The sequence below is a fragment of the Panicum hallii genome, chromosome 2 (assembly GCF_002211085.1).
Source record: "Panicum hallii strain FIL2 chromosome 2, PHallii_v3.1, whole genome shotgun sequence".
NCBI classification, from domain to species: Eukaryota; Viridiplantae; Streptophyta; class Magnoliopsida; order Poales; family Poaceae; genus Panicum; species Panicum hallii.
The window spans coordinates 22,826,495-22,898,583 of record NC_038043.1 but is presented as its reverse complement, the minus strand read 5'-3'; the positions used below and the strand labels follow the sequence as shown (position 1 = coordinate 22,898,583).

The 72,089-nt window shown below is 43.8% G+C and overlaps 1 protein-coding gene across 1 annotated transcript; it reads right to left on the bottom strand.

The window, feature by feature from the left end:
* Positions 1-59,700: 59,700 nt before the first annotated feature.
* Positions 59,701-60,306, bottom strand: LOC112880923 (S-norcoclaurine synthase-like). The gene is made up of 2 exons (XM_025945650.1): positions 60,117-60,306; positions 59,701-60,017 (listed from the first exon to the last, which is right to left on the bottom strand). The coding sequence occupies exons 1-2, from the start codon at positions 60,304-60,306 to the stop codon at positions 59,701-59,703; spliced, it is 507 nt and encodes a 168-aa protein (XP_025801435.1).
* Between the last annotated feature and the right edge of the window lie 11,783 nt (positions 60,307-72,089).

Genomic DNA, 72,089 nt, shown 5'->3' with positions numbered 1-72,089 from the left:
TTGACCGAGGGACCGGGGCCCACCAGCCGTCCCGGAAGCCTCCCGGCTCCTCGTGTTGCCTGTCGTTGCTCGCCGGTGGGTTTCGACCGACAACAGACATATACTATATGTTTAGTTTGTTTTCGTACCTTAAACCTTGCATGATTAGATGAGTAAATCTAGTGCCACGGCAATGGATCTGGTATTTGTATGTTTGCTCTATTATGATGTCTGTCTATTCGGAGGGTAGAGCCTTCGCGCGGGATACTAGAGTATCGCTCTTTAATGCAGACATGATGTCTGGATTAATTAGTGTTGTCGGATGCGGCTCTATCCCATGGTTAGCTGAGGTAGGCGGCAGGTGGTGACAGTGCTATCCGTCCAGCGTTAACCCTTTCCATTCGGGTAGTTGAGGTAGGAGGTCCATAAAGTAGTCGAATTGGCTGTTGGCTCCTCTGCCAGTCATGTGCGGTTCTCCCTATAGTGCCTGGGGGCTTAGAGCTGAGGATAATTATGTGTTCATGTGTTTGTGTATAGTATGAGCTGTATATTTAGATAGAAGTACATAAGTTCCGAGTAGCTATCTTCTACCTTTCTCCCTGCCTAAGTCTTTTTTTGAGATTGTGCTTGAGTAACTTTTGTGTCACACTACCTCATTATCTATATTATGTCTTACCCCTATTTATACCATTAATATTTAACTAGATTTGATTATGAACCTACATATTCTATAACCACCGCCTTCCCTGCCAAAATATAAATGCGACACCCTGGAATACTCTTGAGTTAAATGCTATAACAGTATTCTGTGCGCTTGCAGATTTATGTGTGATGTAAGAAATACCAATAAGAATTTCTGGCGCCATTGCTAGGGACTACCCGCTCTGGTGATGATGTTAAGAAATGTCAACACCTCCTAGACTTCTTTCCCTAGGCCCTACCATACCAGTGAGCATTTCTAGCGCCATTGCTGGGGACTACCTACTCTGGTGATGACGTTAAGAAATGTCAACACGTCCGAGACTCCTTTCCCTAGGCTGTACCATTCTGCTCGAACCATGAAACTACCTTTCCGACACAACCCAAACTGAACATGTGTGATCAAGAGTAACCAAGTGAATGTAGTGACTCAAGTCCATTCTTTTTTTTTTACCTTTGAAGTTATAGAAATACTCTAAGCATGGCTAAGCATCTAGTCAAGTTTAGTAATTAATTGACTAACATGTGACAAGGACAAGGATAAAACAATTCAAGGAAGGAAATGCAATACATAGTTATGATACATAAACATAAATATCCAAGTGAGATAACTAAACTAAATCAAATTAAGCGGGTAAAGAAATATCATGATAGCTTCTTGCCTTGGTTTTCTTCTGGCTCGACGACAAATTTGACAACGGGCTCAAGCTCAACGGTGTCGGTGGGTTCAATAGGTTCGCTCTCCGGCGTTTCGGTCACTATAATGCATGAATGGATACATATGTTAGCATGATGCCATGTTTATGCATGAAATAATATGCAATGATGAGTGAATGGCACAACATGTAATGATACAAACTTAATACAAGCACTAACAAAAAATGACCAAGCATACCTATGCAGTTAAGCAAGAAACCTAAAGCAAGAATTAGCCATAAGAAAATTATATAGCATGCATAAATCATGAATTAATTCGAGCATACAGAGAACATTAACACACACTCATGAGAGTTGGATTTGCAACAAAATTCATTTTACACAATTAATTAAGAGCATAATAATTTTCAGCTACTCTAAATAGGATAAATCAGAAAGGACATTCAAAACAATTCAAACTGTTCTCAGAAGAGTTTTTTTCCATTTTATCAGTTTTCAGGAAAAAGATATGCAATAAACAATATTGCAGGCAGTACACAAGAAACAAAGCTAAAACCCTAATAAACAATTGGGTTCCATCCAAACAAATTACACCACTGGATAGATCATGCAACAAGGGATCTAATAAAACTAACTTTGGCATTTTTAGATCATCAGATAATTAACCAAGCATTTAAATCACTTTTACATAAACAAAGCATAAATAAATTACTGAAATAGAAACATGCAATCCATAAACTCTATAAGTTAGATCTTGGTTAGACGAGTCTAACGAAACAAAATTCACACTTTTCATAGGTCTACAAAAATTCTTATGAATTTTACAAGATCACATCACATCAAAAACTCCTAAAAATGCTAGATCCACCCGGATCCACCACTCCACGTGCCGACAAGTGGGCCCCAGGGGCCAGGCGGATCCAGGCCGGGTCAAGGCCGACCGCTAGCCTTGACTCGCGACAAGCATGCGACCAGTGTGCGCTCGCGACACGTGTGGTCCGCCGCGGCGCGGCATGGCACCAGCGGCTGATGGCGATTGTGGCTGAGGCACGCGCAGAACGGGAGCACGGGCTGTGCAGGGGTGCGGCGAAGGTCACCAAGAGGTTGTGGGGTGGGGAGACTCGGTGACGAGGGCGTTCCTCGTGAGGACAGCGGCGGATGATGAAGCTCTTTGCTGGGAAGCCTGCGGGAGAGGAGGAAAATAGAGGTAAGGGCCGGAACGGGTTGTTGGGAGGGCGAGGATGCTAAGGTTGATAGGAATTGCGGCAGCGCTCACTGGAGGTGACGAACTGCAGCCACCGGTGAGGAAGAAGCTCGTGGCTGCGGGAACAATGGAAGAGATGGGGAAAAAGAGCTAGGGATAGGGGGACGGGACCGGTGGGGTTTCGAAGGCAACGGGAAGGTGATTGGCCGGCGCGACGCCTCGCCTGCCCGCAGCCATGCTGGTCGAGCTAGCAGTTGATGACGTGGTGTCGCTGCTCCTGCTGCCCAATCCAGGGGCGAGCAGCCGCATGAGAAGGGGAGGTGGGTGCTGACAGGTGGGGCCTAGGCGAGGGAAAAATAGGTTAAAATGATGGTTCAACTTCAAGCATAAAAAACAAGGCCTTCCCGAGTTCTAAAAATTACCAACTTTTTAGGGAAAAAAGATAAAAACATCAAGATCATTATGAAACAACAAACACCCAAAAATTTGTTCTAGATTGATCACAGAGAAAAGAACAAAACATCAATTATTGAAACTTCCAAGAATTTTAGGCTTCCATTTGATTGTCACAAAATTGAGAAACAATATTGTAAATTCATCATTTTATGTCTAGTATTTGAATAGATTATTTGGGGGCACAGCTACATAGTAAAAATTAAACTTACTTCACAAACATTCACACAAGCAAGACAAGAAATAAAAGAAACTCCTACACAAGACATGCACATGATGCTATGTTATGCTTTAATGATTCTCATGATGGTGTTGGTTAAATGTTAATTGTGTTTAACATGTTTGGGTCATTGTTGGCATTTCTTAATGTCATCATCAGAGCGGGTAGTCCCCGGCAATGGCTCCAGAAATGCTCACTGGTATTTCTTACATCACAAATAAATCCGCAAGTGCATGGAATACCGTTGTAGTATTTTACCCAAGAGTATTCAAGGGTGTCATATTTATATTTCCTCAGGGAAGGCAGCGGTTATAGAATAGGTAGGTTGTTAATCAAATCTTGGTTGAATATTCAATTGCGTAAATAGGGGTAAGATAATATATGGATAATGAGGTAGTGTGACACACAAGTTACTCAAGCTCAAACTCAAGAAAAGACTTAGGCAGGGAGAAAGGTAGAAGAAAGCTACTCGGGACTTATGTACTTCTATCTAAATATACAGCTCGTACTATACACTTATACACATACACATGATTATCCTCAGCTCTAGGCTCCGAGGCACTACTAGGAGAACCACACATGATTGGCAGAGGAGCCACCAGCCAACTCTACTACTTTATGGACCTCCTACTGCAACCACCCGAAAGGGGAGGGTCATGCTGGACGGACAGGGCTGTCACCACCTGCCGCTTACCTTATCTAGCCATGGTATAGAGCCGCATCCGGCAACACTAATTAATCCAGACACCATGTCTGCATTAATGAGCGATACTCTAGGATCCCGCATAGAGCCCCCACCCTTCGGATGGACAGACATCAAACTAGAGACAACAGAAAAATACCGGAACCGTTGCCGTAGCACTAGATTTACTTGTCTAATCATACAAGGTATAAGGTATGAATACAAACTGATCATAGATTATATGTCTGACACCACAGAAGATAAAATATGCAAATATATAAATCTAGAAGATAACTCTATTAAGCATATCTGATAATTACATAAGAGAGGAAGAGCTAGACCCATACCGAACACTCCTATGCAACCTCGGGAACCCGAAGATGAGCTACTTTACCTAAACTCCACTAGCCTATGGAACTAAGCAAGAGAGAAACTTGAGAGAGAGCAACTTCAGGTGTGTCTTCTTTAGAAGCCCCTCCCCTCATATTTATAGATGTGTCCAGGGGTGTCTCGGTCAGCAAATGAGGTGCAATCACCTGTAATCAACCTTGAGGTACAATGGGGAGGCGCCACATGGAAGCTCTAAGTCGGTGGAGCTAGCCCTGGTTCGGCTGACCTCCCTAGTTCGGCCAAACCAGGCTAGGCTCCAGTCGACCTCAGCCTTTGCTGAGTGGCCGGTAGGTGGGCCATGAGGACTCTAGTGCACGGCTTGGCTCTTTTCTAAGGTGGCTGCATATCCTGATGGGCTCTTTGATCCATGTGAGACTGAACGGTGCGTTCTGATTTGTTGATGCTTTTTGCCTTAGATTCAAGGGTATGTTTTCTCTGCTCAATTTCCTGCATAGCGCTAATTTCCAATTGACATGTGGAAATGATATTATTCTAGATAAATATGCATGCAAGAAATGTTAGCTAGTGTGACACTCAGGTAATTAGCTAGGTCACACCTTAGAGTTTTGGTATGCTTTTATGTCCAAAGTATGGCAATGTGTGTTTTATGTATGCAATGTTATGGAAAAAGTGATGTTTGTGTAATTAAATTTTTACTAGAGGTCCTTCTATGCAAAATGGGTGGAGATAGCGGAAAAATTTTAAAAGCATAAGGGTTATTTTGCAAAAAGTGATATCTGTGGTTAAATGGCAAAAATAAGTGAAATTACCCTTGGGCATATATGTAAAAGTAATTTTACCATGGGATTTACATAAAAAGTGAAAGTATTACTAAGTCTATTTTATTTCTAAAACTGTTGCTCAAATGCAGATGAACCTTAAAGAGAAGTTGTAGAGTTTGAAAAACCATGCACTTTTGCTTTTTGGACCATCTTCATTTGAGTACTGGTTTAAAAGTTGTAAGTCCTTTACAGTAAGGTCCCTGCCTTTCTCTGAATTTACAGATCAGTCCACAAATCAGTTCATCCCCTTTCTTCTTCCTGGCGTCTCTGCTCTCCTGCTCTGTTTCTGAGCTTCTGCCGCCGGCGCAGTACCTTGATTCCGGCCGCCGCTAGCTACCGCTCGTGCCTCCCTTGCCACGCGTTGCCGTCCCATCTCCTCACCGCTCTAGCTCTCTGCCGCTGGCGCCCCACCCGAGCGCCACGTTCTCCCCCAGCTGCCAGCATTGCACGCCGGAGCTCCTGCCGCCGCCGCAATTCCTCCGCAAGCTTGCCTTATCTCCCCCTTTCTTCGGTTCAATAGCATCAGTAAACTCCCCTTGTTTCATTTGCCCAGAAAGTTTGCCTGCCCAGCTTGTGCCGAGCTCCTCCCACCTTTGCCGCCCAACCCATTCCTCCGGTGAGCATCGGGTCACCGTGGGCCGCCACATCCAAGCCACCACCGCCTGCACCGAGCCCTCCGGGAGTTTCCCCAGTACCCACCGGTGCTTCTCAGCCCCTGGCCGCCCCTCAATTCCGGCCGAGGAGCTGCCTCGGCCAGCGCCCGCCCGCCGCCGCCATCTGCCCACTGTGGGCCGGCCATCTCAGCCACCCTCACGCCCTTAGGACCCTACAGCCGGCTCCCCCATGCTCCAGTGAAGCTCCCCGACCTAATCCCTATCGCCTCCGACCACTGGACCTTTGCTCCCGCCTTCCACCTTCACCGCCGGCCGCCTGCCTCCGCCGAACTACCACTGCTGGTCGCCCTTACTCCAATCCCAAGTGTTCCCAGGTGCGTGAAGGGTTGTTGATGCTTCCCCTCCCCTTTGATTCCACCGCCGGTGATCGCCGTCGACTGTGCGTGCCGGTCAACCCCCGCCACCCCCTGTGTTGGACCGACAGGGAGCTCGGGTTAGAAGAAGCAAAAGCCCAGGGGGCTATTTGCAAACTGTAAGACTCAGAGGAATAGTTCTATTAAGGACCTGTGTGCAAGAGTCTTTGTTATTTCATGTGAGTGCATGTTCTGTCTTGCTAAAATCGTAACAATTCATAGAAAAATCCAAAAATGACAAAACTTGTTTTGTTAGAAACTAGATTTCAAACTCTATGACTTTTGTTAATAGAGTTTAGCTTGAAACAAAATACTTTTACCTGTACTTTAAGTCTAAGGTTAAGGGGTAATGTACACTTAATCTTGTCATTTCATGTTTGATTACTTATGAAATTTGGCGTAAATGCTCTATGAACTCTAAATAACTTGTGCAGGTTACCAACTTAACTTTGATTTAAACTTAACTTCTTTTATTTTGAAACTTTCAAATTTGAAATAAACCCAATGTATAGCCTTCTTTAATTGGAATCTTTTATCATTTACTAATGTAATATTTTATAGTGTTTAATATATAAACAAATTTCTATAATCTTTTAGTTAAAAGTTTTGAATTCAAATTTTAGTTCATTTCAAATTTAATTTAAATGCTTTAGTTCTTTTTGTAATAAACTCCACCATATCTTTATAAATAGTGTTTTAAATCTAAACCCTCTTTATTTTATGCATGTTTGTGTGTTATTTAGATGAGTTACAATATTTGAAATGTGAAGTTTTAAATTTAAATTTCACCTTATTTAATTTATTGCATCTCATATAGAATCAACGACACTCGACGACGGGGACTACGAACTGGTCTTAGGACAAGACCAAGGCTTTCCAGAAGATCCAACGCAAGTCGTCGAGGGACTAACTGAAGCTCCGAACCCGAGTTCGGAAATCTCTGACACTCCTGCCCTCAACCCTACTCTAGAAGGCAAGCCCCGGACATATCCCATTACTTTATTTACACTGCAATCTATCCTTATTTATATTATATCTTGCATTAAGTCTAGGAGTTGAAGTGAAACCCTAGATGCATGAATTCTAGGAACCCAATGTAATGCTCCCGAGTCCTTATCGGATAGATGCTCCGCTAATAGGACCGGTAGAAGTCGAGTGATTTCCTGTCACTCGCGCGATATAGGAGTTGCATGTTTACATTCCTGCAACCACTATAAGGATGACGGACAGGGTCATGTGTTGTATCATGGCCTGGAAGTTTACCCTGTCTGTGTTGATAAAAGCTTTAAGGTCGATATGTGTGGTAGTGGTGGCTAAGCGTTTGAACAGTAATAGCCACATGCCGCGAAATATGGTAAAGCGGTAAGCCTAGTAACCAATCGGCCCGGTAAGTGGACATACCTCCCACCACTCGATCTTTATGTTATGTTCACACGCACCGACCTGTGGAAGTACGTTCTGCAAGGCAGACAGGAATACGGGTTTTGTAGTCGCGCTACAGACGTATGTCCTGTACACATTGGGTGTGCATACGGTCCTGCAAGTCCCTTGTGGTGGCCTGTCCACGAGTCGGAAAGAAAGGTAAACGGTTGCTTCGGAACGCCCTGTTGGTATTCCAAGCGTGTGAGTTAGGTTTACCTTGCAAGGTTAAAATTCGACTCGAATCGTCCGCCTCTCACGAAGATTGAGATTGCTTATCCCTTTTACCACATTGAGTAAAAAGTGGAACTAATGATGGATAATCTTGATGGATGATAATCACTACCTTGCTTGCTTAGTGTAGGTGCTAATCTAGAATAAATGCTCAACTAGAAAATGAAAGCTAAAACTTGAAAATAGTTCATACTCTTTGTTACTTTTCAGCTGAAAATAAACCCAGAGCCTTTACAATGCCTTCATGAGTCTAGTTATGGGCTAAAGTATACCCAGCCCGGGTAAGCCTTGCTGAGTATTAGAATACTCAGCCTTGCCAATATCTGTTTTCAGGTACGACCTACGATAATCCCACGGACAACCTTGTGTGGCCAACGTCCGTTCCTTTTGGCTGGTCCGTGGAGTGGGACCCGTCCCCGGCCGGCTCTGACCCTCCGGAGTGACACCAGGCCCTGGGCTAAGCTTGGTGTCCGTCTTCGCGACGTGTGTAGTCGCGTAAAACTTTTTCTTCCGCTGTGAGTTTGGACAAGCTGTTATGCTTGTCGATTTGAACATGGTTTGTATAAAATTTACTTATCTTTGAACTCGGTTTGTAATAATGTAAGTATGGCTGTAAATTAAAAGTTGATGAGCTATTCTGTGATGTGAACTCGCCTTCGTGCGAGGTAAACCTGCTTCGATCCTGCTGAACAGTGGTTGAATCGGGCGGAGACCCGACAGACCAAAGGATTGTTCCGTTTGAAGTGCGTTAAGCTGATTGCAGTTGTACGGCGATCAATAGCGCACTTGAGCCGGAATAATTCGAGCGGTTCTGCCACAGCTAGCCCAATTTTCTGATCAAATTGACGGTCGAAGTCAGTCCATAATGAGCGTCAATAGTCATGACATCCAATTTGGTGTAACTCTAGTTGTGCAGTGCGTTCGGCGGGGGAGAGTTGTGTGTTACGTCTCCTTCCTGAAGCATATGATGATTAGAGATAGGTTGGTTAGTTCATTTTTGAGCTAATTAGCTTGTTCTAAATATCATTTAAGGAAAAAAAGAACATAGTAACTTACCTTCATTAGGGGAATGAGAGAGCCTGAGAGGGAATGCTCACTCCTCACTCACCGGTTACCATCCGGTCCCGGTGGCCACATCCTCCCCACTTCGGTTCCTCATGCTCGTCTTCATGTTTCTATTCGCTGCATTGCCTGTTCCAAGTTGATCCTCTCTTCATCAAGGCTTCATCTTCGCCTGCTTCCTCCCCTAGTCTTCCTTTTGCCTCCAAGGTACAAGAAAAATTTGGTGTCCCTGTGTTTCTTCCGTGCCGAATGATGCTGCCAGCTTTTGGCTTTTGGCATCCTTCACTCGTGCTGTTTTTTGGTTAACGTCAAAATCAGTGGCTTTAGCTTTGCAGCATGTTCTGGGAGGTGCTGCCTCCTTGTTCGCGGTTGTTGAAGTAGAGGAGCGTATTTACAAGTTTACTATCTCCTCCAAAGTCATGGGGTTGGAAGTTTATTTGCTCAATTCTTTTGCCAACTCTTCCTTCAAAGTCTTCTTTCATCTTTGCAACAAAAAAGGTTTTGATCTGGCCAAAGCCTCCTCACTTTGAGACAGCAGCCCCTCCTATGAGTGAGTTGAAGTTAGAAGGAAAAAATCCAATCGTTCTTATGCGGATGCGGCGAAATCCTCGTCCGCTGTCTCAAAGAGGCCGCATCCTTCCCCTATTCTGATTCGCAATGTCTTCTCTCGACTTTCCAATGATCTTGGTAGAAAATCCATTTCTCTAGATTGATTTTCACCATCAAGCTCATGCCCAAGCAAGGAACACGGATCAACCTGTTCGTGCCTTTACTCGGAGCAATCAATCGGATGCCATTACTGGCATTAATCTGGACCATAACTTAGGTATATCAAATTCAAATAAGGAGATTTTAACGGGTGCCAATCAGGTTCTGGTGGGCACTAGGCCTCAGCCCACTAAACATGCTAGCCCACCGCCACCAATGGACCGCAAAAACTGCTCCCGCTATCTCTCCTTTACTCACCTTCAGCCCGCTGGCAACAATCGGGTTCGTTGCACTGCGTGTTTTCGGCTAGGACATATTGCTCTGTATTGTAGGTTCTCGCCTCGGTTTCCAGGTCTGGCAATGGAGAGTCTGTCCACCTCCCCCTTATGTGCTAAGGCTTGCCGTGGAAAAGTGCCCTCACTCTGGTTTCACCTTAGTTCTTCTATGACTAGTGCCCTCTGCAGCTGGGCCCGTCTCTCTCGTGTCTTTTGGGCTCCTGTCATAGGTGATGTTCAACCTTGCGCCGCCTCCCTTAATTACAGTTACTCGGAAGGAAATCGCCCCGGCCACCTGCAATCTCAGCCTCTCCCCTTCCTTGACGACTCTGGTGAACTTGCAAGGCCAAATCCCTTCCTCTGCTGCATTGCCATCACACACCCCTATTTTCGCCCCAACCCAAGAACCCACTCCTCAAGCACAGAACTTCTTTCGCTCCACCCCTGCTCCACGTGATCATCTCGCCTAGAAAATCTTAATTCTAGCTGCAGTAACTCCTACCAGTGCTGGTGAGTTGGAAATGGCCTTCTGGTTGGTTGACCCTAGTCCCTTCATGCCTCGAGGCTTCTAGCGCGTGCTGATTGAAGGCAGGAAGTTGATGTTGCGTGTGGTGATGGGTCCGCCAAATGCGAGGAACAGTGACCTTGCTATCACCACGATCGAGCCCATACCGGATCATCAGGTATCCTTTGTTGGCATTAGAAATGTCCTAGAGAAGTTCTTAAGAGATGAGAAGGGCATCGGCTTTCAGTCGATCCAGCCCTGCCCCTTTGGGCAAGCTTATGTCAGTTCAACTATTTTCATGATATAGACCTTCTTATTCATGCTAGTCCCCACACCTTTGGCAATGTGCGTGTCTCCTTTGTGGCCTATGATAATGGTTGGAATCATAGATCAATTACGTTCAATCATGAAGTTTGGCTCATGTTGCTAGGGTTTGACATTGATTACTGGTCATTTTGGTATTTTTTTAACGTTCACAGAATAATCCGCAAGTGCACGGAGATACTGTTGTAGCACTTGAACCATGAGTATTCAAGGGTATCATATTTCCACGGGGAACGGAGATACTAGTCTTCTAACTAGTTCGTCCAAGGACAAACAAGAGATAGATAGATGAGGATAGAGAGGATTCCTATGGTTTAAGAGTTCCTAGTAAAGATAAGCTCAACCTCTACTTACTTACTTCGGGCACCGATCTGATCCTGGTCTGCCAAGACCCTTAGGCTATTAGCTCTACTCTGAACCTGAACATGGGGGAGTTTACAAACCACGAAAGATCATGGCGGACAAACAGGGCTATCACCACCTGCCGCCTAACCCTCGACACCGAGGGGCTCGCAGCATACAAACGTAATATAGAGCCTAGATACCATGTCTATGCTGTCGAATACTGCTCTAGTGTCGATTAGGGTTAACTTGTCTTTATCAGGAGCCCTCTACTAGAGCATCTGCCACAAGAATGGATAATGATCCCATAAGCAAATAAAGAATAGAACTTACTTAACCGAAAGACTCACCACCATAGGAGACCACGAATACTTACTTAAGAAAGAAAGCATCCGTCGAAGTACAAGGCCGAGGAAGAGTGCTGACAGGCCGGCACCTCCCCCGAACTACCCCTCACTCTCTCCCTATTTTCTAAGCACTAGGAGGTAGGGCTTCGCCTTGGAGTGGAGCTCTTCTCTTCTCTTGTGGTGTGTTGAATAGGGAGCTCTCCTCCTCCTTATATAGTCCTCCAAGGATGGTTTCTGGTGGGGTTATATATGGAAACCTTGTGAACCGCCTTAGGGAGAGCGTGGGGGATCTTCCCGCCAAAACTAAGCGACCCGGGAGGCCGTCCAGGTTCGGGCGACCCTGGAGGTTGGCCGACCCCTAGGCGCCTCAAGTGGCTACAGGGTGGTTTGCGGTAAGTTTACGCGGTTTCCTCCTATTTGTTGGCCCTTGATTCCGTGTGCCAGCTTCTAATGGTTGGAGGTGTGTTTCTTAGCCTTGTGGGTTGAATTGCTTCAGGATGTGGATCTTCCAATTCTTGTGCTCGCATGGAATGCTCTGAAGTAACCTTTTCCCTTTGTTTGAGCACAGTTTTCCTCCGTATGCAGACATGATCTCCTGTAAATAGTGATTCACCAAACTCATGGAATGATTAGATATAAACTCCTATCTCTAAGTTGGTGCTTGTTATTCCACTATTTCTGCAGGAATTGACGATGAGACATGACTTTTAAGGATCGTCAACAGTCACAAAAGCACATAGAGAAAGCACTGTCAGACTTTGGTCAGCTGGTGCTTGGGAAGAAGATCCAAACTATCGGGCTCGGGTTTTAGTTAAAGCCAGGGTAGATTCTCTTGATGAAATTCCTTGGTTTATGGTGTGTTCTGATGGGGATGGTTTCGAGGGAGAATCACGGTTAGTGCAATGCGAGGTTATTCAGGCTATTAGGGGAACAGCCCCAAGATGAAGACTTCGCTCCTTAGAATCCAGATGATTTCAACCCAGATTTCTTTGATTTTTTGGTTATGGTCAACCTGGACAAGGCCCACCTCCCCCGCCTGCTGAGCCTGGTAATGATCTCAATGCTGCTAATTGGGGGCTTTCGCCTGATAATGAACAAACTGGGAGTGGGCCCAATGCTAATGCAGCCAAGGCTGGTCCAGCAATCCCAGCATTGGATATTGCTAACCTGGGCCAAGTTCCTATCTAAGGGGACCCATTTCTTGAACTGAATGATCTCATACAACATGCACAAGAACATGTTGGAGATAACTAGGGTCTTAATCAACCTCTGGACAATGATTTAAGAGGTTTAGAAGATCTCATTCAGGGAGCTGTGGTTATGGAATTTGAGCACAACTCTGCTAACTTATCTGGTCAACAGGGGCAAGTCACTGAGGCAGATGAGCACTCTGATGGATTAGTGGGGAACTCGGGAGTTCCACAGTTACCTGAACAACAATGATATGGTTGAGCTTTTCCTTCCAATGGAGGGGGATGTCCCCTTGCATATAATGCCTGATGAGATTCATGAGGAAGATCTTCTTGGCTCACTTGCGCCCTCATCTAAAAATGGTATTGAGGAAATACAACCCATTCAGCCAGAGTAACAAGATCACATGCATTTGGGCTTTGTTGAGCTTTTCTAGCCAATTGTGGATCCAGGTTTTGCATCCTCCCAAGCAAATCAGCTGGCTTGCTTGTCAGAATTGATAAGGCAATGGTTCCAACATTTTGCTCCTGGCCCTGGTTCACCCATTGTGCATGTCCCTCTACAGTTGAGCCCTTTTTTCACTGCCATGTTACTGAACCCGGGGAACTTTGTTTGGGCCAAAAGCTTTATGGAATCTGGTGCTTGGGACATCTTTTCGAAGCCGATGACATCCTCAAGCCCTTTTACCCTGCCTTCTCATTGTCCCGACAAAGTCAAAAACACTTGTATGGTTGATCCAATCAATCTTGATCAGTTTCAAGAGCAGATTTTGGAAGTGAAGGATTCCCAGACTGCCTCTCCAGAGATTCAGCCTCTTCAGCTAAAAACTCCTACTCCTGAACTTGGTAAAGTCCCGTCTGACTCTGGTAGCATGGGTCCTTGGTCTAAGGATATTTTTAGCACATGTTGGTAAGCTGAAAATTTCTGAGGACGATCCTGAGTTCAGGAGAAGTCTTCGCAGAAAGAACCTTAACAGAGGCTTCAAAGATCCATCCTGCTCTGATAAAAGCTGCATTGCTTGCACTGCTAGCCCGCCAGCCATCTCTTCTTCAGTCATCAATAACTTGGGTGCCACTTTCTGCAAGATTGACCCCTAGTAGCTGATTGATGCTGCTCTCAACAAGAAGAAAAAGGCTACTGCCCCTAGGGGAAGAAAGCCTAAGAAGCCACAAGACAAAGGTGAAAATGTTGAGAAACCTGGAAAGAAGAAGGCCAGGAAGTGAAGGGCAAGTGCTTGCTCTGGTGGACAGTTGCCTTTTCCTGCCAGCCCCATGTTGCCAGTCCGAGGGATGTTTGGCAGAAGATTTTGATCATCTTTTGTTCTTATTTGCTGTAATGCTCAGACTTGTTTATTTCCCTAGACCTTCTTGCTTTTTTCTGTTAGTACTCATGTTGATCATGTGTTACTGCTACCTCCTTTTACTGTTCCTTTAATGGCTCAAATCAGAACTGTCAAGAACCGGAAAGTTTTATGCTCGAATGTTAGAGGTATTAATTCAGTTGACAAATGGGACTCAATCAGAGATAAGATAGTGGACAGCCAGTGTGATATAGTGTGCTTACAGGAAACTAAGAGAGAAATGTTTGACGCTCAATACATTCATAACTTCTGCCCACCTGCTTTTGACGCTTTTGAATTCTTGCCGTCGGTTAGCGCTTCAGGTGGGATTATTACGATCTGGAAATTGTCAGCCTTTGAGGGCAGCCTTGCTTACCGAAACAACTTTGCTATTTCTGTGGATTTTAGATCACTCCATAACAATGCTGAATGGCTCTTAGAGGGGCTGGTGAACCCGAGTGGTTCCTTGAGCCAGCCCCCAAGCCAGCGATCCAGCCCCGGCGCTGGCACCAGGAGGCCCCTCCGCGGCCTTCCCTCTAAAAAAAAGAAAAAAGAAAAGAAAAAAAATGCTGAATGGCTCTTGACAAATGTGTATGGTCCATGCAAACCTGAGGGTAAAAGGCAGTTTACTGATTGGTTAAAGCATATCTCCATGCCTGGTGAGGTGGATTGGCTTCTGGTGTGTGATTTCAATTTAATGAGAAGCCCTGCAAACCGGAAAAAGCCTGGAGGTGACCTAACACAAATGTACCTTTTCAATGAAACTATTAGTTCCCTGGGTCTTGTGGAATACCACTGCGTGGTCGACAGTTTACTTGGATAAATAAGCAATTTGAGCCTCTTCTGGAGAGATTGGATTAGTTTTTTACTTGAAATCGCTAGACACTGTCTTACCTTCATACCTCAGTCTCATCGTTGATCATGGAAGTTTCTGATCATTCTCCGTGTAGTATTAGCATTGCCACAGATATCCCAAAGGGCAAGATTTTCACGTTTGAAAATTACTGGATGGAACACGAGGTGTTCATGGATTTTGTTCGATATGGCTGGAGCTTACCAACCTTTCAGACTGATAAAGCCAAAACTTTGATTACAAAATTTAAGAACCTAAGAAGAGTATCGAGGGCCTGGCAAGCACTACTATCTAGTCTGAAAAGGAATATTAAGAATGTCAAGTTAACACTATGGCTTTTTAGCCTGCTGGAAGTTCATAGAGACATAGAGATCTTTCTCTTGTGGAGTAGAATTTCAAACATATTATGGAGGAACAATTGCTCAGCTTACTAAGGCAACAGAGAATCTATTGGAAGCAAAGGGGAACTATTAAATGGGTTAAATTTGGAGATGAAGGTACCAATTTTTTTCGTGCCAATGCCACTATCAAGAGTAAAGGCAATCTTATCACAACCCTACAAGATAATGCAGGAAATCTAAAATATTTACACAATGACAAAGCCAATATTTTCCGGGAAGCTTTGAAGGAAAGACTCAGTATATCAGCATTTCAGGGGATGCACCTAACCTTGGAAGAACTTTTATCCTCCTCTGACAGATTAGATTTTTTGGAAGAACCCTTCACTCATGAGGAAATTGATCTGGCTGTGAAAAATCTCCCATCAGACAAATCTCCAGACCCTGATGGTTTCAACACTGACTTCATCAAAAAAGCCTAGCCCATAATCAGGTTTGATTTTTATAAGCTATGTCAGGCCTTTCAAGATGGTGAGCTATTTATTCAGAGCATAAATGGTTATTATATCACTCTTATCCCAAGGTGAATGGTGCTTCTAGGCCCTCAGATTTCAGGCCTATCTCTTTACTCAATTGCTCCATGAAGTTGATCACCAAGCTTTTAGCAATTAGATTGCAACTGGTTATTCAAAGCCTTATCCATAAAAATCTGTATGGCTTCATTCAATCAAGAACTATTCAAGACTGTCTAGCTTGGGCCTTTGAATATTTCCATCTCTGTCACCATTCTAAGAAGGAAATAATTATCTTGAAACCAGACTTTGAAAAGGCCTTTGATAAAGTTGAGCATCAGGCAATGCTAACAATAATGGAGCATAAAGGTTTTGGCAGAACTTGGTTGCAGTGGATGGAATCAATATTCTCTTCAGGCACTTCCTGTATCTTGTTAAACAGTGTACCTGGTAAAACTCTTCACTGCGCTGTGGGGGGGGGGGGGGGGGTGTTCAAACAAGGTGATCCTTTACTACCACTTCTTTTTGTCCTTGTAGGATCAGGGGCTGTTCACCCTTCCGGTTCCATTAAATCACTCTCAAGATTTCAATCTTGCAATATGCCGATGACACCTTGATTATCATGGAAGGCAAAGCCACCCAACTTGCTATCCTTAAAGATATCCTAACTCAGTTCTCTTTCTATTGGGCTGAAAGTGGATTTCTCCAAATCAATGCTGGTACCTATTAATATGGAGCCAGGCATTTCTCAGACTCTAGCTCAAACATTTGGCTGCTCCCTGGGCTCCTTGCCTTTCACTTATCTGGGCCTTCCACTCAGCCTCACCAAACCCAAAGTGAAAGATTTTTGGCCTTTAGTGTCAAGATGAGAAAGAAGGTTGGCAAGCACTTCAACAATCCTCTCTCAAGCTGGCAGATTATAGCTCTCTGGAGAGGAGCTGATATAAATGCTAAAATACCCCCAAAGGCTGCCTGGCACATGGTTTGTCTTCCAAAATCTGAAGGAGGTTTAGGTGTCCCCAATTTAACCACTTAGAATGAGGATGTACTGCTAAAAAATCATCACAAGTTTTTCAACCGGCTGGACATTCCCTAGGTGCACCTAATTTGGGAAAACATTACCAAAATGAGAAACTCCCTAGCCAAAGCAAAAGAGGATCATTCTGGTGGAGAGATAATCTCAAGCTGTTAGATCACTTCAAAGGAATTGCCTCAGTAACCTCATGGATGGTAGAACCTATCTGCCATGGTGGGACATATGGGAGGGACAAGTTTGTGCTCAAGCTTACCCCGAGCTCCTCTCTTTTACTAAGTCAAAGAACCTGTATATTTAGAAAACCTTGTCCTTTACTTCTATTGAACAACTTTTCCATTTGCCACTTTCATCTGAAGCTTTCTCACAACTTATGCTTTTGTGTAATAAACTGGATGGGTTGAACCTTAGCAGTGATCATGACACCTGGTCCTACATTTGGGGACATCGCTGTTCTCCTGCTCAAAGGCCTACATACAACTGGGCATGCAAACGTGCCTCCCTCATACAAATGGCTTTGGAAAAATTCTTGTCAGCATAAACATAAAGTTTTTTTCTGGCTGCTTTTGAAGGACAGACTCAGTACTAGAGAATTGCTGAGAAGAAAAGAGATGGTGCTTCATTCATACAATTGTGTTCTTTACACTCAGGATACAGAATAAACTCTCCAACATCTCTTTTTGAATTGCACCCTGTCCTTGCACTACTGGCAATCACATGGCCTCCATGTACCAGTATTGTTGAGCCCCACTGATGTGATTACGTCCTTCAGAAGACAATTCAACATATCCTTCAGCAGCCTGCCATGCCCTGAGAGTAAGGTTAATAATACAGCCGGCTGCTAACTGTAAGAATCTTTGCAGCCTATCTCTCAGCCTACTCGTACAGTAGTTAGATCATCATTATTAGTACGTGACCCACTTATATCTCTCATAAAGTTTCTTGGTTTTTATGTCAAAGTCGGCTGCAAACTTACAACCCGCTTCTCCTCTCTTTCATCTTCTATCCCCTCCACCTCAACATTCAGCCCGCTTACAACCTGTTATTATACTTGCTCTGAAAGCCTGAAGTGCAGAAAGCGCGGGAGTCATATCACCGGTGTCCTCCGCCTCGCTTCCCTGGCACCACGGATGGATGAGCTCCCGAAGCCGGCGTCCATGGTCGGGCCGCCGTCCTCACGAGCGACACCCTCTTCCCCTTCGTCCTCCCTCCAGTGCCTCTCCCCCACCAACTGTGACACTCAGGTACATGGTGTTGTCACATTCTAAATTTTAGTATGATGTTATGTGCAAAATGTGGTAAAAGTGTGTAGAAAAATTTAAAAGCTAAGGGAAAAAGGTTGTTTATATAATTATATTTTAATAAAGGTCCTTTAGTGCTAAATGGGTAAGCATGGAGGGTAGAATTCAAATGTATGAGAGTTGTTTTGCAAAAGTTAAAAACTTGTGCTTAAATCGCAAATGTAGGTGAAACTACACCTAGGATATTTGTAGTGTAGTTTTAAAATAGGATTTATGTAAAGTTTGAAAATCTTATTAAGTTTCAAATTAATTACACATCCTTAGCTCTTTTGCAAGTAAGTCTTAAAGCAAAGTTATAGATTTTGGAAAACCATACACTTTTGCTTTTGGGCCCATTTTCATTTGAACCCTGGTTTGAAAGTTATTTAAGTATTACAGTGGAGTCCCTGTCTTTCCTGGAAATTACAACCGGGTCCCTCTATGTCTACCTCTCTCCCCCTCTCCTCTGTTTCTCTACCGCGCGCTGCCGCTGCTCTGGCCGGCCATGTGCGCCGCCCCTGCTGCCCCAGCGCCGCTCTGCGCTCGTCCACGTGCCACCCCAGCCTCTGCCTCACCGCTCCCCGGCCTTGCGCTGGCTTCTCCCCGCCGCGACACGCCGCACGACTGCCTGCCCGAGCCGTGCTTCACCGCCGCTCGCCGTCGCAGCGACTCCAGCGCCACCTCCTACTCTCGGTGGTTCCACGCGTCACTATCCTGCCTTGTCGCCGCCCTCCCGACCCCGTGCTGGCCCGCCCTTGCGTCCTCCACGTCGCATTGCCTCTGCCCGAGCTTCGCCGCGGTCGCCACGCGCACCGCCGAGGCGCCAGCTCCTGCTTGCGCAAGGGCACATCCTCTTCTGGATCCCGAGCATCCCTGAAGCTCCTAGCACTCTTGCTCTCGCGTTTGCACACGCACAATTCACTTGATCCCTCCTGCTCCGATCATCTCCCGTCACCCGATCCCCGCCGCCGTCCCTGGTCACCGTCGGAAGCCCCACCGCCGCTCCCCAATCCCCGATCCAGTGCACCAACAGCATTGTCGTGACCAACCGCAGCCCACCGAGCAAACTAATCTTAGTTTTCTCCACCAGAACTGCCGGACCACAACGCTGACGTGCCCTTTTCCTCCGCCGCCGCTCGACCTCCCGCCGACCTGTCGGAACAAAGCCTCCCCACCCCGGCCAAAGGCATCATCAGCACCACATCATCCTCCAGAAGCGATTCCGCCCCTCCTTCACCGCCCTCCGTCGCCCTAGTCCGCAGAACGCCGGCCACCATTGCCGCCGGTAACAGCCCGAGGTCCACCCCGCCGTCGATCACCACTTTCTGCTCGGTCTCCGACCAAATTAAGTTGGGGGAAAGCATCCCCGCACTCCCCCGGTGCTCACGCGCGCCTTGTTCCTCCATGTTCACCGGCCCATCGCCGGAACCGCGAGCACCCCGACACGGCCGCCGCCACACCTCGCTGCCGGCCATGTTCTACCCCTGCCCGTCGAGCACATCACCTCCCAACCAGCACTACATGCTCTGTAGATCATGTTGAGCCAGTCCATCCTCGCCGGAGACCTCGCCGTCCGCGAGAACACGCCGGAACAGACCCACCGGCGACGTCGGGGAGAGTCAAGGGCATAAGCGTGAATAGTTTTCCTGTTCTAAGGGCCTAAGTGCTAGAACCCGAGGACCCCAGTGCAAAACCTTTTGTTAGTTCATGTGAGCAAGGCTGCTGACTTGTAAAATTCGTAGGAAATTGTAGGAAATTCCAAAAATTGTCAAAACAGTTTTGTTAGAAACTAGAAATCAAAATCTACAACTTTTATTAATGAAGTTTGGTTTGAAACTAAATACTCTTGAATCTATTTTAAATCTAAGTAAAAGGGGTATTTTATATATAACTCTTACATACAAGCTTAGCCTCTTAAGATTTTTGGTAAGTAGCATCTTTAGATCATGTGTAAGCTAGTATAAAAGTTTCAAGCTTAGTATTATTTTGTAGTTTAAGTTCTTTTGAATTTGGGCAATTCAATTTGAAATGAATGGAATTTAGTTAAACATATTTCTAAAGCCTGTTTATTTAGATCTTTTCACCATAGTCTAATATATTGATACATAGTTCATAATTAGAATTTCAAGGCTTTATAATTCTATTTACCTAAGATTTGAATTTAAAATTGAAGTCTAAATTCAAATTCAAATATTTTAAGTTTCTGTTTTCAGCAAATCCAGTACTATAACCATAACTTAAGTGTAAATGGTAACTTAAAAGTAAAACCCCCTTATTTCATGAATTCATGTGTGTTAATTGTTGGATTGCAACTTTATCGTGAAAGAAAATCTTAAACTCAAGCACCATCTCAATTAAATTATTGCATATCATGTAGAATCAACGACGCTCGACGACGGAGACTACGAGCTAGTCTTGGGACAAGACCAAGAGTTTTCTGAAGACCCGATAAACTTCGCCGAGGATCTAACTGAAGCCCCGAACCAAAGTTCGGAAGTCTCTGACACTCCTGCCCCCAACTCCACTCAAGAAGGCAAGCCCCGATGCATACCTCAGTATTTCAATTTATTACAATTTCATTACTATATTATATCATGCATTACGTCTAGGAGTTGAAATGAAACCCTAGTTGCATAAAATCTTAGGAATCCAATGTATTGTACCCGAGTCCTTATCGCATAGACGCTCTGCTAATTAGGACCGTAAAAGTCGAGTGATTTCCTGTCACTCGCGCGATATAGGAGTTGATTGTTTACTATTCTGCAATCACTATCAGGATGATGGACGGGGTCATGTGCAGTATCATGACTCAGAAAGGTTACCCCGTCTGTGTTGATAAAAGTTGATAAGGTCGAAGTGTGTGGTAGTGGTGGCTAAGCGTTTGAAAGTACTAGCCACATGCCGTGAAATATGGTAAAGTGGTAAGCCTAGTACCTGAATGGCCCGGCAAATGGACATGTCTCCACCACTCAATTATTTAATTTCTATTGTACACACGCACCGACGTGTGGGAGTGCGTTCTGCATAGCAGACAGGAATACGATCATGTAGTCACGCTACAGACGTATGTCCTGCACAATTGGTGTGCGTACAGTCCTGCAGTCGCTTGTGGTGGCCCTGATCCATAACCCGGAATATGAGGGAAACGGTTGCTTCGGAACGATATTTGGATATTCTGAGCGTGTGAGTTAGGTTTACCCTTGCAAGGTTGAAACTCGATTCAGAATCGTCCGTCTCTCGCGGAAATTGAGACTGCATATTCCTTCTGCCACATAGAGTAAGAAGTGTAACTATTGATGGAATTGTCATGATGAAAGTTAATCTCAACCTTGCTTGCTTAGTGTAGGTGCCTACCTAGAATGGATAATCAACTAGAATCTGTAAAGCTAAAATTGGAAAGTAGATCATACTCTTTGTTGCTTTTCAACTGAAAATAAACCCAAAGCCTTTACAATGCCTTCATGAGTCTAGTTACCTAGCTAAGTATACCACGAAGCGGGTAAGTCTTGCTGAGTATTAGTATACTCAGTCTTGCTAGTAAACTTTTCAGGTATGACTTTCGAGAACCCCACGGACAACCCTGCATGGCCAATTTCTATTCCTTTTGGCTGGTCCGTGGAGTGGGATCCGTCCCCGGCTGGCAGTGACCCTCCTGAGTGACACCAAGCTTTGGGATGAGTACAGTGTCAACCTTCGCGACGTGCGTAGTCGCGTGTTTATTTTCCTTCCACTGTGAACTTGGACAAGCTATGTAGCTTGTCGTGTTAAACACTGTTTGTATAAATTTACATTAAACTTGAACAGGGTTTGTAATAATATTTGCATTTCCGTAAATTAAAAGTTGATGAGCTGTACTATGATTGTAAACTCGCCTTCGTGCGAGGTAAACTTGCTTCGATCCTGTTGAACCGTGGTTGTATCAGGCGGAGACCCGACAGACCAATGGATTGTTCCGTTTGAAGTGCGTTGAGTTAGTATCGGCTGGACAGCGATGACTAGCGCACTTGAGCCGGAATAATTCAGGCGGTTCTGCCATAGCTGGTATCAGAGCTGTAGGTTTACCCTTACGACTACAGTAGCTCTTAAAAAGTGTTTTCAGGATAAAATTGGCCAACAAATTAATTTACAACGTGCGTTGGATTCGTTAATGTTGGTGTTAGAGCGCAAAGCCCTAGGGAATTATATGGGTAATATTAGGTGGTTGCTAGAATATGTATATATGTATTGATAGCTCTAACTTGCAGCACTACTTTCCATCAAAACTTAAATTCATGCACAACTCAACCTTACTTTCTGTAACGACACCTTCGATTGAGAGGTAAGGAGGTAAGGATCCTCAGCTAACTGGGGAGTTAGCCTTCCCGTCGGTGATGCGAACCGAACGCTGTTTCTCAAGCAGTGGCCTACTTGAGATGCTACCAATATATCAACTTAGGTTGATCATATTGGGAGTATATGGTTCGGCGCAGGGTATGGCGATCGCTGTTCATATCCCTGCATTTTGCGGTACCCCCTGTGAGTACGTTGTTTAACGACGTATGTTAACGTTATCTGTACGGCGATAATTGTACAAATGCTGTTTCTATAGTGAACAGTACTATTTGGGGACGCTTTCATGTCGTGCTGCCATGAAAGGTTCGTGTTATATATATGTGGTCTATTGCAGGTACACTAACCACGATTAAGAGGTTAGGACGAATAGGATTTATCGACTAGTTATTAGAGAGTGACGTATGTGTTTTGCCACCGAAATTAACTACGTAAGTTCGAAGATATTCGGCAGTTGTTTTTGGTTGTGAGGATGAATAGTACGTGCATGCATAAATCATCATCAAATACACGAATGTAATGTATGTTTTGTTCTATTAAGGATGAATAGTGTGTTGCCTATCTCTAGAATGGATTAGTAGGATTTTTGTGGTAGTTCTAAGTGGAGTATCTTAAGTATCCATCTGATTTCCAGTCTTTGCTATTATCAGAATTGATTATCTTATTCCATTTACCTTGTGAGTTCTCAGCAGGGTAAATAAGTCTCACCATTTGCATTCTTGTTGCAGATGGCAGCCCCTTCCAACATTTTTTGGGATCCTGCAGGGCATCTCCACACTAATGCCTTGCACTGGGCGGGTTTTCCTCGTCTTCTCTGGGAGTCACTACGCTCATTCCTTTATACCGAGCCTCCACAATATGATGCAGTAGAGTATCAGGAAGAAGGTGTTCGCCGATACCGAGTCAGAATGACTATTCCTCAACATCCCTTCCGTTCCCAATGGCAGCTCTGGAAGCTATCTATCTTTTCTGCAACCAGGATCTAAGGGAAATTGCAGGACAGCCTATCGGTTTATTCTCTACCACAGATCCCAACGATTCTGAGTGGAATCTCAGGATAGTCCCTGAAAGTCACAGATTGGAAGGCTCAACGGAAGAAGCACTTCAGGGTACTATGCGGTTCATGAATGTGCAACATCATTATCAACTTCTGCTACGTCGCGGTATGGGTCAGTTGATCAATATCGCGCAAGGTCATTTTAGGAATGCTGACTGACAAGTCACCCAGATTGCGCAGCTTCAAGCCTTGGTGGCAGAAAAGGATGAAATCATCGCTGCCCAGGAGGAGACTATTCATCACCGGGAAGATCAAATCAACGAGAGTGAAGCAATGATCACCCAACGTAACACGATCATTGAGTTTCTCCAAGAATAGATTCATGACCTCATTCTCGAGGTTGATGATGCCCAAGCCCAAATCAATGAACTCCAACAGCAGCTAGTACCTCCTGCTGTACCAGCCCCTGAAGAGGAAGAAGAAGATCCTGAAGAAATCGAAGGAGTCTCCGGAATTGATTCTGAGCACGTAGATCCTGTTATCAGTCCCCATCACTCCTCATCAGGCAGTCAGTCATCTATGGGCAACTTTGATGACTTTTAGTTTGGTTTAAGTTGGTGACATTCTAGCTGTAATTAGTGTAGAAAAATGTGACATAGGTAGTGTGAAGTTTACCTAGATCCAGAGCCACTTGTTGTGTTATACGTGGCATGTGTATTTATGAACTGACTTGTAGTAGTTTAAGCGCCCTGATGTAAGATGTAAGGACCACCAGTGTTTATATAGTAATCCAAACCCCGTGTTCTACCATCTTACTTAATCTCTTTGCATCTGAAATGAGTTGATTGAATGGAATTTATGAACTACAATTTGGCAACTGTATATCATCTGAAATTGGAATAAGGATATGATTGATAATGGACATCTCCTTTGTTTCAGATGGTTGGAGCTACTCGAGGAACCTCGGAAGGTTTCTGGGCAGATCAGGCCAGCGGATCCCAGCAACCGCCACCGCCACCTCCAAATCTAGCCGAGGTTATGGCCCGACAAACAGAACTCCTCAATCAGCTTGTGCAGGCTCAAATGGGCCAATTCCACCATCAGTCCCGAGGTCGAGATGAACCTCCATCGGCCAGTTATCAAGATTTCCTCAGCACCCAACCTCCACTGTTCCATAAGGCGGACGAGCCTCTTGATGCTGACGCTTGGCTCCGCACCATCGAGTCCAAGTTCGCCTTATTGCCTGCTCCATGTTCTGATGAGAACAAGGCGCTCTTTGCGACCCAAAAACTCTATGGTACTGCCCGCATCTAGTGGGATAATTATCATGCCATGTAGCCAGCCGATCATGTCGTCATTTGGGACGAGTTTCGGACTGCGTTTCGAGCGCACCACATCCCCGAAGGACTCATTGAGCGCAAGCTCAATGAATTTCTGAATTTGACTCAGGGAACCCGCACCGTTCTGCAATATGCACAAGTCTTCAACCACTTGTGCCAGTACGCGGGATACCATGCGGACAATGATTCCCGCAAAAGAGATCGTTTTCACCGAGGCCTGAATACCAAACTTAAAGAACGACTGAACTTGGTAACGGCCGAGAATTTCAATGAACTGGTCAATATGGCCATCACTCAGGAAGACTGCATCTCTGCCCACAGAGCAGAAAAGAAAAGAAAGACACCTACCGGACCTTCAACTACACAACCGTCAAGATATCGGTTGGTTCAAAATGCTGCTACCCGAGCACCACCTTGAAGTAACATGCCTGGCAGATGGGTAGCTAGACCACCCCAGCACGCACGATTCAATCGACCACCGACACCTCAACCTCAGCAGTAGCAACAACAAGGTCTGCGGCCGAGTTTTCCGCCAGCCAACCAAGGAAACAGCAACTATTGTTGTTTCAACTGTAGAAGCCCGTCCCACTTTATCAAGGATTGCCCTCAACCTAGAAAATCCTTCCAAGGGCAAACATCCAATCCAACCAGCAAGGGCAAGGGCAGGAAGCAAGTAGTCCAAGTCCACCAGGGAAGGGTGAACCTCACCACTCTCTCCGAACTCCCCGAGGGGACACCAATAATGACGAGTACTTTTTCTATCAACCATCAACCCGTAATTGTTCTTTTTGACTCTGGTGCCACCCATAGTTTTATCAGTTCAAAGTGTAAAACAAAATTAGGCTTGGACCTTTATCCTATTAGTGGGGTATATATGATAGCAAATCCTGGCGGTAAAATCTCCTCAAACCAAGTTTGTAGAAGTGTGCCAATTCAAATGGATAAAAATCTGATGAGGACAGATTTACTATTACTGGACCTAGAAGGAATGGATGTCCTCTTAGGTATGAATTGGATGACCCAGCACCATGTGTCATTAGATATATCTTCCCGAACCGTGGAGATAGATTCACCTGAGCACGAACTTACCATTTTCTATCTTCCACAACGAAAGTGCATAAATTCTTGTACCTATGCTGCAACCGGGATCAAGTTAAAGGATATCCCTATCGTTTGTGAATACCCAGATGTCTTTCCAGACGATTTGCCTGGAATGCCCCCAGATAGAGATATCGAGTTTATCATAGAACTCTAACCTGGCACAACCCCTATTTCTAAGAGATCTTAACGTATGCCTCCTAATGAGTTGGCCGAGTTAAAAATCCAACTCCAAGACCTCCTTGATAAGGGTTTCATCCGTCCGAGTGCATCACCATGGGGTTGTCCAGCTTTATTTGTAAAGAAGAAAGATAATAGCCTAAGGCTATGTGTAGATTATCATCCTCTCAATGCGGTGACTATCAAAAATAAATATCCCCTACCCCACATTGACATTCTCTTCGATCAGCTAGCCGGAGCCAAAGTACTCTCTAAGATTGATCTTTGTTCCGGCTATCATCAAATTAAGATCCGGCCAAGTGACATTCCAAAAACGGCCTTTTCTACTCGATATGGTTTGTATGAATACCTGGTCATGTCGTTTGGTCTTACTAATGCCCCAGCATATTTCATGTATCTCATGAATTCTGTCTTCATGCAAGAACTCGACAAATTTGTTATGGTCTTCATTGATGATATTCTGATCTACTCTAGAACTCCAAAAGATCATGCAAAACATCTTCATGTCATTCTTCAGTGATTAAGAGACCACCATTTATACACCAAATTCTCCAAGTGCGAGTTCTGGTTAGATACTGTGAAATTTCTAGGCCATGCTATCTCTGATGATGGTATATCCATTGACTCTAGTAAAGTACAAGAAGTGATGGATTGGAAACCCCCTACATCAGTCCATCAGATCCGTAGTTTTCTTGGTCTAGCTGGCTATTGTCATCGCTTCATTCCTGACTTCTCCAGAATAGCCAAACCTATAACCGAACTACTAAAGAAAGGTGTTAAATTCTCTTGGGATCCAAAATGCGAAGATGCATTCTACACTCTCCGAGATCATCTTACGACTGCTCCAGTCTTAGCTCAACCAGATGTGTCAAAATCCTTCGACATCTATTGTGATGCATCAGGAACTGGACTTGGTTGTGTGCTTATGCAAGACAACAGAGTAATTGCATATGCATCACGAGCACTCAAGGTTCATGAACAGAACTACCCTACCTATGATCTTGAACTCGCAGCTGTCATTCATGCCCTAAAGATCTGGAGACATCATCTGATGGGTACGAAGTGTCATATATATACCGTTCACAAAAGCCTCAAGTCCATCTTTACACAGGCAGATCTAAATATGAGGCAAAGACGATGGCTAGAACTTATCAAAGATTACGATTTGGAAGTACACTATCATCCAGGTAAGGCCAATGTCATCGTAGATGCACTCAGTCGCAAAGCACATTGTTCTTGTCTATCTGTAGAAGCTTTTAACGAGACTCTTTGTTGGGAAATGAGAAAGCTTAATCTAGAAATCATTCCCCAAGGTGACTTAAATCATCTCTCAATTGAAGCCACGCTTAGGGATAGTATCGTTCTAGCTCAACAGCGCAATAAAGGAGTCAGAATTATTAAGCAGAAGCTAACACAAGGAGAAGGAAAATATAAGTGCTTCCGAGTAGACCCAGAAGGAGTTTTATAGTTCAACGAACGTATCATTGTACCTAAGGACCATAAGCTCCGTAAACAGATAATGGACGAGGCCCACCTATCCAAATTCTCTATGCACCCTGGCAGTACGAAGATGTACCAGGATCTGAAACAAAACTTTTGGTGGACTCGTATGAAATGAGAAATTGCCAAGTATGTCTCAGAATGTGATATCTGCCAAAGAGTCAAAGCCAGTCATCTGAAAACTGCTGGTATTCTTCAACCTCTACCTATTCCCTCTTGGAAGTGGGAGGATATCAGTATGGACTTTATTGTTGGCTTACCCAAAACTTCTCCGAGACATGACTTAATTTGGGTAATCGTTGATCAATTAACCAAGACTGCACATTTCCTTCCTGTGCATACTACATATAATGCCAAGAAGTATGCCGAGATTTACCTGGATCAAATTGTTCGTCTTCATGGAATACCTAAGACGATAATTTCTGATCGTGGAGCACAATTCGTCGCTCGGTTCTGGGAGTAACTTCAAGATGCTCTTGGAACTAAGTTAATTCGAAGCTCCGCATATCATCCTCAAACAGATGGACAGACTGAAAGAGTAAATCAGATTTTGGAAGACATGCTTAGAGCCTGCGTCCTTTAGTATGACAAGACTTGGGACAAATGTTTGCCAATGGCAGAATTCTCTTACAACAACAGCTATCAAACTAGTCTCAAGATGGCCCCGTTTGAAGCATTGTACGGTCGCCGATGCCGAACTCCTTTGAGCTGGTCACAAACCGGCGAGCGTAAGATCTTTGGACCGGATCTCGTCACTGAAGTAGAGGAAAAAGTAAAGACTATTCAAAACAATCTAAAGGTAGCCCAAGCTCGGTAGAAAAGCTACGCCGATATACGAAGAAGGCCATTACAGTTTCAAGTCGGAGACTTCGTGTATCTTCGAGTATCTCCTACTCGAGGTATTCAAAGGTTCGGTGTAAAAGGAAAACTTGCTCCTCGATACATCAGACCCTTTGAAATCCTTGAAATCTGTGGACCCGTAGCTTACCGTCTCTAACTTCCTTCTCAATTAACGGCCATCCGTAACATCTTCCATGTGTCCCAACTTAGGAAATGCCTCAAGGTTCCTACTGAGATCATCGATTCCCAAGCCATCGAAATCCAATCTGATCTGACCTATACAGAACATCCACTTAGAGTGCTAGACACTAAAGAGAGAAGCACTAGAATAGAAACCATTAGAATGTTCAAGATTCAGTGGAACCATTATACAGAAGAAGAAGCAACATGGGAAACTGAATCTTATCTTCAGCAGAACTTCCGAGACTTCCTTCAAGCCAACCTCCGAACTTGATCATCTAAATCCATTCTATTCCGGAATCTCGGGACGAGATTCTTTTTAGGGGGGGAAGGCTTTGACACTCAGGTACATGGTGTTGTCACATTCTAAATTTTAGTATGATGTTATGTGCAAAATGTGGTAAAAGTGTGTAGAAAAATTTAAAAGCTAAGGGAAAAAGGTTGTTTATATAATTATATTTTAATAAAGGTCCTTTAGTGCTAAATGGGTAAGCATGGAGGGTAGAATTCAAGTGTATGAGGGTTGTTTTGCAAAAGTTAAAAAATTGTGTTTAAATCGCAAATGTAGGTGAAACTACACCTAGGATGTATTTGTAGTGTAGTTTTAAAATAGGATTTATGTAAAGTTTGGAAATCTTGTTAAGTTTCAAATTAATTACACATCCTTAGCTCTTTTGCAAGTAAGCCTTAAAGCAAAGTTGTAGATTTTGGAAAACCATACACTTTTACTTTTGGGACCATTTTCATTTGAACCCTGGTTTGAAAGTTATTTAAGCATTACAGTGGAGTCCCTGTCTGTTCTAGAAATTACAACCGGGTCCCTCTTCGTCTACCTCTCTCCCCCTCTCCTCTGTTTCTCTGCCGCGTGCCGCCGCTGCTCTCGCCGGCCACGTGCGCCGCCCCTGCCACCCCAGCGCCGCTCTGCGCTCGTCCACGTGCCGCCCCAGCCTCTGCCTCGCCGCTCCCTGGCCTTGCGCTGGCTTCTCCCCGCCGCGACAAGCCGCACGATTGCCTGCCCGAGCCGTGCTTCACCGCCGCTCGCCGTCGCAGCAACTCTAGTGCCAGCTCCTACTCCCGGTGGTTCCATGCATCACTACCCTGCGCTGTCGCCGCCCTCCCGACCCCATGCTGGCCCGCCCTTGCGTCCTCCACGTTGCGTTGCCTCTGCCCGAGCTACGCCGCGGTCGCCACGTGCGCCGCCGAGGCGCCAGCTCCTGCTTGCGCATGGGCACATCCTCTTCTGGATCCCGAGAACCCCCTAAAGCTCCTAGCACTCTTGCTCTCGCGTTTGCACACTCACAATTCACTTGATCCCTCTTGCTCCGATCATCTCCCGTCACCCGATCCCTGCCGCCATCCCTGGTCACCGTCGGCAGCCCCACCGCCGCTCCCCAATCCCCGATCCAGTGCACCAACAACATTGCCGTGACCCACCACAGCTCACCGAGCAAACTAATCTTAGTTTTGTCCACCAGAACTACCGGACCACAACGCCGACGAGCCCCTTTCCTCCGCCGCCGCTCGACCTCCCGCCGACCTGTCGGAACAAAGCCTCCCCACCCCGGCCAAAGGCATCATCAGCACCACATCATCCTCTAGAAGTGATTCCGCCCCTCCTTCACCACCCTCCGTCGCCCTAGCCTGCAGAACGCCGGCCGCCATTGCCGCCGGTAACAGCCCGAGGTCCACCCCGCCGTCGATCACCACTTTCTGCTCGGTCTCCGACCAAATTAAGTTGGGGGAAAGCATCCCCGCACTCCCCCGGTGCTCACGCGCGCCTTGTTCCTCCACGTTCGCCAGCCCATCACCGGAACCGCGAGCACCCCGACACAGCCGCCGCCACACCTCGCCGCCGGCCATGTTCTACCCCTGCCCGTCGAGCACATCATCTCCCAACCAGCACTATGTGCTCTGTAGATCATGTTGAGCCAGTCTATCCTCGCCGGAGACCTCGCCGTCGGCGAGAACGCGCCGGAACAGACCCACCGGCGACGTCAGGGAGAGTCAAGGGCATAATCATGAATAGTTTTCCTGTTCTAAGGGCCTAAGTGCTAGAACCCGTGGACCACAGTGCAAAACCTTTTGTTAGTTCATGTGAGCAAGGCTGCTGACTTGAAAAATTCGTAGGAAATTGTAGGAAATTCCAAAAATTGTCAAACCAGTTTTTTACAAACTAGAAATCAAAATCTACAACTTTTATTAATGAAGTTTGGTTTGAAACTAAATACTCTTGAATCTATTTTAAATCTAAGTAAAAGGGGTATTTTATATATAACTCTTACATACAAGCTTAGCCTCTTAAGATTTTTGGTAAGTAGCATCTTTAGATCATGTGTAAGCTAGTATAAAATTTTCAAGCTTAGTATTATTTTGTAGTTTAAGTTCTTTTGAATTTGGGCAATTCAATTTGAAATGATTGGAATTTAGTTAAACATATTTCTAAAGCCTGTTTATTTAGATCTTTTCACCATAGTCTAATATATTGATACATAGTTTATAATTAGAATTTCAAGGCTTTATAATTCCATTTACCTAAGATTTAAATTTAAACTTGAAGTCTAAATTCAAATTCAAATATTTTAAGTTTCTATTTTCAGCAAATCCAGTACTATAACCATAACTTAAGTGTAAATGGTAACTTAAAAGTAAAACCCCCTTATTTCATGAATTCATGTGTGTTAATTGTTGGATTGCAACTTTATCGTGAAATAAAATCTTAAACTCAAGCACCATCTCACTTAAATTATTGCATATCATGTAGAATCATTGACGCTCGATGATGGAGACTACGAGCTAGTCTTGGGACAAGACCAAGGGTTTTCTAAAGACCCGATAAACGTCACCGAGGACTAACTGAAGCCCCGAACCAAAGTTCGGAAGTCTCTGACACTCCTGCCCCCAACCCCACTCAAGAAGGCAAGCCCCGATGCATACCCCAGTATTTTAATTTATTACAATTTCATTACTATATTATATCATGCATTACGTCTAGGAGTTGAAATGAAACCCTAGTTGCATAAAATCTTAGGAATCCAATGTATTGTACCCGAGTCCTTATCGCATAGACGCTCTGCTAATTAGGACCGGTAAAAGTCGAGTGATTTTATGTCACTCGCGTGATATAGGAGTTGATTGTTTACTATTCTGCAATCACTATAAGGATGATGGACAGGGTCATGTGCAGTATCATGACTCAGAAAGGTTACCCTGTCTGTGTTGATAAAAGTTGATAAGGTCGAAGTGTGTTGTAGTGGTGGCTAAGCGTTTGAAAGTACTAGCCACATGCCGTGAAATATGGTAAAGCGGTAAGCCTAGTACCTGAATGGCCCGGCAAATGGACATGTCTCCACCACTCGACTATTTAATTTCTGTTGTACACACGCACCGACGTGTGGGAGTGCGTTCTGCATAGCAGACAGGAATACGATCATGTAGTCGCGCTACAGACGTATGTCCTGCACAATTGGTGTGCGTACGGTCCTGCAGTCGCTTGTGGTGGCCCTGATCCATAATCCGGAATATGAGGGAAACGTTTGCTTCGGAATGATCTTTGGATGTTCCGAGCGTGTGAGTTAGGTTTACCCTTGCAAGGTCGAAACTCGATTCAGAATCGTCCGTCTCTTGCGAAAATTGAGACTGCTTATTCCTTCTGCCACATAGAGTTAGAAGTGTAACTATTTATGGAATTGTCTTGATGAAAGTTAATCTCAACCTTGCTTGCTTAGTGTAGGTGCCTACCTAGAATGGATAATCAACTAGAATCTGGAAAGCTAAAATTGGAAAGTAGATCATACTCTTTGTTGCTTTTCAACTGAAAATAAACCTAAAGCCTTTACAGTGCCTTCATGAGTCTAGTTACCTGGCTAAGTATACCACAAAGCGAGTAAGTCTTGCTGAGTATTAGTATACTCAGTCTTGCTAGTAAACTTTTTAGGTATGACTTTCGAGAACCCCACGGACAACCCTACATGGCCAATTTCTGTTCCTTTTGGCTGGTCCGTGGAGTGGGATCCGTCCCCGGCTGGCAGTGACCCTCCTGAGTGACACCAAGCTTTGGGCTGAGTACAGTGTCAACCTTCGTGACATGCGTAGTCGCGTGTTTATTTTCCTTCCGCTGTGAACTTGGACAAGCTATGTAGCTTGTCGTGTTAAACACTGTTTGTATAAATTTACATTAAACTTGAACAGGATTTGTAATAATATTTGTGTTTCTATAAATTAAAAGTTGATGAGTTATATTGTGATTGTAAACTCACCTTCGTGCGAGGTAAACCTGCTTCGATCCTGTTGAACCGTGGTTGTATCGGGCGGAGACCCGACAGACCAATGGATTGTTCCGTTTGAAGTGCGTTGAGTTAGTATCGGCTGGACAGCGATGGCTAGCGCACTTGAGTCGGAATAATTCAGGCGGTTCTGCCAACCTCCTCCGCGCCACGCGGCTGGTGACGGCCGTGTCCCTCACCGCGCCCGTCGCGTCGCCGCTCCTCGCCTCCTTCTTCCACCCGGCCCGTCGACACGCCGCCTCTGTCGCCCATGCTGTCAGAGGGCATGACCCACTACCCCACCATCTTCGGCCCCCTCGACGCCGCCGCCTCCCCGCGCCTCTCCCTCGACGCTGCCCATGACTTCTCCATTGTCAATGTCCGCCTCGGCCTCATCCTCCTCATCCCACGTTCGATCCCCTCTCCTCCCGTGCATCCTCATCCATGATCCGGCCTCCCGCCAACACGCCTTGCTACTGGTAATGCCCTGCTGCCTGATGACCAGTGGCACACCTCCTGGAGCGTCGGCGGCGTCGCGGTGCTCTCGTGCATGCACCCGAGCAGGCTCTGCTTCAATGTCGTCTGCTTCGATGTCGTCTGCTTCACCGTTGACGGTGGCCGCCCGCTGGTGTGGGTCGCTTCCGTCCGCGACGGCGACTACAGCTAGCGTGCAATGTCGCGTTCCGAGGTCAGGATCAACTTCGACTCCATGTGGTTCGAGCGTCGCTGCGTGCATGCTGCCAGGAACTGTAAGGAAACGGGAACGCTATGCTAGCGCGAATTCATAATTCTACCGCATTCATCAAGAATCTCATGTAAGCAGATGATCATGGATCGTTGTCACTAGATGCGCAGCACAGCGGAAGATGTGTTGGAAGAGACTTGATCCAACGTAGTCGCACATCGGTGTAGAGGAAGTAGTCGATCTCATCCCATGAACCAATCTCCTCGTCCTCGTCCCAACAGCAACCTTGCTCCACCGTAGCCGATTAGCACAGCAGCAGCAATAGCAGTGCCTCCACAGAGTCCACACATACAGGGATGGAACACCGTTTGGCTGTGTGCTAGCACCGCGTGCGCGGCTAGGGTTTCGGGTGACGGCCGAGGGGGAAGGGCGGCTAGGGTTTGGGTGTGGGTATTATGGCGCCCCTAGACCCTCCCACATATATATAGGGCGTGCTAATGGGCTTCCACCTTGTAGGCCCATTAGTAACCCTAATCCCTTTTGGATCAATATCCTTTGGGCCTTTAATCCGAATTGTTATGATTGCCTCTTGGGCATATCACTAACAATCTACCACTTGCACTAAAGACAATCACGTAGGCAAGCTTTTCAACATTCCAACCCCTTAAGTGTGTGACTGTAACACCCTTTTATATAAAAAAATAAATAATAATAATAATAAAAAGAATAAAGCCCAGCCCATCTCCATCTCTCTCTTTCTCCCATCCCCTCTTTCCAACCCGGCCCATCCCTCTCTCTCTTCTCCCTCCTGCGCTCGGCCCAATCCCGCCGCTCGGCCCAGTTAGCCCAGTCAGCCCGTTCCACCTTCCCCCCCTTCTGTTCTCTCCTTCCTGCCACCGATAGGTGGACCGCACCTATAGGGGTTGTCTTCCTGATGAGGACATCTCTCCTTTGCATACAATGCAAGGACCGATTACTAGAGCACCTGCGCGACAGTTGGATCTCCAGGTACGTTCTAATCTTGTCAATTGTTTTTCAGAACTTACAATTGGTTCCATGCATGTTTTATTGATTAGAAATAATGGAGAGGACCAGCAAGGACTTGGAGAAGGCCAAGGAGTCAAAAAGGAGGAGCTAGGACGTCCACACCAAGGAGGAGTCCATGTCCAACTCAACTTCGACTCCACCTTGGATTCCAGAAACTGACTTCACCAAAAATGATGCTCTAGCCACATATGGAGTCAGATTTGGACGTTCTATATATGGTTGGAACTAGAATTTCATAGAGCTTCCAATGGCACCGGTTCCACCTCAAAATTCCTTCTGAGTCGACGGGAATCGTCGAAACAAGTGGGTGTCCAGAATCTGTCAGGGTGCTGTGTCACCGTCTGTTGGGCCATTGGCCCGTGTACCGTGTTGGAACCCATTAGGGTTGCATCTAGGGGACTTGCATGCCCCTAACTCCTTTTTATTTAGTAGCCATCACCATATTAGGGTTTGGGTTTTTCTTAGAATCAATCTGTCATCAAATAGTATCACCGTTCATCGGTTTGTGAGACCCCATCTCGTAATCAAGTTTGTTCGATTGCATCTCCTGTTCTTGCTTGTGTTCTTGATTGCGCTTGCAGGGATAAGCCTTCATGGCAAGGTCATCCGTGTGACTCGACCAATGGAGCAGTGGTGTAGTGATTGCGAGGTTCTGTTTCATTCGGATCCTTGTTTCATCAACGTCGAGTTCTCCACCAATCAAGTTTACCGTACCTCTCGGAAAATCGGGACTCATCCTCCTATCACTTCCACCTCCAGCCACTTGGGCTCCCCACCATGATGCGCATCCCTCCTGGCCATTGCGCTGCACCCCTCCTTTACTGCACCCGCTCCCTTCAATGCTCGTGATGAGCCCTGCTTTCACTTCCCCCTCGCGCCTCCTCTTCCACCGATAACGCCCACTGCCTTTATGGCCATGATGGCCGCTCGAGCTCACCGCCCCTTCCCCTGCTCCCGGCCGCTCCGCTCCCTCCCTCGGTCTATAAAACCTGCAGAGCCCTGCCATGCCATTCCACTCTCCACTCTCGCTCCCTCACCCCCTCTCTCTCTCCACGCGCTCGCTTGCCCCGCCACCGTCTTCACCGATCTCGGCCTCAGCATCGATCTGCTTCTCCGCCGCATCTTCGTGGACTACGACCACCGTTGGAGCTTCGCCTCGGGTCGAGCATTGCCACCGGCCCTGTTTCCCCCTCCCCCCTCTCTCCCATGGGCGTAATTGCTCGCCGGAGCGCCCCGACCGCTGCTCGCGGCCGAGCGCACCTCTCCGGCCGCTGCAGCGCCTCCGCAACCCCTCCATCAACCTCATCGCTGCCTCCTCTCACTCCCAAGCCAATCCCCGGCCTGAACCATCACCGGAGCACCATTTTCAGCCTACTCCGGCGAGTTGCTGCTGTGCCCGCTCGCCGTCGGCAGCGCCCCCCCCCCCCCAACCCTCTGCCGCCATCGTATTGGGATCCAACGATCCAGATCCAGTCCAACTCGGGTCAACCGAGTCAATACCAGTTAGCCCTGGTGTTTTTGCAAAAGAACCCCTGTAGTTTTCAAAAATCAAGCCGCAGTCCACCCTAGTTCAAAAGTATTTACAAAACAGTCCTTTCTTTTCTATTTCAGTCCCTGTCTTTTCTAATTTTTGTATCTGCAATCCTAATCTCTCTGTTTTTCTAGTCTAGCCCCTATGTTTTAAGTTTTGTTGGGTTTTAGCTCCTGGTTTCTTCAGACCTAGCCCCTGGAAGTTCTAATCTCTCGCAAATAAGTCCCTAGAACCTTGTTTTAGCCATATCTTCTTCGTTTCAACTCCGTTTTTAGTAATTCTTGCGCTCACCGATCCTTGCAGCATGCTCTATATCTTTATCACCTTATCTTTCAATATTTATACTTTTTGTTATTCGTTCTCTTATTTTATGATGTTTTTGCTTGTGTGACCGTGTAGACAACATGACGTTCGAGAAAGGGCAAGAGCAGCAACACGAGGAAGAGAACCAGCAGTTTGACGGGGAAGGCAAGTGGACTTCTCCCCCCTACATGTTCTATTTTATCCCAATAATAGCATGATGATACACTTTACTTTATGTCTAATTTGCATAAACTTGATAGGATACCTATTAAGGATTTACCTAGTCTTTTCACCCAAGCCTTGAACACCAGGTTTAATCCTTTTGTTGGGTAGAAATGTTTAGATGCTTTATCTTGGGATGGTTATGTTATAATCTTTAAAATTTTAAACATGACTTTATTTGTTGTTATACTTGGATAATTGGCAAGATCACTTTGTTTAAATGGAACATGGAGAAACACCTAAGAAAACCGTACAACCACATTGTCACATGACTCTGACCTTAGTTGATTAATTAGGCGTGTAGTTAACTGGTAGTTTTACCGAAAGGGCAAGGAGGGGCGGTGATTGGGGTATATCCCGGTCCTCTTGGGGTAGCAGTCTTTGCTAAGGTGTTGACCATTAGGAAGGGTTATAGTTCACGCCGCTACCGAAACTCTAGCAGGCTATCTAGTTTTCTATATGTCTTTGTAAAGGCTTCATAGTGAATCCCTCGCCACTCACCTTGGAAGTGTTTAAGGGCTTTGCAAACCCAGGCGACTCAGAGGAACATGATTTGTGGTGAAAGTGCACAACCTCTGCAGAGTGTCTAAAACTGATATATCAGCCCTGCTCACGGTTAAGAGCGGCTTGGACCCTTACATGATAATTGAACTTAAAAGAATGAATTAAATTGGTGATTCTTTGGCTTTGGAATAATGTTGTTTCCTTTATGCTTAAGTGGGTTGGTATAAACTTACATCTAGTTAATAGGTGCTTGCTAATAAAATTTATCAACTGAAAACGCTAACCGCTATAAGCCTTTAGCCTCTCTTGTTGGCCTTGCATTCTTCCCCCACTTGTTGAGTACCAACCATAAGAGTACTCACCCTTGCCTAACTGCTGTTTAGAAGAAACCATGGAAGTGGAACACTACAACGACTTTGAGGAGTTCTAGGCGTGCGTTCACCAGTCAATCGCCTGTGGAAGAAGCTTCATTGCAGATCTCGTTTAGGATATCAGTGAAACTCTTAAGACCTTTGTGTCTATATTATTCAGAGTGTAATAATGTTATTTACTCTATCTTGTTTACTTTTCGAACATTGTCTTTGATATATTTCACTTATGACGTCTATTATGTGTGTGTAAACTTGATCCTGGCGCACATATGAGATGCATCTGGTTTCTTTCTGAAATCTGGTGTGACTATGACCTGTTAGGTTCATGTGTAGATGGCCGTGAGTGGAAACCATTTCCGAATCATAAGTCAATAGCGGGCACCTAGCAGGGCATAATGACTCCCAAATACACATAAAGATCATATCGGCCAAACCTTAGATATACACATTCATTGATGTAAGTATCTAATACCCATAGATCTCATGTGCGCCTCATGCCTCGGTTGTTGGAGAGGCTTCATCAATGGATCAGCAACATTTGAATCCATGTGCACCTTGCAAATCTTCACATCACCCCTCTCAATGATCTCATAGATGAGGTGATAGCGCTGCAGTATATGTTTGGACTTCTGATGTGATCTAGGCTCCTTTGCTTGCGCAGTAGCACCACTATTATCACAATAGAGGTCCCCTAGACTAGACGCACTAGGAACCACACCCAACTCAAAAACAAATTGTTGACACAAATCTGGTCAAAACACTGAATGCGCTAGAACGCATGGATCGCAAACGATCGTCACCGGCGGTGGTCCTGAGCAGGCCGGTCAGACCGGTTCTTCCAGGGGTAGTGCGAAGACCTAGAACCACAAGCCTAGGAGGGACCCCGTCAAGGCTAATGGAGATAGGGTTGCTCTAAGGTTGGCAGGCCACTCAGAACGCCCTCAAAAGCCGTAGAGACGCAAGAAGAACAGAATTAGGGTTTGGCAAAGAGATGGATTTGGAGAATAAAAAGTAAGTGCAATAATGGTTGAATCAATTGGGATTCCCTCAATCGGCCTTAGCCTTCATATATATAGGCCGGGGAAATCGTACCCCTTCACGAGTTGGTTTACAAAGATCACGATTTACAAAATCTAAACCTACTCGGACTACAGCAGACCCAACCGATCTGACCGGTCAGCCTCGGTCCTTGCCAATTTTGGCTGTCAACATATGCCCCCTACCTTTTTGGTGAGCTTTGCACGCCAAAAAGCAATAACCAACACTAGGACTACTCTAAGGGCGATGTTTAACATAGAATATACCAGCCAAAAATAATTCTAAGGGCGATAATCATATATCGGTCATCTTCCTCTTAAAGCGTCTTGCCATACGCTAGGATAATGTTTCTTCAAGTATCTTCGATTGAGAGCTCTAGGTAAACGTTCTCCTTGAAGCATCTCCACCATATATGAATTCCTGAAGATAACCTTGACGATCTTGTATGGACCTTCCCAACTTGGCGACCACTTGCCAAACTTGTTGCTCTTCATCCCAAGATGCAGAATTGTCTTCCAAACTAGCTCACCAACCTGAAAACATTTATTTTTTAGCTTTCTATTGTAAGCTCTAGTCACCCGAAGTTTGTCCTTCTCAAACTCCTTCAAAGCCTTCAAACGCTCGTCGGTCACCTCATCAATATTGTCCATCATTAAATCATGGTAATCAACAGTGGAGAGATCATTTTGCTTGGCCAATCAATAAGCGTCCAAATTCATCTCAACAGGTAAACTGGCCTCTTAACCATACACAAGCTCAAAAGGAGTAACTTTAGTAGCACCATGTCTAGATGTATGATGAGCCCATAAAGCTTCATATAAAACCTCATGCCACCTCCTAGGATTCTCTTCTATCTTTTTCTTGATAAGTTTGATCAAAATCTTATTACTGGACTCGGCCCGACCATTGGCCTGAGCATAATATGGAGACGAATTGAGCAATGTAATCTTAAAAGATTCGGTGAATTCACGCACCTCTTTGATATAAATGAAGTCCCCTGATCAGTTGTCAAAGCCTGAGGAATACCGAACCTATGGATAATATGCTCTATAATGAACTCAATCACCTCTCTATGTGCCATATTCTTTAAGGGAACTGCTTCGGTCCACTTTGTAAAATAATCTATAGCCTCCAACACAAAGCGATGCCCTTTTGATGAAGGAGGATTAATTTGTCCAATGCAATCCAATCCCCAACCTCAGAATTTCCATGGTTGGATAATAGGATGCATCAACGCATAAGGCACCAGTTGCAAATTACCAAATCACTGACATTCCTCACATCCCTTATAATATTTGAAATAATCGGCTATCATGTTAGGCCAATAGAAACCGGCCCTTCTGAGTAACCATTTCATCCTAGGAGCCGATTGATGTTTTCCACATATGCCTTCATGAACCTCTCCTATTGCAACTATGGCCTGATCCGAGTCCAAACACTTGAGAAGCAAATCTTCGGCGATTCATCGATAAAGCTCATCATGAAGTAATACATACTTAAACGCCAAACGCCAAATATTTCTTTCTGCACCACGACCAGGATCTTTCAAATAAGTCACAATAGATGTTTGCCAGTCTCCACCTTCGGCCTTGATAACTTTATCATCTTTCTTGGTCGAATCGCTGCTTTTAGCAAACACATCGGTCGGACCGGTCCCATGACCGGTCAGACCAGTCCGGGCGGTCAGACCGGAAATATCAACCGGTTGGACCGGTTCGTCCAGAACCTGTAACTCGGCATTTACACGCATCGGTTTTCGAATATCAAAATATTTCTTCATGACTGCATAACCAAATGCTTGCTGAGCCAGAGCATTAACCCTTCCATTATCTTCTCTCGGTATATGTCATATCACAAATTCATCAAAGCAAGAGATAATATCAAGGCATTTGTCAAGATATGCATTCAAAGAGCCATTATAACACTGGCATACCTTGGATACTTGCTGCACCACCAGAAGTGAATCACCAAAGGCCTCAACATGTTTCACGCCCAAATATTGCAAAACCTCCAAGCCAAATAGAAGTGCTTCATACTCAACTTGATTATTAGTGCGATCCTCATCCAATCGATTAAACATATAAAAAACAACACCATTCGGAGAAATAAGAACAGTACCAATCCCTTGACCATCATCACAAACTGATCCATCAAAATACAACTTCCATTGTGTGCAAGTGACATAGCCGACTTCCAAATTAAGCCCATCATCAATCCGATGTTCAACAATAAAATCTGCTAGAATTTGGCCTTTCATGGATTTCAAAGGTTCACAAGCCAAATCATATTCAACAAGTGCATATGCCCACTTGCCAATTCTATTGCTCAAAATCGGCTTATGCAACATATGTTTAATCACATCAATTTGATATGCCACTATGCAGGTACTTGATAATAAATAATGCCTCAACTTAGTACAAATATAGTACAAAGACAAGCATAACTTCTCAATAAATGTATACCTTGTCTCTACATCAATAAGTCGTCGGCTTACATAGGTGATAATATGCTCCTTTCCCTTGGTTTCTTGATTATAAACAGCACCAATAACCTTATCCTCAGCCGCCACATAAAGCCTAAAAGGAATCCCTCTCCTAGGCGCCTTGAGCACCGGTGGTGAAGACTAATAAAACTTGATCTTCTCAAATGCCTCTTGCTGTTTTGGCCCCCAAGTAAATTTGGCTTCATCTTTTAACCGAAGAATAGGAGTAAAAGCATCAATCTTTCCAGACAAATTAGATATAAATCTTCTCGGGAAATTCACCTTGCCCATAAACTTCTGTAAATCTTTCTTACATGTAGGAGCTTGCACATTTCTCATAGCTTCAATCCTTCTTGGATCAATATTTATGCCTTTCTCATGAACAATGAAATCCAAGAACTTCCCAGCCGATACACCAGAAGCACATTTAAGTGGATTCATCTTCAAACCATACCGACGCATCCTCTCAAGTCTCGTATCAGCCAAGTGATGATCCAATCCGGCTGATTTAATCACAATATCGTCAATATAGACTTCCAAGATAACACCAAGCAAGTCATGAAAAATCAAGTTCATAGCTCATTGATAAGTTGCACTAGCATTTTTCAATCCAAAAATCATGACAATCCACTCAAACAAACCAACAAATCCTAGACATCTAAAGGCCGTTTTAGACATATCTTCTTCAGCCGTGAAAATCATATTATAACCAGCGTTACCATTAAGAAAACTAATGACTTTGTGTCCAGAAGCTTCATTAATCAACATATCGGCTATAGGAATAGGATATTCATCTTTGGGCGTAGCTTTATTGAGATCTCTAAAATCAATGCACACTCTTATTTTTCCTGAATTTTTCTTCTCAACAGGCACGATATTGGAAATCCAATCACCATAACGACAAGACCAAATAAACCCAGCTTCTAGTAAATGATTAATTTCCTCTTTAATTTGGTCATACATAATAGGATTAAATCGCCTAGCAAGTTGCTTGTAAGGTCTAAAACCGGCTTTAATAGGTAGCCGATGCTCAACCAAGTCACGACTCAAACCAGGCATTTCATGATAATTCCATGCAAAGCAAACAATATATTCTTTTAATAATTTAATCAAATTGGCTTTATATTCAGCCGATAAATTCTTGTTTACAAAAGTCAGCCTAGGAATAGAACCATCTCCAAGATCTATCTTTTCTAAAGGATCAGCCAACGTAAACCCTTGCCCCAACTTTTCTATATCATCAAAATCTTCAATAGCTTCACACATATTGTTTGCATGCGCCCGATAGTGTTCAATCCTCTGTTGCAACCATTCTGAATCCGACCGGTCTGATTGGTCGAGCAATCCGGTCTGACCGGTTGCACCTGGTTGGCTGATTTGACTCATTTTGATCACGTCAAATGGTTCAGTCTATTTTCAATCATCTTTAATACAGCAGGAACAAAGCCATCTTTAGTGCAACTGATAAGCTCATAATCAGACAGAATACTCGTAGAAATTGAATTGGCTGTAGCAATAAAGGATGAAGTGTCTCCATGGACTACCTCTATCTCATCGTTGAGCTACTGAATTAAAATCTGATGCAAGGTAGAAGGAACACACTGATTCGCATATATCCAATCACATCCCAGAATCAAACTGAAGTTACCTTGTACCTCGGAGATGAGGAAGGCTGTAGCAAGTGTTTTACTCCCACGGTCTGCTCCATGGAAGCAACTCCCTTAGCGCCAATAGGAGCACCTCCTCCCACGCTGCTGACTGTCATATTTGTCTCGATCAGTTCCTCGTCCACCCCTCCAAACTTCTTGAACAATGAATATGGCATCAAGTTCACAATAGCCCCACCGTCAATAAGCATTCGAGAAATCGGTCTTCCATTGATATGTTCTCTCATGTAGAGAGCTTTCAGATGGTTATCCAATTCCTTCGGCTTCTAGAACGCAGCATTGCGTGGCTCGAATTCTAAATGAGCCAAATCTTCCTCCGGAACTACAGAGTAATCCAAAGATAAGTGCACAACATTAATCTCCATATTGTTGCGCTTTGGCGATGCCTCATAATCCACCAACACCTCATCTTCCTGTACCAGAGGAGCCAATGTTACCTCTTCATTGCCAAGAGCTGAAACGGGCGCCGCCGATTCAGCTTTCTGTGATGCTTCAGGGGCAACCGGTCTGACCAATTCTGCTAGGCGGTCGGACCGGTCGGCTGGGGCAGTTCGACCTGTCCTGGTGGCTGGTCAACTACTTTGACCTTCCACACCTTGTTCTAAGGGACCATAGGCTGTATTGGTTGAACTGCTCATCCCTCAGCTTCTCTGCTTCTTGCTCCTTCTTCTCTTGAAAGCCCAGGCACTGCAGCTTTCTCTTTTGAGTATGAGTCAACCTTGGAGGACACCACCTTGGTTGAAAGTACTTCACTGTTGAACTGCTACTACTAGCTTCATGATCATTTGCCATGACAGTTTTCTAGACAGATGACTTGACCGAATTACCGAAAACCATCAGCCCTTTGCCTACGTCCTTGACAACCACATTCACATCACCAATCTGCATGATTTTATCAGCTATGGTTTTTTAATCCATCTACACGGGCTGCACCTCCTCTTTCGTCTCCTTGACACAATAATAATACCTCAGAGAGAGAGAACTACCTGGGCCCTAGTGGGACTGGTCTGACCGGTCTGACCAGTGCAAGCTGTTGCCTTGGACCTGATTGGCGAGATCCTAATCGGTCGTGCACCCGGTCATGACAACCTTTCAAACACAAGCCTTCTGTGATCTTCCTGGCGAGATGGTGGATGTGGCATTAGATAACATTGCATCCAAATCCCTTCATGCTCCCATGTCGGGCAAGAAGAATCCGAAGCCAGAGGTGCCCATGGCATCATAGCGTATACCTTCTGTGGAGGGAACAAAGTAGTGACATCACCCCTATGCTTTCTGGATTCTCCCCTAGGAGATGATGGTTTATCTTTGCGTGGAGGCAGCCTTGGTCTCTTTTTTAATGGCTGATCTTTTGGAATGGCCTTCTGATTTGTGTACTTGTTTAGAAGCTGATCAAAAGTATAGGCCTCTGCTTTGCAAATCTCCCCTACACCTTGGACTCATTTACCTTCCAAGTATCAACTTCTGGGCGCTTAGGTTTGATCATTTTGGGTCGGCCCTGGGTTGGACCGGTCTAATTGGTAGGGGAACCGGTCTGACCGGTCGCACTTGGGCAGCAGGCCGTCTTGAGTCTCGTGAGGAATTGGCTTGCCCCCCGAGTCCAGAAGCTCTTATGGTAATTTTTGGAGACTCCTTCCCATCAGGAGTCTTCTCAAGCACCACTTCCATGGCCAGAATCTTCTCTTATGAAGTTTTCGGCCTCTCCTCACCAATGATAACATTCTTACCTTTGGCTCCTTCGGCTTGCTTTTGCCGAATCAGTACTTTGGCATTATTCAGATCAATGGTGTGAACTGGAAATGGTGTCATATCAATCTACATCTCAGGCAAGACCAATCGTCCTTCATTAATGGCCGGTTGTACCTGTCGACGAAAAACATTACAATCATTAGTTGCATGAGATGAAGAATTATGCCACTTGCAGTACGCATGCCGCTTCAACTCCTCAAGCGGCGGTATGGCATGAGACAACTTGATGTTTCCATTTTTAAGCAACTCATCAGATCTACGATCGCATTTAGAAACATCAAAGGTAAATCGCACTTCCTCTTGCCAATTCTTTTGAGTCGGCTTACGTGATGAGAATGAATATGATTTGGCCTTAGATGGCCAAACAAACTCAGCAGCATAAACTTCTTTCTCCTCATCATCCAAAGAGTCGGATTCGCAATCAACAACATCTGTGTTGGACCGATGGGTTTTATAAGTATCAATTGAATTTTTAAATTTATATTCTAACTTCCACTTGATTAATCGAAAGAAAATCAAAGCCCTCGAGTTTCTCGTTATAATGCGAATGTAAACTACCAAAAGCCAAATCCACAAATCCTTTTCAGATATTGATAAACTAAAACAACGGTATTTTATATCTTTGAATCTCTTAAAATAGTCAGTCACAGATTCATCTCTACCTTGCTTAACCGAAGTTAAGTTAGTCAATTTCGTTTCATTATCCCCACTATAAAAATGATCATGAAACTTACGTTCCAATTGATTCCAAGACTGAATAGAATTCGGGGCCAATGAAGAAAACCAAGAAAAAGCGGTTCCAGTCAATGATAAAGAAAATAATTGAACACGTAAAGCATCACTGAAATTCACTTCCCCAAGTTGAGCAATGTATTGGTAATGTGGAACACTCCAACTAGTGGGGTAAGAAACCAAATCAAATTCAGCAGCATATGGTTTTTGATACAAACGAGAGTCAGCCATATCTACCCCAAGTTTGGTTTTAATCATATTAGCCATATCTTCTTTAAATCTAGAAAAATCGGCTTCATAACTACCACTTGACGATGTTTGTGCTACAGAAGTGAGATGATGTGTAGTAGAGCTACCAGGTGCCATCATCTGTATTGAGCTTACAGGCGCACGCTTCAAAAGTTCATCATAAACATTATCAGGACTCGGTCCACGAGGGACACCGGATCCCTGTGGGGGAATAGGCGGTACGTTGTACGCTATTGTGCTATAAGGCGGCATGAAATTAGCCAATTCATTCGTTCGGCTAGGGCCTGTCGAACAAGGAATTAACGCAAGCGGTGCAGGCGTTGGTGGAGTGACTACCATCACACCGACTGACCGGTGTGTTGGACCAGTCCGACCTGTCCAGCCGAACTCGGCTGTACCGTTTGTGGTGGCGGTGTTTGCCGTGCAAAGTAGCCTGGCGACATGCCATAGACTGGTTCCTGAAGAGGTGCTGGCGTAGCCGATGAGTTAGATTTCATGGTTTCCATGAAATAACTACTATCTATCAACTTGCCCTTCTTTAAAACATCTATCTCATCAATTAGGTTAATGATTGTCACACCCAGTTTTGAGGATAAAACCGAATGCAGAACTATATATATGCCAGTATCAAGTTCCATAGATACAGTAACTTTATCAGTGAATAATCAGTAACAGTATAACAAAAAGAGTACTAAAAGACTATGAAGATTATAAGAGTTATATATCTTATGCTAGAAATGAAGACTCCAAACTTTACAGGCAATCGACCGGGGGTTACGTAGACCTAGAACTCAGCATCATCTTCAACAAACTTCATATCAACTTTCTCTTCTGAGCAGCAATTATAACAAGCATGAGTACACTTATTGTTGGTACCTTGCAAGTGTTGGGAATTATATGACATGAAGGTCAAAAGTAAGGAAAGGCAGACTGGTTGACTATGATAAGCAATTTTAGCTGGTCAAGTTTTATAAGCCCCTCATTACAAAGGTATAACAGGTATACCCCGATGATGCAACCCCTCTTGCCCTTTCAGTAAGATTGTCATAAGTTAGTATTTCTAATTAATCAGCTAAGACCAGAGCCATATAGTACTGTGGTTTCATTGTTTTCCTAGGAGGTTCTCCATATTCCGATTAAACAGATGATCTTGAACTAACCACGCATAAGCATGAACATGGATAAAATAGGCGTAGCATCATCATTGGTCTCATTCCCAAACCAGAACCAGTTATAGCAACTAAGCAGAAGCTACCTAACATAAAGGTAAACCCCAGGTTGACAAGGAATTATCATAAAGACTAGGCATATCCTTAGTTAGGATCCATCAAAATTAAGACACATGCATGCATAAAGAAAAGTTATATTTATTATAATTATTAGGATAAAAGCATGATCATGGAACACTTGCCTTTCTTCTAGAGAATAGCTTCTCAGAGTCTTCAACTCTTATTCTGGAATCTTTTAATCTTCAAAGCTCTTGGATCGCGCTCCTTCTAACGTCACATAAGCATCGGGCACAAGCACCATAAACAAACAAACAAACAAGAATAACTAAGAACAGATACATCAACCAAAAGCAAAGCTTAAAAAGAGCGTACTAAAGGATAGGACGGTCATGAGAGCACAAGAAACATAGAAAATGAAGCTACGATAAAAAAGAAACAGCTATCGAAAGATTTGTGTTATAAAAGAGAATAATAGAACTATAAGATTCATTTATTTTAGTTAGAAAACAATTGTAAAGGATATTTGAAAGAAATATCGAAAATTACAATTTACTCATACTATATTTTGCATTTGTAAAAATAGAGTAGAACTTAGCCCAATTTTATTTATAATTGTCTATGTATAAATTACACTAATTAAACAATTAATTAGCATAGAAGTTGTGAGAACATCTAAACATCATACTTTATGGTTCATGTTGAACTAAACAAATTAAATTACAAACACTATAGATCTGATAGGATTTTCATTGGAAAAAATTAGATGAGAGGATATTAATCAAATTATTTTTTATAATTTTAAAACAGGACTATAGTACAACAACACTACTAAATGAAAGCTTACTCTAAAAAAAAACTAACGCAACAACAACGAACAAAAACGGATCTAAAACGCGGAATCTATGGCAAAAACAAGGCTGTAGGGACATAGCCGCGATTAACCGCGGATCTGAAGGGTTAGCTGCTGATTTTCGCAAGATACAGTAAATAGTGCTCGCGAATAAATCAAAAGCTAGGGTTAGATCTGAAAAAGATTAGGGTGGAGCTAGGTTGAAAAGATGTATTAAATCTAGAGGGTTTTCTGCAGATTTCCATAGGCACAAGAAAACAACAAAATTACACTATTTTGCAGGGGCTAGATTGTAAGAACTCGACAGAGCAGGGAGTGGGGGAATACAGACAGGATAATGAGGGGGTTCCGTTTTACCTCTTACTTGCGGCCAATGTTGACGGGAACGGCCGGAGTCTCATCGGAAAAGCAGGAGGCGGTGCTCTATTCTCGTGAGATCACACATGGTCGTGCTACCTGGGTGACGCACGGGCACAGGGGCGGGGCGGCAGCAGGAGGGGGAAAGGGCGAGCAGCATGGGGCAGAGGCGAGGGGCAGCTGCAGCAACCGAGGGTAAAGGGGGAGGGCGACGGCAACGAGTGTGCAGGAACGCGAGGAGGAAGGCGCACAATGCAAGCGGGGTGTGGCGGTAGGGTAGGGCGCACGAGGCTGGGTGTGTGCGGTTTTATAGGGGTGCAACATAGAAGCGTCTGTGGCACACATGCTATGGAGTTCTGGCGGTGGCGGCACAGACGTGCTACAGGTCGTGCCGAGGCTGACCCGGGCTGGGAGCTACGGGCAAGGTTGGGTCAGACTGAGATTGGTTCGGGTGTGGGCTGAACAGTTTTTGCCATGTGCCACGAGCTAAACCTGGTTGGCCGAGAAGGTTCGGTTGGTGCTGGGCTGGACCACCAAGCTAGGCCATAGAAAGAAGAAAAGATGAGGAGGTCAAAACTGGGTAGATTGATGGGCCAGCCAAAAAGAAACCTAGCCACGGAGAGAAGAAAGGGAGGCAAGGTGAGCAGGTTGCACCTTGTTTTACAGGTCATGAACAGCTAGGCTAGCATGAAGTACACACCTAGGACAGCCATGAGAGCCAATCGGTCTCGAAAGAAGTCCAAAATGAGCACGTGGTAAACAGCTAGCTTGGCCTGCAGGTGGCATACAAGAATACGATGAGGTCGGGCATGTGTGGCCAGATCAGACTCGATCAACGAGTCCTAGCATGCACACACAGGAAAGCTGAGTTTGGCATGACATAGCTGCCATGTCGAGGAAGGAAAAGAGAGGATGGGGATGGTGGTGGCCGAACTGGGTCGGATTAGGTTTAGGTCTTGGCGAGTTAGGCCAGGGTCATGCAGCGGCGATGTAGGTTGCCATAACTAACACTTACGACATCGGACCATCATCGGAAAACACCGAAGTCTAGCTATGAGCACTGTTTTTTAGCATGGTTTGGTTGGGGACAAAGACTAGAGATTGGGGAACTCAAATGGACATTAAAGGGTGTCAGATACGATAGAGTAAAAAGGAGGACGGTGATATAACGGATCAGTTCGACTATGATGAGAAATTGAACTTTGGGAAGGAAGTCTACTTTTTGATGGCGGAACTAGAAAGACGATGAGATCAAAGCGGTGGTCAAGCTCAACAGCATGGTTCTACGGCTTAGGATTTAGGTCGGATTGGGCCATAAATGGTTAAGTCTAGCTCGAGATGGAAAGAGAAAAAATTCCTTTTTTCAGACATATTTTTTAGGCTTAGAATAAATCTAGACAAATGTAGATAAATATTTTAACCTATAAAAAAATATCCTGAAAGCCCCAAAAGATCCCGGGGGGAAATCCTAGAGATGTTTTGGTACACGAGGAGTCCAAAGCAAATAGTTGGATCTTGTGAAAAAGATTTTAGAACCTTCCAAGAAATGGATTTAGCTCTAGGGAAAATGAGAATAACTGCCAAAATTTTTTCTGGAAAATTCTCGAGAAACCCTATTGATGGATGAACACATTCTAAAAGATACTCACATCCTAAAATTAAATATTTTAGTGTGTGATGGAACTAACCCCCTTAAACAGAATCTCGTCTCGAGATTCACAAGGGCTGGCAGCAAAGAGGAGAGATAGGGTAAAGAAATTTCATCAAGGAGACAACAAGATAACATGACGGGTGTTAAGAAAAAGAGAGATTCGCAAGCTGATGGCATTGATGAGAGATTCGCAAAGTCTAGTGATAGCAAGGAGAGACAAGGCAAAGAGCTTCTAACAAGAAATGAAGCAAAACGACAAGTTGGGTATCGAGAGAAAACGAGTGAATTTGGATTTTGGGTCTTCTCCACTGTCTTTTGCTTTGGAACGAGAAGATGATGTTGAGACAACTAAGGAATGAATGATGTCAATGCAGGCACAAGACCTGCAACACACCATCAAAGAAGACAAGGTGTGTCTAACAAGCGAGGACAAAACAACAAGCATTATAAGCACACCAAAACAAACTATCAAACAACCAAAACTAACATTTTACAACTAAAAAGGGAAAACTCCTAAGAATGGGTCATATCCTAAAGCTTCAGCATTCTTGATGTAGGCATCTCTCTTAGCTTGTTTGGCAGAACATTGATTTCTTGAGTGTAATGCATGTGAGTCCAACGTAGTCTTCAGTTGCTCTGGCTTGACTTTTTGTAGTAGACTGTTACTTCCATTCTTCGTGTGGGACACAAGGTCAGACAATCTAAGGTTTGTAATAAGAGGAGAGAAGAAAACCACTTTGGAATAGAAGACAAAGAGATTTCCAAAGTGACCATTCTTGAAATTAGGGAGGAGGTAAATTGGACCAATGGGTACAAGGTAACCAATGTCAATGAGAGGACAACTGGACAAGGTAATTGGGAGAGGTAAAAGAAATTAAAAGGAGGGGATAAATAAGCCAAGATAAAGAGGTCAGAGAGAAGCATCATCAAGGATGAGATAAATGAAGAAAGATAAAGAATAAACAATAAGGGGGTGAAGGACAGAGTAAAATATGACTTTTATATCAAAATAGATCTTAGAAAACGACCATAGCTATCTAGGCTGATGTCATACGGTCGATACTGCTCTGACACCACTGTCACACTCGGTTTTAAGAACAAAACCAAATGCATAACTATATGTATGCCAGGATCAAATTCCATACATATAGTGACTTCAACAGTGAATAATCAGAAACAGTATCATGAAAAGAGAACTAAAAGACTATAAAGATTATCAGAGTTATATAACTTATCCTGGAAATGAAGACTCCAAAATTCATAGGCAATCGACCGGGGGTTGCGTAGGCCTAAAACTCGGCAACATCTTCAACAGACTTCATATCAACATTCTCTTCTGAGCAGCAATTATAACAATCGTGAGTACACTTATTGTTGGTACTCAGCAAGTGTTGGGAATTATATGATATGAAGGCCAAAAGCAAGGAATGGCAGACTAGTTGACTGCGATAAGCAAATTTAGTTGGTAAAGTTTTATTAGCTCCTGATTACTAAAGTATAAATTTATACCAAAACCCACATTAACAGAAATAGAACTGGTATAACAGAAGCATAACCATAATTAAATATGGTCCACGATTTAATTTATCTTCAAGTTCAATTATCATGTGAGGGTTCAAGCCGCTCGTAATCGTGAGCATGGCTGATATATCAGTTTTCAATCTGCAGAGGTTGTACACTTTACCCACAATTCGTGTCTCCCATATTGCCCGAGGTCGCAAGCCTTTTAAACACTTCCAAGGTGAGTGGCTAGGGATTCACTACGAGGCCTTTACAAAGATTCCCTAACTTATGACAATCCGCTAAAGTTTCAAGTCATAAGCTAGTGTTTCTAATTAATTAGCCAAGACCACAGCCATATAGTATTATGGTTTAACTATTTTTCTGGGTGGTTCTCCATGTTCTAATAAAATAGATGATCTTGAATTAACAACGCATAAGCATGAATATGGATAAAACATGTGTAGCATCATCATTGGTGTCGTTATGGTTATAAATTATTCCCAAACTGGAACTAGTTATAGAAACTAAGAAGAAGCTACCCAACATAAAGGTAAACCCAGGTTGACAAGAAATGATCATAAAGACTAGGCATATCCTTAATTAGGATCCATCAAAATCGAGACACATGCATGTATAAAGAAAAGTTATATTTACTGTGATTATTAGGACAAAAGCATTATCAAGGAACACTTGCTTTTCTTTTAGAGAATAGCTTCTCAGATCTTCAACTCTTATTCTTGAATCTTTTAATTTTCAAAGCTCTTGGATCGCGCTCCTTCTAATGGCACATAAGCATCAGGCGCAAGCACGAGAAACAAATAAACAAATAAGAACAACTAAGAACTGATATACCAAACAAAAGCAAAGCTTAAAAAGAGAGTACTAAAGGATAGAGCGGTCATGAGAGCGCAAGAAACGCAGAAAACGAAGCTACGATAAAAAAGAAACAGCTATCCGAAGATTTGTTTTATAAAAGAGAACAATAGAACTATAAGATTCATTATTTTAGTTATAAAATAAATGTAACGGATATTTGAAAGAAATATCCAAAATTACAATTTACTCATATTATATTTTGCATTTGTAAGAATAGAGTAGAACTTAGTCCAATTTTATTTGTCAGAATAGAGTAGAACTTAGTCCAATTTTATTTATAATTGTCTATGTATAAATTACACTAATTAAACAATTAATTAGCAAAGAAGTTGTGAGAACATCTAAACATCGAACTTTATGGTTCATGTTGAACTAAAAAAATTAAATACAAACACATTTGAGTTGATATTAATCAAGTTACATTAATTATGAAAACCGACTATAGATCTGATAGGATTTAAATTGCAAAAACTAGATGAGAGGATATTAATAAAATTATTTTTTAATTTTAAAATAGGAACTATGGTACACAAAACTACTAAACCGAAGCTTACGCTAAAACGAAACTAACCAGCAAGAATGAACGAAAACGGATCTAAAATGCGGAATCTATGGCAAAAACAAGGCTGCAGGGACCTAGCCGCAATTAACTGCGGATCTGAAGGGTTAGCTGTTGATTTTTGCAAGCCACATTAAATAGTGCTCGTGAATAAATCAAAAGCTAGGGTTAGATCCGGAAAAGATCAAGGTGGAGCTAGGTTGAAAAGATATATTAAATCTAGGGGGTTTTCTGCAGATTTCCATAGGCACAAGAAAAACAACAAAATTACACTATTTTGCAGGGGCTAGATTGTAAGAACTCGAGCTCCTCCATGGCTGGCTGACAGGAGCTTGCTTCCAGCCAAAATTCCAGCGATTTAGGGCACGAGAGAGAGTGGGGAGTGGGGGAATAGAGAGAGGATGATGAGGGGGTGTCAGACCCGGGGCCACGGGACTGTGTACATAACGTAGCTTTAAGAGGTTTAAGAGATTAAGTCCGTCTTATCTCTTATTTATCTTGTTTATCTCTTATTTATCCCGTTTAAGTAGGAGATAGAGCTAACCGATACAGAAGGAATCTGCTCGAGATATGTTCTGGTACGATTCCTTAGCTGGTGTTGGTTAGTATCCTTGTAACCCTGGCCTCCCGGATATATAAGGGGGGACATGGACCCTCTCAAAATAGAAGATCTCCGGATCATCCTACACCAAAGGCAATACAAACCACTACACAGGACGTAGGGTATTACGCACCTCACGGCCCGAACCTGTCTAAGTTTTGTGTTCCTTGCACCTTCGAGTTCCTGATCTCGGCGTCTCCTCACCTAAAACTTACCACCTTGGGTATATCCCTCGGTGGGCAGCCGGTAAAACACCGACAGCTGGCGCGCCAGGTAGGGGAGCGCATTGAAGATACACCGGCGAACTCGATGGCATCTTTCCAGCTCACCAGTCGGAATCAACTCCGACTAGTCGAGCTTCATCAACAAACCGTCGCAAAGCGCCAAGAGGCACAACTGGTGACTCAGCAACAGCAGATGGCAGATGGATCACTGGGCACATACTACACGTATTGAACAGGGAAGATTCCTTTTCTATTTTTCCTATATTGGATACGATCCGTGGCTGTTACTAGCAAGGATTATTATACTGATCTATCTTTGCTAATGTGATTTATGCATGGTATTCTCATTCGTGCGGAGCTTGCCGGCGGAGCTCTCATAGACAAGGATGGCACGAGGCTGTTGGTGGCAGCGAGGAAGGTGCATAGCAAACTGACCCAGCGCCGCGTCGTGACTCTACGACGGAATTCCACTGCAACTGGAGCTGGTTTGGAGCGAGTGCCAACTAGTTTGCCTCATCAAACGCACTGTCATCAACCTCGACTACTCGGCTCGACTTCACCTCGCGCTACAACGCCGATGCACCGCGACTGCCGACCTCGACGACCCGGTTCAACTTCGGCTTGTGCCTCAATATCCGCGCGCAGCAGCAACGAGTTCGACTACTTCGACTTCGCGAGGATGATTGGCAGCCCGCCGATGACTACATCAACTACTCGTCTCGACTTGAAAACTAGTTGGAATCGACTCCGACTAGTCGAGCTTCATCAACAAACCATCGCAGCTCCATCAACGAGCTCCACGGCTTCGTCGACATTCATCCACAAATCAAGCTAAGTGACTTATACCTTTTCTGACTTGTTCTTCACAGGATCGGCTACCTTTTTGGGTACGCCTCTCAACGGGCATGAAAACCTCGGGGGCTGTGCCATGATCGACTACTCCTGGGATGCTAGACCGACAGCCACAGCTTTGGTGCATCGAGTACTGGAGGCTCTGCCACAAACTTAATGCACCAAGTGCTAGCGGCTTTGCCACGGTCTTAGGACACTGACTATGGAGGCTACGCCACAAGGTTGTGTTCTGAGTGCTAGAGGCTTCATGGGACTACACCCTATGGAAGTATAGATCTTTGCGTGTTGCCACACGCGCACTCGCCGACTACTTATGCGTGTACGTCTCTCGATGGGTACAAAACCCTCCAGAGCTACAAATCGCCGACTACTTTATGCGCACCGTGCATTCTCTTTGTCGCATGACGACTTCTTTGTCTTCTCTTAACGGTTGCTAAAGTATTCGGGTAGCACACGCCTTAATCCGTGAAACCTCGACTCTTCTGTAAGCCTATGCTCCTACGCGTGCATGTGGCTAAGCTCCCCACGCTATGGTCTACGGCCATCAGGGATCAGGTGCTTAAACGTAATAGGCTAACTGCCCGGGGAATTTACATGGCCTAGCAAGAGCAAGACGCGAAATTTTTACACCGAATAAATTTTGGTGTCTTCACATTATTACTGAGTACTACTCGGTATCTTCGCATTATGCTACATAATGTGTGCATTGTCTTTTTTCAGGTCAAGCTTCGGCAACAACCCTCCAGGCAGCACGGCGTGCCATCACAGTTCTACTAGTTCCCAGGCTCGGGGGCTGGGCGTTGCACACTACTCGACATGGCTCCTTCGGCTCTCCTGGCTCGTAGGCTCGGGGGCTGGACGCCGCAAAACTACTTGAAGACGATTCATATGAAGACTGAGAGTGCAGAAGAAACCCTAAGTCACCGCGCGGTTAAATAAACCAGCGGGAGGCTTAATTTCATTATGCAGAAGGCGAAGAGTTTTTTTCGGAATTTCAATTTTGCACTGCATGCCACGACTTTTGGATCCTTATTTCCAAATCTGTGAGATTTGGATTCAAGGCTCGGGGGCTGCGGGATACATGGCATCGACTACTTATTTTTTCGAATTTATTTGAAAAGTAAGTAAGGAAGGTTCAATACTAATACGACCCTCAGCCTGATTCTCCGATTCAATCTAAGGCTCAGGGGCTACTCCATATGGAGCGAGATTTTTCAATCGCACACCATATTAGAAATTTAATTCGGGGCATGAGCACCTCATAGCTTCGATGCAGCCAAATGAGTACTCGAAGAAGAACTTCAGGACAGAGCTTTAAAAGAAGCCGACGACTACTTCGAAAGTACTCGATAAGCTTGCAGTACTCAGCTACGAAGAGCTCGGGGGCTTGTCAGACCCGGGGGCCACGGGACTGTGTACATAACGTAGTTTTAAGAGGTTTAAGAGATTAAGTCCGTCTTATCTCTTATTTACCTCGTTTATCTCTTATTTATCCTGTTTAAGTAGGAGATAGAGCTAACCGATACAGAAGGAATCTGCTCGAGATATGTTCTGGTACGATTCCTTAGCTGGTGTTGGTTAGTATCCTTGTAACCCTGGCCTCCCGGATATATAAGGGGGGATAGGGACCCTCTTAAAACAAAAGATCTCCGGATCATCCTACACCAAAGGCAATACAAACCACTACATAGGACGTAGGGTATTACGCACCTCGCGGCCCAAACCTGTCTAAGTTTTGTGTTCCTTGCACCTTCGAGTTCCTGATCTCGGCGTCTCCTCACCTAAAACTTACCACCTTGGGTATATCCCTCGGTAGGCAGCCGGTAAAACACCGACAGGGGATTCCGCTTTACCTCTTACTTGTGGCCAATGTCGACGGGAACGGCCGAAATCTCACAGGAAAAGGAGTAGGCAGTGCTTTGTTCTCGTGAGAGCACGCATGGTCGTGTGGCTTGGGTGACGCACGGGCACAGGGGCGGCACGGCAGGGGAGGAGGAAAGGGCGAGCAGCAGGGGGCACAAGCGAGGGGCGGCTGCAGCAACCGAGGGTAAAGGGGGAGGGTGACAGCGGCGACTGTGCAGGAACACGAGGAGGAAGGTGCGCGATGCAGGCGGCGTGTGGTTGCAGGGTAGGGCGCACGGGGCTGGGTGTGTGCGGTTTTATAGGGGCGCAGCATCCATGTGTCCGTGGCGCACATGCTACGAAGTTCTGGCGGTGGCGGTATAGACGTGCTGGAGGCCGTGCCGAGGCTAACCCGTGCTGGGAGCTGCGGGTAGGGTTGGGATGGACCGAGATAGGTTCGGGTGTGGGCTGAATAGTTTCGGCAATGGGTCGAGAGTTGAACCTAGGCTGGCCGAGCAGGTTCGGTTGGTGCTGGGCTGGACCACCAAGCTAGGCCGTGGAAAGAAGAAAAGATGGGAAGGTCAAAACTGCGTAGACCGACGGGCCAGCCAAAAAGAAACCTAGCCACAAAGAGAAGAAAGGGAGGCAAGGTGAGCTGGCTGCACTTTTTTTTTACAGGCTGTGAACAGTTGGGTTTGCATGACGTACACACCTAGGACAGCTGCGAGAGCCAATCGGTCTCGAAAGAAGTCCAAAACGAGCACGTGGAAAACAGCTTGGTCGGCTTGCAGGTGGCATACAAGAATACAATGAGGGCGGGCATGTGTGTCTAGATCGGACTCGATCAACAAGTCCTAGCGCGCACACACAGGAAAGTTGAGTTTGGCATAACATAGCTGCCATGTCGAGGAAGGAAAAGAGAGGATGGGGATGGTGGTAGCTAAACTAGGTCAGATCAGGTTTAGGTGTTGGCAAGTCAGGCTAGGATCATGCAGCGGGGACGCAGGTTGCCATAGCTAACACTTACGACATCGGACCATCATCGGAAAACACTGAAGTCTAGCTATGCGCACTATTTTCGAGCATGGTTTGGTCAGCAACTGTAGCAATTGCACTGTCAGGGAGATCATCAGGGTATGGCTGCTCAAGAACATATTCCCTTTTTTCTTGCATGAGAACAATTCTCAGGTTGTGGTACCAATCAATAAAGTTCTTCCCATTCAACTTCTCTTTCTCAAGAACAGAACACGAATTGAAAGCGGAATTGTTACTTACAGACATGATCTATAGCATTAAAATAAAAGCAAGGTTTCAGCACTAAGTTTATGTAAAACTTTTATTAACCAATTTAAGAAAAGACTTCCACTACATTAACATCATCTTCCCTCTAATGACATATAGAGGACCAAGATCCATATTCACTAAAATCCTAATGAGCATTGGCTTCACTGCTAGAAAGTTAGTGATATAGGTAAATAATAAATTGCTAATCATATGTCTATATGACTCTTGTTTGCTGGGTGGAATCCAATGCCCCAGCTCCAACTCCATATCCTAAAGCCCAAAACTATATTGATAGCTTTGTTGAGTAAATCAATACTATGCTAGTGAATGTCTGACACCCACCCTATTCATGATGATAGTTGATGGTACTCTACTTTGATAAACCTACCACACAACGATCAAAATTTTAATAGGTGCAGCTATTGGAAAAAGGATATCAAGGTTCTCAACTTTAATAAGGAAAGCCATTCTATCATGTTTAAAAGCATATCGACCATATGAAAGATATAAAATAATAATATAACAGGAAAATAAACATCACGGGCATATAATCATATTATATTATGAATAGTATAGCCTTGTGCATCACAATAGGCTCCATCGCCATGGCTCCATAGTGACCTCCATTGCCATCCATCTTGTCTTGTGTTATGATCATGGCCACCATGCTTGAAGCCTTCAAGGATAAATACTAAGCTATTACATCTAATAGCACTAGTAAAGTAAATTACATGAGGGGATCAAGCATCACATGTCGACATGCAGGCCGTTATACAATAATGGGACAACCTCAACCCAGTTGTTTTAACTGGTGACACGCAGGTCACACAACTTATTACACACGGATCATCACATGATATTAAGGCCATACCATTCACATCATAGCCTGCAAAAACGAGTTAGGCGCCGAACGTATTCTACCGAAGGGGTATGAAGAGGCCGCTATCAACAGATTGCAACATAGATTGCATCTATAGAATCGCTATGAAAATCTCATCGGATTGATCCAATCAAGCTGATTTGGGGCCATTCATAATGTCCCTTATTTTCACTAGATCAATCACATTGATCATCGCGATAGGTACATTGGAGAAGACCGCAACACACGACTTAGATACATTGGTTCAATCTCTTCTCATTTGCACAATTGGCCTAGATGGTGATTCCATCCAGTATGAGCAAGTCGTGCGCACAACAGAGAAAGAACATGGACCAATCTATAGTCATGGTGATCCTATCAACTCGTACCGATCCCACACCATGCACCAATCTATACATCGCATATGAACAGATTGCAAAATCCTAAACAAAAGCATATCTCTATATGCACATCTAGACCAAAAGCTAAACATGATCACTCTGATACCATTGTAAGGAAACCCGAACGCTACGCTAGTGCGAATTCATAATTCTACCGCGTTCATCAAGGATCTCATGTAAATCGATGGTCATGGATCATTACCACTAGACACGCAACACAGCGGAAGATGCGTTAAAGTAGACTTGATCCAACATAGTCGCGCGTCGGTGTAGAGGAAGTAGTCGATCTTATCCCACGAACCGATCTCCTCATCCTCGTCCTCATCCCAGCAGCAGCCTTGCTCCGCCATAGCCGATCAGCACAGCAGCAACAACAGCAGTACCTTCATGGAGTCCACACGTACAGGGATGGAACGCTGTGTGCTGGTGTGCTAGCACCGCCCGCATAGCTAGGGTTTCAGGTGATGGCCGAGGGGGGAAGGGTGGCTATGGTTTGGGTGTGGGTGTTATGGCGCCCCTAGCGCCGCCCCCCCCCCCCCAACATATATATAGAGCGTGCTAATGGGCTTCCACCTCGTAGGCCCATTAGTAACCCTAATCCCTTATGTGACTTGGCATCCATTAAATTCCATGCCATATCAGCAATTTTGCTAACTTGGCAAGATCATTATAAGGAGAGAGAATGGGAGAGTTTCATCCCTGTGAAACCTAACAGGCACAGTTACCTAGTTTGTAGTCTAGGTAACTATGCACTAGCCTTATTCCCCTTTTGTCACCACCCATGACCAAAGACTGGCAATCCTCACTCCGTGACAAGAGAAGCTAGATGGAATCCTTAGCTTTTCCGCTGCGGCAGCCTACCCTAGCTGCTACACCTATGTAGTCCCTGTGGCTGGCTCTTCCAAACCCTAACCGCCTTTGGGTTTTCTTCCCACCGCCACCACCCTAAGATTGGAGGAGAGGGGGTCGAGGAGGAGAGGGGGGAGGAGCCCGCGACACCACCATAGCCGCTCGATTATGCGTGTCTATAATTATCTAAAATTATAAGTCATTTGAATTTTTCTACGTATATATAGATTTTGATACGACTATAGATATACAGTATATCTAAAACTGTGTACCTAGAAGAGCCAAAATGATTTATAATTTAAAATGGAGGGAGTAGCATAGTTGTATGAGGTAGAAGGCTACACTGCTTAAACTTGAACACCAAATTTTATTTGTTTTTTACTCAGCCACAATGCAGGAGCAAATAACATAAAATTGGCGCAGCAGCTATAGCCTTAAAGTAAGCGACAGGTAACTAATCGAGGTGAGGAATTTGGGCACAAAATGATCGGTAGAGTTTGTACATTGAAATAATATCATTCAACAGGGCATAGGTCTTCTGAAATTTGATTGTCGAACACTTCAACTGGCTGCTTCATTTTTCGGGAGTTGGAGCTTGTTCATCAGAACTCTGTTTCTGGAGCTTGCCTGCTACTCTTCTGATCCTTGATATCATTCACGGTTGCCTCAGCAATAGAAGCAAAAACCCTGGTACTGACAAGGGAGGCATTGCTGATGTGCTCTTCGTCAACTTCATACTCAACGGTTGATCTTATTATTGAGGTCTTATCTTCTTTTCTAATAATCTCAAACCGCACCAGATATTTCCGAAATCCAAGATCTAGGAAACCTCCTTCAATCACCTCGGACTCCTTGACATAGTTCTCGTTGTCGATCTTGATGAACTTATCCTTGCAACTCCCGGAGCTGGCATCAGTTCCTAGCAAACCAAACCAATCGAAAAGTAAAGCCACACTTGAAGCTGAAACCTTACCTTACCATGACATAGTGAAACGAAGCTCATGTGTCCAGATCCTACCAGGAGCAGGAGCGAAGGTAACCAGCAAGGCTGTACTGACGTCACCGTCTCCATCCAAGACCTCAACCTTTGAGAATAACTGAGGAAGCAGCTGGGTAACTAACTGCCCAACAAGGAGGCCCCCATAGACCTCCCACAGATCGGCGGCCGGGAGGTCGGTCTCGAGCTCATGGCAGAGGCTCCCCTCCATTGCTCTGAAGAGCTTTGCGGCTTCTCTAAGGAATCTACAATGCAATCATGGATTCATGTTTTGTGCAAGTTGCAGCCAGATAGACTCCCGCTCCTAAATGACTCGCTGAATCCACGCATTTGGTCCCTGGCCTTGCAGCATGGGCAAACACTGTTCATTCTGCTATCCCGCCTTGCAGCATGTGCAAATACTGTTCATTCTGCTATCCTTACATGTTGTTCCCATATGACTCGACTAGTGTCATCATTTAGAATACAATCGTAAGGTGGAAACCATCGAATTCGTATGAAATCAAATTCAGATAATACTTTTTACCGTATTTTTTAACTTGAATACGGATACGGATTCTGATATTCTCAAATATGAATGCAAAACAGATACCTTGGATTCAGATTCGCATTTGAATATTTACTCGATATATAATGTAGAATAATATTTAGCTATTTTTGATTGATAGTTTTAAAATACAAGATCTTTATATGTACAAACTAAAGTATAACAATACAATAAAGTAGCTAGTCAACACATATTTATCCACAAATATTTTAATAAATAAATACATAAAAATAAAAACTAGGAATAAAAATATATTAAAATAAATATATAATGAATTTTTATTAATAAATAAAATATATAAAAGTTATTTCACCCAAAAATAGATAAAACAAGAATATTTAAAAGTAAAATTAATCTTCTTGTACCTCTATTATATAAATTAATAACATTGTTCATGCGAAATGGAGATGACTTTTAAATAGTTTCAATGAATAAGGATACGGATAGAGTCGGGTACCGTCGAATACGGATGTGGAATCAGATAGAGAAAATTAATAAAAATTAGATTTGGATGTATCCACTTTACTACCACAATAGATTCGAATATCTATATTGATGTTTAAGTGAATACAGACATGGGATATTTCTGATATCCGTTTTCCCATTTCCATCCCTCATAACCAATGTGAAATAGACCACCCAGGACATAAGGGGACAATCCATCAATGCAAATACATACACATATAATTATATCAGACTTGACTAGAGCATAACATATGTTTTGTGATATAAAAGAAAATTAATATGTGAATTTGAGCGTAGCTCAGCTGGTAAGGTTATGTGTGATTGAACCCATCCACAGATTCGAGTTATTGACTTGGCATGGGTGCTTCCATTTTTCTAGATTAATTTTAGGATTTAATTGGTGCTATTCTTTCAAGGATAGACGATGTGCCCGTTGATAGTGGAACGTCAGGCTATTGGAGACGTTCATAGTGGTAGGATTATGTGCATGCACTACTACAACCACCTCATCACCACCGATTCCAAACCCCTTTCACTGCCTTTTTTGGAGGATGTTGGAATAGAGTCGGCGGTGATATGGTGAAACTCGGTCATCACCTCCAGTTTGGGGCACGAACTTGTGGTAATGAATTTTTTAAAAATTCCATAAAAATTATAATAATAGCAATTTTTTAATACCCAAGCAACCACCGCACGATCAACCATGCAACATCTACCATCCACAATTTTTATATTTAATATGCGAAATGTGCATCATGGTGATACGAACCCAGACCTCATACATCACACGACCTCTCTTTACCACTATGCTATACATTCACTTATGACAAGTGATCGGATATTATTGATTTATACTAACTAACTTTTTTAAACCATATAATAAATTTTTAAATGCTAAGATAATCTAAAATAAAAATATTATCAATTGCAAAGTTTTACATCTCGTCAAGGACTACAAAATTAATGTTGATCTTTTTCCATCTAATAAGGTCGTTTGATTGGTCTAATAATTTATATCAAATATTTACTATATAAATAATTTCAAATGAAAAAACTGCCAACTATATAGTTTTAGATCTCGTCAAGTTCTATAATTCTGATATAAAGTTTATCTTTATCCGATTTCGTATGAAGTATTTATAAATTTTTCTATATGGGAGGTTTTCCTGATCAATTATTACCACCGGGTCGTACTACAAACGGACGGTGAAAGCGACCATCGCTGCCGGTTCATTCGGTGATAGTTATTTGAACTTTCACCGCTAGTTCGCATCTCAAATCGGCGGTGCTATGGACTTTCACAGCCGGTTCCAACAGCCATTGCTCCACTTACTCACAAACCGGCGATAAAAATCTATCATTGCCGGTTTGAGTTTAACTGTCGATCTAAAAATTTTGCTATTAGTATAAGAGGGAGTAAAAAAACGATCCTCCTGTGTCAGGACTAACCTTTGCTTTCTGATACAATTAGAACCATACGTAATATGTAATCATGGATCTAAAAAGTCACTAGATTGAACAAAGTTTTAAGTGACGTACAAGCTGATCACACAAACACAATAGAATTCCCTACTTTATTTGTCCTAGAGTGAGTATAAAATGTTGCTATAATTTTAAATATATTTTGTGCAGGGAAGGTTGGGAATTGACGATGATACCCAGCGGTGCAGCGGTAACAGTAGAGGTTAGATAAAGCCTGCTACACGAGCTTCCTAGTTTCCGTTCTGTTCTCCACCATGGCCACACTGCAGCCTTGTTTTCTTTCCTTCCATGGCTGGCCGCAGGGGCAGGCCCAGGGGGTATTAAGGGTATTCATTGATTACCCATTATTTTTACAAATCAATGGTATTTAAGAATATTTCTGCCAAAAAATAGTGTTGAAACAGTTAAGTTTTTGTATTTGTAGATTCTGAATTTTTGAATACCTAGTCTTCCAATCCTGAGCCCGTCTCTAGCTGGCCGGAGTTGCAAGAGAACCATGTGTTATCTTATTCTGAATCATGTGCATCAGCGGCAGCAGGTTCAAAATACTAGATAACCTTATCAAAGAAATAAAAATACAAGATACATAGATATTGTTGTTCATCAAAAGAAGTAATTTTCAGACATGAAGAAGTCAGTTTCACAATATCCTTCAAATGTATTTTTCAAAATTTAGAGCAGTACTTTTATAATGATTTGAGGGTAGTACTACATTTCAAAATTTAGAGCATATCCAACAATGCCTAAAACAAGATCCTAAAAACGTTTTTGGCAATAAAAGAGAAAATCTCTGCTCCAACGGTGGCCCAAGCGTGCTCCCAAATTTATTCGCATGCGGTAGAATGACAGCCTCGGGAGTCAGATTTGCGCCGCTGTTCTGCGCTGCCAAAACTGAATTTTTTCACCTCTTGTGGCTTCTAGTTGTCCCGTCGTGCCATTCCTCCACAGCGCTGGCCTCTCTGCCTCCTCCCGCAGTGTAGCGACGGCTCGCTACACTGGCCGCTCCGTCCTCCTCCCCACAAGCAGTACTGGTATCCCACGCTGGCCGCTCCATGCTCCTCAGCGAGCAGCCACGGCTCACGTCCTGCGCCTTTTGTCGTGGATTCTCTCTGACTTGCTTAAGGGAAGTCACAGCTGACTTTACCCCTCCAATGCCATGCATTTCCCATCCTATGGTTGCTGGATTACTCAATTTTCCTAGTGCACAATCTTAGCCCAGTGAAGTTTTAGCCCAAATAAGGACCCAGTTCGGACGCAAACGAGCTGAGCTCGACATTGAGAGGATAAACAGGCATAAGCAGTTCAGAAACATAAACCAACACTATATTTTGGCATAATTAAATAAGCATAATTCGCTTTAGTCTTTTGAACAGTTTCGTGCACTAAAAGAACCAAAAAAATCTCCACCAATTGTCGATATAGATTTTTATAGATAACCTTGAGTTTACGGTCACAGAATCTCCACCAAAAGCCATCAGTTAGCATAGCTTAGCACTGAATTTTCACCAAATGTTCAGCACATACATCCCAAAAGAAGGAAAAACCTCTCATGTGCCATCGACTACTATACCAGGGACCTAAAGAAGATCTTGGACAGACACATCATCAATTTCACTAGGACCCTGCAAATCTAAAGAAAATATTGAAATAGGGCAATATTGTGATGTTTTCAAAGAAGTTGCAGTAGAGCAATGCGGACATACGATCAGCAAATCTGTGAAGCTAGTGAAGACATTGCAGTGCTTATGAACCTGCATTGGCACTTTGAGTTTCTGCATCAGCAGTACCATCTTCTTGCTGCATAAAAGCATCCAACCTTATGATTTATCAAGTAGTACTGAATATGGACAAAATATTGCAAGGATTTTAAGCAACATGTATTTGGCACTTTTTTGTGTACTTTCATATCTTGTCGAGCCAAGTTCTATGTCGTTTTGAATTTGTTTGTGCAATCTCTTTCTTCTCTAGGCATAGGCATGCAGCACTAAGCAAATTTTCATCTTGTTGAACTTCAGATTGGACACTATTTGAATCACACAAATACTTGTAGATGCACCCATTTTTTCCTCTATTTGTTTGCCAACATAATCAAGTGCATTGTCCACCAACAGGTAGCATTCCGGAAAGCTTGCAGCTTGATATGCCAAATTCAAAAATTTGCGAGATATAGTCTTATAGCGGAGCATAGCATCCAATTTTGAATTTCATAATGCTCCTTCCTTTGTTCTCTTGTATAGTTTCATACCTTGCTTCTCTTGTCCAGCGCATCAGAATATAATGGTTCGGCAATAACTTGATATTCATCTTGTCAAGAATTTTCAACGCATGGGAACACAACATCCCTATCTATTAAACTGCTCACAGCTACATAAAGTTGTTTTCTCCAAAGGATCGCCAACAACTATGCGCTCTTTTTTAGAACTGAAATCACCATCGGACCTCACAATTGCAACAGCATAGGAATTTTCATTCAATTCTCTAACACATGCAACCATGGATCTTTCATATTCAGCTTGGAATGCTTCAAATATTGGGGCTGTGTAAAGTTTGCTAGCTTGCAGTAGCATAGGTGTCTTCATTCTTATCCTAGATTTCTTTTCTCGAGCTTCAAATTCTTCATCTAGTTACTTATTTCTTTTTCCTTGCAACGCCCTTTCAAAATGCTTCAAAATCCGAATGATTTCAAATGGGTTTTTATGTCAATATTGAAACTCTCGCTTAATTATGTCCTTCTCATTCTCGATGTAAAAGCATCCCTCATGTAACATTCAGCCAATTATTATCCCTTGAACTTGTAGATGCTATCTAGCAATGATGCCTTCTTCTTCTCCACCTTATTCCTCATGATATTAAATGCTTCCTTGTCCTCAACATTATACATGCAAGCACTAAAATCTAAGAGAATATGAAGTTCTTCATCTCCATCTTTTTTCTTTTTATGGAAGGATCTTCATCTTTTTTTCTTATTACACAGATGTTTTACAGAATTCTGCATAATAAGATGGGTGCACAATCCATGCCATGCTTCTATAAATACCTCCTGAACAGCATTTCCCATTGTTGTTTCTTGATCAGTAAATATAGTTCTAGGTTATTTTCCACTGTGTGCTAGAAAAACATTAAATAGCCATATGAAAGAGGCACATGTTTCATCAAATAGAAGAGCAGCTCCAAAAACAACCGTCTATCTGAACTGATTGAATCCAACAAAAACACCGAAAGGTATGTATTTTTTGTTTGTGCCAAAAGTAGTATCAAAGGTGACAACATCCCCAAAATGCGCATAATTAGTTATCATCTTACCATCAGCCCAAAATATATTGCTTATTTGTTCCTCAACATCTAATTGCAAAGTATAGTGGAAATAAGGATTCTCAGATATTTTATCTTTAAAATACTTTAGCATGCTTCCTGCGTGGCCATATGCCAATTCCATTTGGCGCCTGTCTTGCAAATAACTTTTATGATCACGACAAGTGTAGATAAAATTTATTAGTCCTCCAACTTAGCGACTGTGGCAGAACCAACTTGAATTATACCGACTCAAGTACGCGAGTCCTCACTGGAGGGCTACCTCGTACTTCAAACGGTATAATACTATTGGTCTGTCGGGTAACGTCCCGATAAACCACCGAACTCAGGATCCAACAAGGTACCTCACACGAAGGTGAGTCCAGAGATATAATGCCAAAATATCTTACACCACAGGCAGTTATATTACAAAAATGTACAAAGCAGCATTAGCTCCCACGGAGGAGAGATTATTACAAGACAGGTTTTAGTTTTTAGACAAAGCAGCAGAGTTTGAAAAGCGTAGTCATTATACACGTCGTCATTACAGATATTATGCTAGCCCTGGCATAATATCACTCAGCGGAATCTGTGTTGGCCGGGGACGGATCCCATTCCACGGACCAACCATCAGGCAAAGGGTAGGGCCACGGTGTAATGAAAGCTGGCTCATCAGGAGGATTACCTGGAGTAAATCAACAAAAGCAAGGCTGAGTATACTAATACTCAGCAAGACTTACCCGGAGATGGGTATACCTTAGCCCATAACTAAACTCATGATGGCTTTTAGCTTTAGGTAGAGTTTTCAGCTGAAAAGCAACAAAGAGTAGATCCTTAATTTCAACTTTTAGCTTTCAGATTCTAGTTGATTAACCATTCTAGGTAAGCACCTATAACTATTCAAACATGGTAGAATCTTTACTCAAACATCATCTTTGATAATCACATAATTACTCTTGTTACTCTATGTGGCAAAGGGAATAAGCAGTCTCATACATCGTGAGAGGCGGACGATTCTGAATCGAGATTCAACCCTTGCAAGGTAAACCTAACACACACGCTTGGAACACCAAAGGGTCGTTCCGAAGCAACCGTTTGCCTTTCATTCCGACTCGTGGATCAGTGCCACCACAAGCGACTGCAGGTCATACGCACTTCCAAAGTGCAGGACGTACGTCTGTAGCGCGACTACAAAACCCGTACTCCTGGTTGCCCAGCAACACGTCTGCCTACACGTCGAACAAAGTAACCAAAAGAAGCAAATACATGTGGTGGGTGGTATGTCCACTCCTCGGGCCGATTGGTTACTAGGCTTACCGCTTACCATATTTCACGGCATGTGGCTAGTACTTTCAAACGCTTAACCACCGCTACCACACACTGCGACCTTATCAAATTCATCAAAACAGACGGGGTATCATCTTGACCATGATACCTCATAGAACTCCCGTCCGTCATCCTTATAGTGATAACAGGAATGTAAACATTACAACTCCTATATATCGCGTGAGTGACAGAAAATCACTCGACTTCTACCGGTCCTATAAGCAGAGCAGCTATTCGGACTCAAGTTCTAGTGTTCAATACATTGGTTCCTGGAATTATGCAACTAAGGTTTACAAACAACTCCTAAGAACTTAATGCATAAAGAAATACGTAAATAGTATAGGTTGCAGTGTAATAAAGTAGGGGTTATGTCCGGGGCTTGCCTTCGCTGGTGGGGTTGGGGTTAGTCAAATTTATATCTTCCGAACCTTGGTTCGGGGCTTCAGAGAAATCCGCGACGAGATTCCCGGAGTCTTCAGAATAACCTCCTTCTTGATCCGGAATCAGCTGATAGTCCCCGTCAGCGAGAGTGGTCGAGTCTACATGATATGCAAGATGAAGTTTAATGGATGCATACATTTGTATTTCAATTCACGATAAAGTTGCAATTCCATGTAAAGGATGTTATATTTCGATAAATAACTTAGTTACCCTGTACTGGGCAGTCATTTATCGAGCATTATATGTTTTATCTAAACCCATTAAACAACAGGGTTAGTTACACTACATACCTAACTAGTGGCATGAAGCAACAATTGGGGTGATTCCTAAATATATGTAAAGGCTTTATACAATGACTACACTAATTATTTATATTAATTTTAAGTTACAATTATATTATAGATCAATTATATTATATCCAATTTATTTAATACCTAATTCGTAGTTGAAAACTTAATAATAGGTGGCAATAATACAAAACAGAACTTTAATATATTTTTCATGATTTTTTTTTAAACCATTAACATATATGAAAAATTAGTTATGTAAGATGAACTATATACTATTTCTATTTAAACTTGTACATTAAGGAACTAATATTAGAATACTAAGATAATTATTTTTCTTCAATTCTACATGTTAAAAGAAAATTATCATCACTGGTTTTACCATTTTATCATTTTTCTATGAATTACTATGCATTTTCTAAGCCTACAAGCAATTAAATTTGATATTTAGATTAGATCATCAAACATTCAAAAACTGAAGTTGACCCCTTAAGCAAAGTTGCAGACCTTTATCTAAAGATTCCAACAAAATTTAGTTTACAATTTTATGATTTTTCCTTGAAGAGATATAGCATTTCTAAGTTGGCAGCAATATTTACCTAAGGAGGTCCCTCGGCACTATTCATCTGAGTCTACTCCTTTGCACAAACCCCCCTGGACTTCTATTCCTTCTAACCCGAGGTCCTTAGACTGGGAACCGAAGCAGAGCAAGGCGGGGCGGCCGTGTTCCGGCGACGATGATCACCGGCGGCGAGGTCCAAGGTCAGGGAAAAGCTCAGGGTCTTACTGTGGTCTAGTTGCACTACTTGTCGTGGACGGGGATGGCCGGAATGGTGAAGTTCGACTTGAGCCCGAGGTGACGGCGGAGGGGTCACCGTCGACGGCGGAACTCCGGTGGCGAACGTCGACAAGTAACCTGCGCACGAGAACCAGTGAGTCGTGGGGAACGTGTACGTGCCATCAATTGGATGAACACATGCTGGATCGATGGGACTCGACGGAGACCGATGCGGCGGCGGCGAGGAAGAACGTCGGCGAGCGTCGGAAAGGCACTGTGGTGCACTAGAGGGCCAATGGATGGGTCGTACAGCTTCAGGGTGATGATGTGGTGCTGGCTAGGGGGTCGTGGTGGTGTGGGAGTACCTGGAGCGAGCTGCCCACGGTGGAGGCCGAAGGCGGCGGCGGCGGCGCTCGTCGGGACAAAACTTCAGTAGAAATTGAGGAAGAACAATGGGTCGTCGAGCACGAGCAAGTCACGGGAAAGCTTGTGTAGGCGTTGATTGAGGCGGAGGAGGTCCAGTGTGGGCTGCCCACGGGCGTGCTGTGCGCGGCCGGAGCGGAGGAAGACGGCGGCGAGGAAATGCGGCTCGGTTCCTCGGAATTGGGCTCTGGAAGTAACATAATAGGCTGTGTGTGTTGAAGTGGTGCTGTTGCGCACGAGAGGGAGGAGGTTATGGCGCTGCAGTGAGCTGTCCACGATGGCAAGGAGGTGGCGGCCGGAGATAGCTCGGGATATCGTGGCGCGCGCGCGTGCGGCCAGGAAGGGAGAGGAAAACGGCCGGAACCGAGGGAAGGTGACGCGTGGATGGTGTAGCAGTTGGAGGTGGAGCTCTGGAGGTCTGCACCGGCGGTGAACGGCGGTGGCAGGGCGGAGCAGAAGGGGGAAGCGGCGCGGTCAGAGGAAGACGAAGCAGACTGGAGTCAGAAGGACTAGTTTGTGATTTCTAAAAAGTTCAGGGACTCCTCTGTAAACTAAAATTTTCCCACTGCTACAAAGGTCAAATGAAAAAGTGTTCAACATGAAAGTTGTAGAGTTTTTCAAACTCTAAAACTTTGCTTTAGGGCTTGGGTTCAGAAACTCAAAGTTTATAGCTATTTGGATTACATTTTGAAATAAGATGGAATTTAAATTAATTTGTCTTTGCCCACCTAATTTTGATCAAACTTTGGGCATGTTTACAAATTTTCTGACCTGTCATGATTACTTGTATTTTTACACATTAACCCTTAAGCAAATTTGAATTTGACTTTTATATTCCAACCATTTCATAAGTAACCCTTATATTTGTTTTAATTTCATATAAATCCTTAGTTTTATACAAAGTCTATTTCTCTTAGATTTTTAACTTCATATTTGTACTTTTCTTTGCTATAGTCAATTGAATTTGACATTTAAGAATATTTTCACACAATTGTACACAAGAACTTATAAAATTCGTACTTTACAAATACACCCTTAGTGCTTTGTACTAATCCTACTATACATACCACACACTAATACCTAGAGTCTAAATTCTAGTTACAGGAATGTTACAGCTTTCCCCCCTTAAAAAGAATCTCGTCCCGGGATTCTAAAGTTGAGCAGAAATGGATGATTAAATTTGGGGATTGGCTTGAAGAAAATCTGGGAAATTCCGTTGAAGATAAGACTCAGTTTCCCAAGTCGCTTCTTCTTCGGTGTGATGATCCCATAAAACTTTGTACATCTTAACTACCCTTCTTCTGGTGAGTCTTTCCTTGATATCCAGGATTCGAAGAGGTTGTTCGATGTATGAGAGATCGGTTTCAATCTCAATGGCGCATGTCTCAACAATTTCCGTGGGTACTTTGACACACTTCTTAAGTTGAGAAACATGAAATACATCGTGAATAGCAGCCAATTGAGATGGAAGGCGGAGTTTATATGCTACTAGCCCACAAACATTAAGAATTTTGAAGGGTCCGACGTATCGAGGTGCTAACTTCCCCTTAATGCCGAAACGTTGGACACCTTTGGTAGGAGATACTCGGAGATAGACAAAATCTCCTACTTGAAATTGCAGAGGCTTCCTCCTCTTATCTGCGTAGCTCTTCTGTCTGGACTGAGCGGTCTTAAGATTAGATTGGATAATCTTAACCTTATCTTCGGCTTCAATGACTAGGTCTGGTCCGAAGATTTTGCGTTCACCGGTCTCAGACCAACTCAAAGGAGTTCGACATCTGCGACCATATAACGCTTCGAAAGGAGCCATTTGAAGACTAGCTTGATAACTGTTGTTATAAGCAAATTCAGCTAGAGCAAGGCACTTGTCCCAACTTGTACCATAGTGAATAATACAAGCTCGGAGCATGTCTTCAAGGATTTGGTTAACTCGCTCAGTTTGCCCATCAGTCTGGGGATGATACGCAGAGCTTCGCATCAATTTGGTCCCCAGAGCTGATTGCAATTGCTCCCAAAATCGTGCGATAAATTGGGGCCCTCGATCAGAGATGATAGTTTTTGGAACCCCATGTAATCGAATGATTTGGTCCAGATAGACTTCGGCATACCTTTTAGCAGAGTAAGTGGTATGCACAGGGAGAAAATGAGCTGTTTTCGTGAGTCTATCAATGATCACCCATATGGAGTCATGCTTTTGAGATGTGTTGGGAAGACCGACAATGAAATCCATGCTAATGTCTTCCCATTTCCATGACGGTATGGGTAATGGCTGAAGCGTACCAGAGGCTTTTAAATGGCTAGCTTTAACTCTCTGGCATGTATCACACTCGGATACATATTTGGCAATTTCTCTCTTCATTCTGGTCCACCAAAAATGTTGCCGAAGATCTTGATACATCTTGGTGCTACCAGGGTGAATAGAAAATTTGGACAAATGTGCTTCGTCGAGGATTTGCTTACGAAGTTGATGATCCTTAGGCACAACAATACGATCGTTGAACCATAGGACTCCTTGATGATCAGTATGAAAACACCAATATTTAGCTTCTCCAAGAGATAGCTTGGATTTAATAATCTTGATACCCTCATCATAGAGCTGAGACATGATAATTTTATCTCGAAGGGTAGACTCAATAGATAGCTGATTCAGACTACCTTGAGGAATGATCTCTAAATTGAGTTCCCGCATTTGATTGCAAAGAGTGTCACGGAAAGTTGCTACGGATAAACAGTGACAGTGTGCTTTGCGGCTAAGTGCATCCGCAACCACATTGGCTTTGCCTGGATGATAGTGTACCTCAAGGTCGTAGTCTTTAATCAATTCTAACCAACGCCTTTGCCTCATATTTAGATCAGCTTGGGTGAAGATATATTTGAGGCTCTTATGGTCAGTGTAAATATTACACTTAGCACCCATAAGATGATGTCTCCAAATCTTGAGAGCATGGATAACT

Coding starts and splice junctions, on each gene's coding strand:
- LOC112880923 (XM_025945650.1), bottom strand. CDS start 60,306: ATGGAGGGGAGCCTCTGCCATGAGCTCGAGACCGACCTCCCGGCCGCC. Junction 60,018..60,116: donor TACCTTCGCTCCTGCTCCTG/GTAGGATCTGGA, acceptor TTGGTTTGCTAG/GAACTGATGCCAGCTCCGGG.